This window comes from Gymnodraco acuticeps, unplaced genomic scaffold (genome assembly GCF_902827175.1).
Source record: "Gymnodraco acuticeps unplaced genomic scaffold, fGymAcu1.1, whole genome shotgun sequence".
Taxonomy (NCBI): Eukaryota; Metazoa; Chordata; class Actinopteri; order Perciformes; family Bathydraconidae; genus Gymnodraco; species Gymnodraco acuticeps.
In genome coordinates, this window is record NW_022989799.1 from 1,304,686 (window position 1) to 1,376,774 (window position 72,089).

At 41.6% G+C, this 72,089-nt stretch overlaps 3 protein-coding genes across 3 annotated transcripts; 1 reads left to right on the top strand and 2 right to left on the bottom strand.

The window, feature by feature from the left end:
• The first annotated feature begins 10,426 nt into the window (after window positions 1-10,426).
• LOC117550466 lies at window positions 10,427-13,077 on the top strand. The gene is made up of 2 exons (XM_034222903.1): window positions 10,427-11,437; window positions 11,619-13,077. The coding sequence occupies exon 2, from the start codon at window positions 11,710-11,712 to the stop codon at window positions 12,661-12,663; it is 954 nt and encodes a 317-aa protein (XP_034078794.1). The 5' UTR covers window positions 10,427-11,437; window positions 11,619-11,709; the 3' UTR covers window positions 12,664-13,077.
• Window positions 13,078-20,305: 7,228 nt separating this feature from the next.
• On the bottom strand, window positions 20,306-51,970 carry tm9sf2 (transmembrane 9 superfamily member 2). Its single transcript, XM_034223379.1, has 17 exons — window positions 51,692-51,970; window positions 49,111-49,178; window positions 47,126-47,219; window positions 44,916-45,043; window positions 35,450-35,579; window positions 34,904-35,028; window positions 32,458-32,554; window positions 29,947-30,026; window positions 28,383-28,491; window positions 27,974-28,106; window positions 27,270-27,389; window positions 27,060-27,117; window positions 26,806-26,965; window positions 25,440-25,591; window positions 23,820-23,931; window positions 22,987-23,158; window positions 20,306-21,965 (listed from the first exon to the last, which is right to left on the bottom strand). Exons 1-17 carry the CDS (start codon window positions 51,806-51,808, stop codon window positions 21,898-21,900), a joined length of 1,923 nt encoding a protein of 640 aa, XP_034079270.1. The 5' UTR covers window positions 51,809-51,970; the 3' UTR covers window positions 20,306-21,897.
• Window positions 51,971-69,346: 17,376 nt separating this feature from the next.
• Window positions 69,347-70,646, bottom strand: LOC117550498. Its single transcript, XM_034222926.1, has 2 exons — window positions 70,425-70,646; window positions 69,347-70,216 (listed from the first exon to the last, which is right to left on the bottom strand). The coding sequence occupies exons 1-2, from the start codon at window positions 70,536-70,538 to the stop codon at window positions 69,464-69,466; spliced, it is 867 nt and encodes a 288-aa protein (XP_034078817.1). The 5' UTR covers window positions 70,539-70,646; the 3' UTR covers window positions 69,347-69,463.
• Between the last annotated feature and the right edge of the window lie 1,443 nt (window positions 70,647-72,089).

Below are 72,089 nucleotides of genomic sequence, written 5' to 3' on the forward strand. Positions count from 1 at the left end.
GCACACACCCTCTGATCCCCCTTTTTAAATAGGGGAACCACCACCCCGGTCTGCCACTCCTTCGGTACTGTTTCCGACTTCCACGCAACGTTGATGAGACGTGTCAACCATGACAGTCCCTCAACACCCAGAGCCTTCAGCATTTCCGGGCGGATCTCATCCACCCCCGGGGCTTTGCCACTGTGGAGTTGTTTGACGACCTCAGTGACCTCCCCCCGGGAGATTGGTGTTGATCCCCCGTCATACTCCAGCTCTGCCTCTAACATAGAGGGCGGAGTTGTCGGGTTCAGGAGTTCCTCAAAGTGTTCCTTCCAACGCCCTAACACTCCATCAGTTGAGGTCAACAACGTCCCATCCTTACTGTACACAGCTTGGATGGTTCCCTGCTTCCCCCTCCTGAGGTGTCGGACAGTTTTCCAGAACAACTTTGGTGCCGCCCGAAAGTCCTTCTCCATGTCTTCTCCGAACTTCTCCCACACCCGCTGCTTTGCCTCGGCCACGGATGAGGCTGCTGCCCTTCGGGCCTGTCGGTACCTTGCAACTGCCTCGGGAGTCCCCCGGGATAACAAATCCCTGAAGGCCTCCTTCTTCAGTCGGACGGCTTCCCTGACCACCGGTGTCCACCAGGAGGTTCGAGGGTTACCGCCCCTTGAGGCACCTAGGACCTTGAGACCACAGCTCCCCGCCGCGGCTTCGGCAATAGAGGCTTTGAACACCGACCACTCTGGTTCAATGTCCCCAACCTCCACAGGAATGCCCGAAAAGCTCCGCCGGAGGTGTGAGTTGAAGGCCTCCTGAACTTGGGCCTCCTCCAGACGTTCCCAGTTCACCCGAACTACACGTTTGGGCTTACCAGGTCTATCCAGAGGCTTCCCTCGCCACTCGACCCAACTCACCACCAGATGGTGATCAGTTGACAACTCCGCCCCTCTCTTTACCCGAGTGTCCAAAACATACGGCCTCAGGTCCGATGATACGATAACGAAATCGATCATGGACCTTCTGCCTAGGGTGCTCTGGTACCACGTACACTTATGAGCATCCTTATGTTCGAACATGGTGTTTGTTATGGCCAATCCATGACTAGCACAGAAGTCCAGTAACAAACCACCACTCCGGTTCAGATCAGGGGGGCCGTTCCTCCCAATCACGCCCCTCCAAGTGTCTCCATCATTGCCCACATGTGCGTTGAAGTCTCCCAGCAAGATTAAAGAGTCCCCTTCAGGAGCCCCATACAGGACTCTTTCCAGGGTCTCCAAGAAGGCCGTATACTCTGAACTGCTGTTGGGTGCATAAGCACACACAACAGTCAGAGTTTTCCCCCCCATAACCCGCAGGCGTAGGGAGGCGACCCTCTCGTCCACTGGGGTAAACTCCAACAACGAAGCCCCTAACCGGGGACTTGTGAGTATCCCCACACCCGCCCGGCGCCTCACACCTTGAGCAACTCCGGAGAAGAATAGAGTCCAACCCCTATCCAGAAGTAAGGTTCCAGAGCCGACGCTGTGCGTAGAGGCGAGCCCAACCAGATCCAACTGGTAACGCTCCACCTCCCGCACAAGCTCCGGCTCCTTCCCCCCCAGAGAGGTGACGTTCCACGTCCCCAAAGCCAGCTTCTGTCGCCCGGGTCTGGTCCGTCGAGACCCTCCGCTTTCACTGCCACCCTTCTGGCAGCGCACCCGACCCCATTGATGTTTCCCGTAGGTGGTGGGCCCGCGGGACGGAGAAGCGGAGGTGTTGCCCACGTTGCCTTTTCGGGCTGGGCCCGGCCGGGCTCCGTGGCAAGCCCGGCCACCAGACGCTCGCCGACGAGTCCTCCTTCTGGGCCTGGCTCCAGAAGGGGACCCCGGGCTTCCTCCGGGCCGGGTATCCTCACTTCTTGTATCGTCTTTCATGAGGTCTTTTGAACCAATCTTAGTCTGGCCCCTTGCCTGAGACCAATTTGCCATGGGAAACCCTACCAGGAACACAAGGTTCCAGACAACACAGCCCCCAGGTTCATCAGGGCACACAAACCTCTCTACCACGGTAAGGTGCTGGTTCTTCTTATAGGCCACTTTCCTTAATAAATGTGGATGCGAAAATACTTGCTAAGGCTTTGGCACGTCGATTAGAAAATATTCTCCCAACCATAGTTTCTGAAGAACAAACAGGATTTATAAAGGGACGTCAACTATTTTACAATGTCCGCACCCTTTTAAATATGATCTACTCCAAAAACACTGCTACGACCCCTGAAGTAGTGATCTCACTTGATGCAGAAAAAGCATTCGATAGGGTTGAGTGGGACTATTTACTTACTGTACTGAGTACATTTGGGCTGGGTGATATATTTATTTCATGGATACGCCTTCTTTATACATCCCCACAAGCTAGTATTTCCACTAATGGCGTTCAATCTCCTTATATTACTTTATCCAGAGGAACCCGTCAGGGATGTCCACTATCTCCTTTGCTTTTTGCATTAGCCATAGAGCCTTTGTCAATATATCTGAGGACCTCAACCACTTTCACTGGTGTAAGGGAAACTTCTGCAGCAATGGAGAGTCAGGACCAGCGGCGTAGCTGTGGGTGGGCCCGGGTGGGCCTGGCCCAACCCACATGCACGTCTGGCCCACCCACAGCCAATCAGTGCTTCATAGCGCAGAGCCGGGAAGCTCAGAAGGAAGTGCCACAAACTGCAGTTCATCTAGTGGCCGACAGGGGATGGATGCAAAAAGGAGCAATTCCCATAGACCCCCATGTTAAAATGCCCAACTTTACAGCAGAAATAAACATGTTTCTAGCCTGGATCCAATCAAACTTATTCTGGATATAGGAATAGGGAGTGCATTTTTTTACCGTGAGTTTTTATAGTAAGTAAAGTAACTTTTGCCGTGAGTGAATGAAAGTATTATTTCTTCTTGAGGTATGCAGTTTAGTGTGTACACATTTGCTGAATATGAAAACACTCAGTGTGTGCCCACTGTGCGACTGTCAAGGATAAACAACCTGTGCCCCGATATATGTTGTATGTATTATTGCTACACAAAGATTACATTGCAGTTTGAGTGTCGCCAATCCGTTTAAGAGATCTCTCTCCCCCGTCTGTGTACGAGGGGGCGGGGCAGTTTACACACACGCAGCTGCTACATGCAGCAACACACAATACTCGTTACCAAAAGTGGAATAACAGTTTATCATGTAAGGGCGGTAACACGAGCAATTTCTCTAAACATTTATCAAAAGTGCTCCACATCCAGACGGAGGAATGCACCGGGTTCGACTGTCTTTCTAGCAGCTCTGTAGCCCCATCCACGAGTAACGTTTCCACGTCAGGTGTTATGTATGCTAGCAGCAACACACGGAGTTAACTCAATAATACAAACATGGGTTAATGATTAGAGGTAACGGAGTTATTTATTTTGTTAAAGTTTCAGCTATTCTGTTTACAATTCTGTTATCAGATTATTTAATACGATTTGTTAAAACATTGTTGTTTCTTTTGATGTGAAATATTATTTATTTAATTTAAATAAAAAGCAATGTTAGTTTTGTTCACAATTTGTTTAGTTAGTTTACCTTATTTTCTCCAAAAGAACCGATAAGAGTAATGTTAAACGACCGGATCGATAAGACATAGACATACTTTATTGTCATTTCAACCAGAGTGTACTATTAAAACAAAATTTCGTTGTACTGGCTTACAGGAACAGGACAATATAAAAACTTGATAAATTGTACATATAAATAATTAATAGTGACATGGTGCTGATAAAATTAAAGATAAAGTGTGCGTTTAAAATATAAAGACTTACTATACATATAAATAAAATAGACATACTATATAACAAATGCTCTTTACACAGCGTAATGTAATCTTTATGTTACTGGTCTACTTGCTGTTCAGCAGTCTGATGGCTTGGGGGAAAAAGCTATTGCAGAATCTGGCTGTTCTGCTCTTAATGCTGCGGAACATCTTGCAGGGCAGGAGGGAGAACAGAGCATGGTGAGGATGAGTGGGGTCTTTAAAAATGTTCTGGGCTTTTGTCAGGCAGCGTTTCTGAGCGGTGTCTCTGATGGGAGGGAGAGAAACTCCGATGATCTTCTATGCTGTCCTGACCACTCTCTGCAGAGACTTCCAGTCTTTGGCGTTGCAGTCTCTCGACCAGATGGAGATGTCAGCACGCTCTCTATGGTTCCTCTGTAGAACGTGGTGAGGATGGGAGGGGGGAGCTGTGCAGGAAGTGTAGGCGCTGCTGTGCCTTCTTAAATAGTGATGTAGTGTGAGTGGACCAGGTTAGACTGCTTGTGATATGCACCCCCAGGAACTTGGTGCTGTCTGTAGTCTTCACTGCTGTGCCGTTGATGTGGAGTGGTGGGTGACAGTGCTTTTTGTTCCTGAAGTCGACAATGATCTCTTTTGTTTTATCGACATTCAGGATCAGGTTGTTGGTGTTACACCAGTCTGTCAGATATTTCACCTCCTCCCTGTAGGCCTGTTCGTTGTTGTCCCTGATGAGTCCCACCACTGTTGTATCGTCCGTGTACTTTATGATGTGGTTGGTACTGAACCTGGAGCATAAGCATAAGCGCTATCGATAAAAGTAGTATACCGTTAAAGCCTTAACGATACCCATCCCTATGTGGATGTCAGTTTTACTCACATTCTGAGGCCGCCGTGCCTATGTTTTTGTTTTCACTGCTAATTTATGCTTATGTTCTATTAGTGCATTAAAAAATCATTAAAATCATTAATGAAGTTTCAGCTCAGACCCCACGCTTAATATGTCTCCCCCTGGCCCACCTACATTTCTCCAGGCCCACCCACACAATAATTCCTGGCTACGCCACTGGTCAGGACTCAGAGAGACACGAGGAGAGTTGGAGCTTTGATGTCAAACACTGGTAGTTTATTACAAGTCCACGGCCGGAGAATTCATATCACAAGTCACAGCAGCAAAAGGTTCTGACTGCACGGGTGGGTTGTCATGTCAATTCTGCCTAGCCTCTCTCTCGATAGACCTTTTAACTAGTTTACAGAGAGTTAATCAGCATATTGGGGGAGGCGTAAACATCTGTGGAGCTACAGGAGATATCCCCCAACTAGAAATACTCAATCACTTGTCAGTGGTGTTTAGAAGCCAGCATTCTCACAGTCGTAAACCCCCCTATCAGGCCATAAAACTGACACTTAAGTGCTGGAGCACATTTCTTAAAGGAGATAACAGAATATTGGTTGGTTATTAACGTCAACAGGCAATAAGGTTAAATATCTAGGAGTAAAGACACAATTATTCCCTCACAGTTTCTCTCTTTTTATCATCTTTGATAACCTGAAAACATTAGTCTAATAATAATTTGGTCAATACTTAAATCAATAGGCGTCTTCAGATTTGAGTGTGGTCTTACACAACATCAATTACATCAGAGTAGAATAAGATTGAAACATTCAACCACAATGATTGATACAGACAATCACAATAGAAAATCATCTCATCAATGTTTGGATCATCTGTTGTCAAAAGCACAATAATGAACACACATAAAACACAGACGCATAATAGCAAAAACATCTATTTCAAAATAATACGTTTTAACAATTAACCATTAGTTGATCTCACTTATCAAACTATAAAATCAAAACCAGCTTGCAGTTTAAAGATTTACTTCAAGGCAATCACTAGTCAAAAGCATTTAAAACACAGGACCATAAGAGATCCAGCTAAGGTATACACTTTACAGTTGTGATTTGATCAATCTGTAATCTGCAAAATTGCAGTGTCTTCAATTTAGGATTACTTTACGTTTACTTCATTACATATTAAATCAAAAGACTATGGCATGATAACTAGGGATGCACGATATTGGTTTTTTGAAACCGATACCGATACCGATAACTTCCTGCTTCTCAAGACCGATACCGATAATAAAAATGTTTTTACGCCACTAATTATTTTAACTCGATTAACGCATGTGTATTTTTTTTCCTTGGCCGCCGACTCATCAGTCCAAAGCAGAGAAATGTTATTTTAAGTTAAAGGTGAGCTAGTCCCTGTGGATATAACCCCTTCTCAATTATTCTAAATGTTATATTAATTCACCATTTACCGTTTGATAAAAGATTAGTTTATCAAAAATACATTTTCTCTTCCATAAAACATAGGTTTGAGAAATAAATGTTCCAATATGAAATCAATTACTCAATATAATTGACTCTCCCCTCCCTTTTCTTATATGTCACATATGTAATAACAACGTAGGAGTCTATTTAAACATAGTATTGTCTAGCTATAAGCTATTAATCGAGAAGACTCAGTATCAGTATGCAACTCGCAAATATCTCTTCTCTCTTTCCTATCCCTCTCTTCCCTCTTCTCTCTATTCTCTCTTCCACATCTCTCTCTATTCTCTCTTCCTCATCCCTCTCTCTTCCTCATCTCTCTCTCATCCTCATCTCCCTATTTCCTCACTTCCCCATCTCTTTCTTCTCTCACTTCCCCATCTCCTTCTCTTCTCACTTCCCCATCTCTTTCTTCTCTCACTTCCCCATCTCTTTCTCTTCTCACTTTCCCATCTCTTCTCTCACTTATGTTAGATATGAAATAAAACATACGAGTCCATGTAAGTATGGTATCGATCATAATCCATTACTCGAGAAGACTCAGTATCACCTGTGCGCAGCTTACAAAAAACAATTGTGAGAAACATACATTATGCAAGAAATGCATACCTTTGTTGAAAAAACAAATCATAGCCGATGCAGGAGGAAAAGCTTCAACCCCCTTAACATCTGAGTTACCACTGAAGGCATAGCATGAATGATAGTGGGCGTCTGAGGGTGTCATTACTGAGAAATGTCAAACAAATTCAAAACCGTACATTTGAAAACAGGGTTGCATTCCTCCACTTAAGGTGACGTTATCATTGGAAACAATAAAAACGAACTGTTTTGATGTAGAATCTATAAATTGAATCGTCAGAGCAGAACAGAATGGTTGTATTGTAGCCTGAGTTTCGTGCAGCCTCTAGTCTTACCAGGAGGAAAAACTGTCCATATAATGTGAATACATGCAGAATTAGACAGTAAGAGGCCCCTGACATTAGGCCTATACTAAAAATAGTAGGGGCTTTTAACAGCTTGCCAACTTACAGGCATCCTCTGCATAGCAGTATGAATAGCCTTAAACAAAACAAAAAACCCACTCTGTGGTAACGAGAGTCATATTTCTGACCCAAATGCCCTAAGTGAAGCTGTTAGTCCCATCTGACTGACCCAAGGGTTGGTGCTGGTGTGACAGGGAGGCTTCCAGGTGTTCAAAGCAGATGTCAAGCTTTCAGTTCATGGCTCGGTGGGGGGGAGCAGACCCACGTGAGACAGTATCAACGGCTGTAATGTTCAGTTTGAGGAGCGTCATTCTCTCTGGGAGCAGGAAATGGTGTCCATTCTCGGACCAGGGGCCTCATTTATAAAGGGATATACGCTCAAAAAATGGCATACACCAGTTTCTACGCAATGTTTGCGATTTATAAAATATTAACTTGACGGGAAAATGTGCGGTCCTCCACGCAAACTCTAACCCATGGTTTTTTTAAACCGATACCGATAACTTCCTGCTTCCTGCTTCTACCGATAATAACAAATATTTTACGCCACTAATTATTACGCGATTAACGCATGTGTATTTTTTTCCCTCGGCCGCCCCGTAGTTTCAGAGCGCATCGAGTTGAAAATACCATCTACAAGCTGATGCTGACAGCCCCGCTCCTGTCGCCCGCTTGTGGCAGACCACACTTCCACGCTCACCGGCAGGCACCGACTGGCCATCTGGAGGACCGGGAGGGTGTGTGTATGTGTGGCCCGAGCGAGCGAGAGAGAGACCTTACGTGCATTGTTGTTGTTAGCATCTGGTGCTAGCTAGCTGCGCTAACGGATATACGGAGCTGTTTAAATGAAAACAGAGGAGCGACATTTCGCCACAACTGCGCCGAGCACTTGACTTTATGCAGGAAGCCAGACAGTGGGACGTTGTACGAAAAGTCAGCACACTCAGCACGGATAGTGCGCAACATGATTGCAGCGTCCAGTAAGGCTGTGCGATTATGGCAAAAATCATAATCACGATTATTTGGGTCAATAATTGATATCACGATTATTTTGACGATTATTCATTGACCATTTATTGAACTTTAAAACAAATAATATTTTACCAATAAACAAGATCAACAAATATGTTGGAGTGCACTTCCAAAACCATACTAAACATATATTAATATGATAAATAAAAATAAATTAGACCAAAATAAATTAAATCAAATATGTTGCACCTACTGAAAACTCCTTAACATATCGCCAACATTTTGGTAAAACATATTCAACATATTCCACTCAGTTAAACGTTGAAGGCTGGCCAACCGTCATGGTCCAGAAGTAACAGGAAATAAATGTTGAACTACAATTTAAGACCAAATAAAAAAAATGTGGCCACCATGGCAAATGCTGGTAGGGCTGCTCATGTCATCTCTTAAAGATTTGTTGCAATAAACACCAGCCTGTTTACATGGTCTGGTTTCAGAGATGAGCAGGGCCGGCCCTTGGCATAGGCAGTATAGGCGAATGCTAAGGGCGCATCAAGCCAGGGGGGCGCCGAAAATTGGGGGAAATATATATTTTATTAAAAAAAAAAAATGTAATTGTGATTTTTTGAATTTTTTAAATAAAACAATTTCCCGATTTTGGATCAACAAAGTACATCTTATTATCTTATCTTAACAGCACTACGTCTATATTGCGTACAGAGCCCATACACTATGGCGCCCCCCCCCCCCCCCCCCCCCCCCCCCCCCCCCCTAATTCAGGTAAGTTGAACTGCCCCAGCCCCGCAGGCTGTTTATGTCCTCAGGGAGCGAGGGGGGCGGGTCAAGTGTCACTGACTGACACTTGACCCGCCGCCTTTGACCTGCTTTGACTCGGGAGAAGAAAACAAAGACGGTAATTAGCATGTCGAAAAGAACAAAGTTATCTGGTGCCCAGGGAAGAAAGAAAAGAAAAGAGGAGGAGGACAAACGGGAGAAAGACAAAGGTACAGTAACGTTAATGTGATGATGATTAAACAAAGTCAAAAAATTGATTGTAGTTACCGTTGATGGAACAGTTTAAACTTGCTAGCTTACTTTTAGACGATAGCAAGGTCGTTTGTTTGCTAGTCAATAGTTACATTTAGAGTTAACGTCAATTATTACCGTTACTCCCACCTTAAATTCAGGGACATTTGGAAAGAGTTACATCACCTGCTATATTTCATCTACTATATGTGTTGAGGTGAGCCAATGTTTGCCCTGCTTGTAGTAATAGGCTAATAATGATAGTCATCAAAATGCTATTCCTTTTACATCCCCTCAATAATTTATAGTTGTAGGCCTTTAATTGTATTGCCTTACAGTTTATGCTGTCTAAAGTATGTTCAATAATCAATAGTGTAACGTTTACATCAGTGTTAAAATGCTTGTCACTACTGTAAATACTGCATACCTTAGCCTTTATCTTTAATATGCTATATTACAATGTATGTAGCTGCTTCTTTGCCATCTGGTAAGTCGCAGAATATGCAGGTGCATCTAAAAGAATAACTATATCATAGAACTGTTTTTCTTTAATTTAATAAAACAAATTAATCATATATTCTAGATACATTATGCATGAAGTGAAATATTTCAAACCTTTTTTGTTTTAATTGTGATTATTACAGCTTACAGATCATGAAAATCAATAATCCTGTATCTAGTATAATATTAGATAAGGATTTATAATACAGATATTTCGATCTTCTGAAAAGTTTATTCAAATATGTACTCAGTACTTGGTCGGGGCTCCTTTTGCAGAGATAAATGCATCAATTCTACATGGAGGCAATATATTACATGATATTCTAATTATTTTGTGAGCTGCTCCTGTTTTCTGATTTCTATAATATAATTTGGTCTAGCAAATATAATACATCTCTTGATGGTCACATATACTTCTCTTCTCTCTCCAGATGCACTATTGAAATTTTTTGGGCCTCATACCACCTCAGCAGAGCCCAGCCCTGCAGCATCAAGCGCTCCTGTCCCCTCCACCTCAGCAGAGCCCAGTGATACAGCATCAAGCGCTCCTGTCCCTTCCACCTCAGCAGAGCCCAGTGATACAGCATCAAGCGCTCCTGTCCCCTCCACCTCAGCAGAGCCCAGTGATACAGCATCAAGCGCTCCTGTCCCCTCCACCTCAGCAGAGCCCAGTGATACAGCATCAAGCGCTCCTGTCCCCTCCACCTCAGCAGTGATACAGCATCAAGCGCTCCTGTCCCCTCCACCTCAGCAGAGTCCAGTGATACAGCATCAAGCGCTCCTGTCTCCTCCACCTTAGCAGAGCCCAGTGATACAGCATCAAGCACTCCTGTCCCCTCCACCTCAGCAGAGCCAAGTTATACAGCATCAGGGATAAAGGCTTCACCAATAGACCCTGCCGACTGGCCATCTGTTCTTACTGATAATGACAGGACAGAGTTTGTTCAGAGTGGACCATATCAAATGAAACCTAGTTTTATCTTTCCCAAACAAAAAGACGGGAGAAGGTGTCAGCAAGACTATTTTAACAGAGTCTTAATCAACGGAGAACAAATCAAAGGAAGCTGGTTGATGTATTCAAAAAAGAATGATAGCTTGCACTGCTTCTGCTGCAAAATGTTTTCACAGAGAAATTACATACTCAATAGGGAAGGACTAAAGGACTCGAAAAATGCAAGTCACTTGCTCAAGGTACATGAAGAAAGCAAGGAGCACAACACAAACATGGCAACATGGAAGGAGTTAGACGTCCGTCTTGCCAGGGGGCTTACAATAGATATGCAAGAGATGGCCCTTGCTCAGGCTGAGAGAAATAGGTTGCGCGACGTTCTCACCCGATTCGTGGCAATAATTCAGTCCTTAGCAGAGAGAAACCTGGCTCTGAGGGGGTCCACAGACACATTAAACCAACCAGACAATGGCAACTTTTTAAAAGAAGTGGAGCTTATGGCCAAATTCGATCCAGTCATAAAGCAGCATGTTGGTAGAGTGGCAAGTGGAGCTGGCAGTCACACACATTATATGGGCAAAATAATTCAAAATGAACTGATTGACTCAATCAGCTCTAAAATACTGGACACAATTGTGGAAGAGATAAAAACGTGTAAGTATTTCTCCATCATTTTGGATTGCACTCCTGATCTGAGTCATAAAGAACAACTCTCTGTTATTGTCAGGATAGTATCACTAGTAGACAAACCACAGGTTAAAGAACATTTCCTGGGCTTTCTTGTGGCAGAGCAGTCAACAGGGGAAAGTTTGACATTGCTCATTCTCAAAAGGCTGGAGGAACTTAACATCCCCTTTGAGGACTGCAGAGGATAGTCGTATGACAACGGTGCCAACATGAAGGGTAAGAATAAAGGTGTTCAGGCTAGGTTGCTTCAGCAGAACCCAAGAGCTTTTTTTGTCCCTTGTGGTGCTCACACCTTAAATCTGGTGGTAGCTGATGCTGCAAAGAGCTCACCAGATGCTATAGGCTACTTTGGCTATTTAACAAAGTTGTACAAACTCTTCTCTGCCTCCACGCATAGATGGGACATCCTGCTGAAACATGTCAAAACAACCCTGAAATCGTGGTCAGAGACCAGATGGGAAAGCAGGATAAAAAGCGTTGAGGCAGTAATGTACCAGGCTGGGCAAATCAGAGAGGCTCTTCTGGAGGTGAGGGAAACAACTGCAGACCCTGTGGTGAGAGTTGAAGCCCAGTCTTTGGCTGAGGAGATTGGATCTTACCGTTTTATCATTTGCACAACCATATGGTATGACATCCTCTACAAGATCCAGCATGTGAGCAAACTGATGCAGTCACCCTCCATGCAGTTAGATGTGGCTGTCGACCTGCTGAAGAAAACAGGAGATTCCCTCACCTGCTACAGAAGGACTGGATTTTCTGATGCACAGACAACTGCAAAGGAGATGTGTGAGGAGATGAACGTGGAGTCTGTTCTCAAGCAAAAGCGGTTGAGATCCACAAAACGGCAGTTTGGTTATGAGTCTCCAGATGAGCCTATTGATGATGCACTTAAAAAAATGGAAATCACATTTTTTAATGTGGTTGTGGATACAGCCCTCTCTTCACTTGATGAGATATTTCAGCACCTTGAAGAGGTAAATGACAAGTTTGGAGTGCTCATCAACTTTCCCACCACATCAAACGAAGAACTGCCAAAGCACTGTCAAACCCTGAGCTCTGCTCTGACCCATGATGGACAACCAGACATTGATGGCAGGGAACTTGCTGCAGAAATGCAAAATGTTCCACATTTGCCATCAAAGAAGATGACAAACATGGAACTATTGACCTTCCTTCATGAGAAGAAGCTGACAGAAATGTACCCCAATTTGTGGGTTGCTCTGAGAATCTCTGCCACTCTTCCTGTTACAGTGGCTGCTGCTGAAAGAAGCTTCTCAAAGCTCAAACTGGTCAAAACTTACCTGAGAGCTTCTATGGGACAAGAACGTCTCAGTGGACTATCCATCATAAGCATCAACCATGTGGTCTCAAAACAGCTGTCTTATGATGATGTCATAGATCATTTTGCTTCAAGAAAGGCAAGGAGAGTCAGGCTAAGGTAAGGTGTTGAGGTGTGAGATTGAGGCCTGTAGTATTTTAATGGTTGGATTTTGGCTAAATCTTGCTTTTAACCAAGACTGAAGTGATTGATAGCAAATATTTCGGTACCCAGAAGTAGTATGTTTAAGTGTTCAGCAAAGCAGCTTTTGTTTTAAATTAGTAAATGTTTCTGGGTTGTACTTCTTACACATCCAGCTCTTAAGGTGAGGCAATTAGTCTCTCACGGACTGTATATCAGTACAGGTGGATTGTGTGCCTGTCAGCAGAGGAGCAACTTGTTGCCCTGTCTGACCTCAGCAGGGAGCAAGTGGAGGGGCCATGTGTGAATAGGCCTTTAGAAAGCACTGGTGTGTTGGCGAGGCTGCTGACTGCAATTATAGGTTTTAATGTTGTATTTGTGTTAAAATAAAAAAATATCCCAAAAAACGTATACAGCTTGTGTGATTTATTATTATTATTTTTTTTTGGGGGGGGGGGGGCGCGCCATCTAAAATCTCGCCTAGGGCGGCAAATTGGTCAGGGCCGGCCCTGGAGATGAGCGCAGGCAGGTGACAATATTGCCACCTGTACTGAAGACCCTCTCTGAAGAGGAACTTGTGTGGCAGTGCTGCCACATATGACACAGGAAATAAAGAAAATACTCTGAACCCTTTCTTTGCCATTATATAAAAATAGTGTTGCTACAAAAGTATAAATTAGGCTTACTAATAAGACAACTCAGATCTGAAGCTACAGGAATCTGCTGCCAACGTGCAATAAAAAAGACAACATTAATAGAATCAAACCCTTTTTTGGTTGCATTTTATTAGAGTATACAAATAAATGCCTTTAAAATAGGATGCAAGCAACACTAGTTTCTTAACCTGAGTTGATAATAGACTATAATCAATTTAAACAGAACAGATCTTAATGTTTGCATTCTTATACCATTTTGTACAATAATTATAATGAATAAGTTCAAACAAACTAAAACTTACAGCTGATTAATAACGGTATCTAACTTGAGTTTTTATTATATCAAAAACCTGTTGAAATGCTACTGTTATTTTTACTGTCCCCAAAAAGTGCGTCGGCAGCCTCCAGGAAAGCTTATTTCACAACTTCGCCATCTTTGAAAGACTTCATGTGTTTCGCAAGAACGTGACTGACACGATAAGATGCTATGGTAGCAGCCTTGCTCTTGTTGTTGGGCCTGGTGAAAATGGACTGCTGTGCTGCATTTAGCTGTCCTTTCAGGTCCCTCCCCTTTTGGGAGCGTAGGGCAGAATCAGGAGGGAATTCCGTCTCGTAGCGTTTGTGCACTGTTTTGAAATGCCACTCCTAAATTACCCTTCTTCGATAAAGCCACGCTCGCATTGCAGATGAGACAGATGGACTTTGAATTGGAATAGATACAAAAATAATCATCCTCCCACTCGGAGTGAAAATTATATATTTTGGGCTTTTTTGCTTCTGCCATAATTGCGGTCTTGTGTGTGTGCGGACTGTCACTGCACTGCCCACTGCCCACCAGCCACGCCGGCCAATCACAAAGCTTTGATGCGTTCAAGTGCATTATTCTGGCACGGGAAGATTATGTTACAGGACATTAACGATAAAACAGAATATTGTTGTTCTATTTTTAGACACATCTCGCGATCGACTGGGAATCTCCCCGCGACCATTCTTTTTAACGAGTTGCTGCTCTTGTTCTGACATCTTCGCTCGCGCTGAACACATGTCACTCCCACGTGGCCGAGTGGGCTTTTAGGGAGGGGCGAAAGCACACCCAGCAAAATAATCGTATTTTGTCAATTATGCTGTTTTCATAATCGTCACAAGCCATAATCGTAATCACGATTAAAATATGATTAATTGCACAGCCCTAGCGTCCAGGCAGCTCCGGTTCGAGCATATGCCTTGAGTTGCACATAGCTCCAACGCCCATACCACCGACGACATGTTTGTTTACTGTCCTGGCTTCACGGCCGCACACCATTTACGTCACAGCCAGGCATGAGTTAGGGAGCGCTGGATTTGTGAAAAACTCCCCTCTTCCTAAACCACTAAAACCACAGTACTGGCAAACGGGAGGAGCCGAGTGAAAAACAAGCGCCCCTCATCCCAATCCACCCACACCGCAGTATTTTTTCCTTTTTTTTTACCCAAAAAATATATTGTATATTATGTAGTGGCTATTAATACTGGTATCGGGTTTATCGGGATGACGTCATAATTCCTAATATCGTGACGTCATAATTCCTAATATCGGACCGATAATTATCGTGCATCCCTAGTACACACTAAGCACAAACACGGGAGAGATGAGAAACTGCGACACCGTTGGGGCAGAAGGAAGAATGGAGAGAAATAATACCATAAATAAAATGTTACCTCTCATTTATCATATATGAAGAATTCATTTTTCACAAATTGATTAAAGCCAATCTTAAAATGATTTAACAAACGCCTGTTTGAGACTCCTCAGTGCACACAAAAAACATAACTTGGAGAAATCAATAAATACGGATATGTTATTTAAAACCACCTCGAATATGTTGTGTTAATGTTATGAAATGTTTTCTCATAAATGACGCGATAAGTAGGAGGACATCATTACGTCTAAACTGACGCCGTTTTGCATTTCTATAGGTTGTAGATACGAGTATGGTTCTATGGCTACTAACACGTTTAATCCTTACTGTATGCCGCTTGCCAAGACTTGATAAGTTAGTCGTAAAACACAAGAGGTATGGAAACTAAGAACACCATATGTGGTAAATTGTACAGCTAATATAACGCAACACATTAGTTGTATTTCCTTTAACTGGGGGGGGGGGGGTTGAGATGCACAGGCTGCAGTGGAGACGCTGCGCACAGCTGATCGACAGCTGGGACACAAACCACCAAATACAAAAACATAATTCAGATCCAGTCGTCATGACTCCACTCCGGAGGGATTCCCCGATCATTTCTTAGAGTTTCTCATCAAGGGGGTGTCTCCTGTCCCCGGTACAAACACACTGCCTGAGGAAGGCTATGTGTATTTATTTTGTCATGAACCTTTTTCAGACCACTTATTTATTTATGTTGGTGATGATCCGACCTCCATGCTGCTACTCTGGTTCAAACTGCATCCACCAAACAATATGATTTATCTCGACCTCCCCAAAATAACCAAAATCTGACACGGTGTGAGATGTATTTTTTAGCTGTTCTGTCGTCATTTCCTGCGATCTTCTTCATGCAGTCAGTCAAAATGAATGAATGGGCGTTTCTTTGACTATTTATAGGCAAATATGGGCGTTACGTGAAGCCCGCAAAAGCTGCACCGCATTTCGAGTCGATTGTGATTTATAAAGGGAAACCGGCGTAGGAAGTGCTGTACGCACTTTCCTCGCCGGTACGCAATGTTTGGTGAATCAGAAAATATCGGAAAATATCTGTACCTATTTTTTGGATTTCTACTACGTAAGCAACCTTCCCACGTGAATCCTACGCACGGCGTAATAAATGAGGCCCCAGACCATTAATGTTATGTAGAGCAGCCATAGCATCTCTGTGACTGCACACAGCCGGACTTTAGCAGGGCAGAACTGGGTGACTCTTAGTGAAGCCGTCCAAGGCCATAGACAAAATGGAACCACGTACTAACAAAAAGGACACAAGATCATCAATGTCTCTCTTTACCATTGGCCTAATTGTAAAACAAATTAGTGGGAAAAACACTAATCCATCATCATGTGAAATGTTGAGTTAATCTAAATAATTAACTATGGGTTGAAATCAAATTAACATTAACATTAGAACTAAAGTCAGTTAAAATTGGACTTGCACGGATCAGAATCTAATCAATACACCATTTTCCCAGCTCTGTAATGAAAAGGATAACAAGATTAGGTACATTACAGGAGCGTTAAAACACCCAAACATGCACACGTATCTTATTCTAGTAGAGATTAGAGGACAGGTCTAATGTTTTGAACAAAATCATCAAGTCAAAGTTTTAGCTATTCTATCTTGAATCACTAATAACTCTAAAGAAGGCAATAATTTACAAAGTGGATAAGGCGAATACTCATCCTGTGTGTGTGTGTTCTCCTCCAGGTGAAGAGTGTGCACTGTAAGGTGGGGGAGACAGTGGGAGAGGGGGACCTGCTGGTAGAGCTAGAATAAATCTTGACCTTTGACATCATCACCAGGAAGAGCCTTACCCCCCTCTGAGTCCTCAGAGGAGGATCCACACTGGACAATAACAGACGCTCCATCATGTTGCCAGTGGTTACTCTCCGGAGAGCCCCCCCCCCCCTCACCACCATGACGATGACTCAGCAGTCTGCTCCACATGTAACACTAACCCTGCAGCTGCACACAGACCTCCTGTAAATCAGTCCATGCTTGTGTTGAGTGTGTTTTCTAGACCTGATTGTTTGTGTTGTTTTTGGAGTCAGTTTAACCACATTTCAAAATATTGTCCCGTTTCACCTTCATGCTGTTTGCCTTGCAGATAGTTTCAGTTATATGCCAAGGTTTTTATGTCTGCTTCCAATAATATGGACTTGGACCTTTGGTGTGTAAGCTGCTCATGACTCTTCCAAATGTTCTTTTTCTTTAGACATTTTAAGAGACAGATATCTCAATTACAGTAAAGATGCTGTGCTCATTCTTCCAACTGTAACTGAATGAACTGCTAAATGAACCGTTAGATTTAGACTGGAGAATGTTCTGGTTTCCATCCTGTGCTCTGGAGTCAGGTTTCCTGTTGTTGGGGGGGTCCATTTGTCTCCATGGTGCAGGTCCAGCCTTGATCAGACCTCACTGAACCGGTGTATTTATATTACAACCAACTTCCATCTGTTAAACAATAATGTGACTTCTAGAAGCAATTGGCTGACCAGTGATGATTTACTGTAGGTTAGGTTTTCCTTATTAGAGACAGAGAACACTTTTGCAAACATCTTTCATCTGTAATTAATGTAGAGGATTTGTTTTAATGTAATAGAACTTTGAATAAAAAATAAACACTTATCAAAATATAAAATGGGATTAATATTTTCTATGAACCATGTTGTGTACTGCGTTAATCTGGCATAAAGTGTGTGCCTAAAAAGCATATATAGGAAATAAAGACTCCAATAAAGGCAAGGCAAGTTTATTTATATAGCACTTTTCAACACAAGGCAATTCAAAGTGCTTTACAAAAAATGAAAGACATTAAGAAAATGGCATCATTAAAAAGAAAAGCTAATAAAATAAACATTAAAAGAAAAAATACATGGATAAAAGTTACAGTGCAGTCTAAGATATGAATAGTTCAATTAAAAGCAGCGACAAAAAGAAAAGTCTTCAGCCTGGATTTAAAAGTAGTCAGAGTTGCAGCGGACCTGCAGGTTTCTGGGAGTTTGTTCCAGATATTTGGAGCATAATAACTGAACGCTGCTTTACCATGTTTAGTTCTGACTCTGGGAACAGAAAGCTGACCAGTCCCTGAAGACCTGAGAGATCTGGATGGTTCATCATTTAGCAGAAGGTCAGTAATGTATTTTGGGCCTAAACCATTCAGTGCTTTATAAACCAGCAGCAGTATTTTGAAATCTATTCTTTGACACACAGGAAGCCAGTGTAAAGACTTCAGAACAGGAGTGATGTGATCCACTTTCTTAGTGTTAGTGAGGACTCGAGCAGCAGCGTTCTGAATCAGCTGCAGCTTCCTAATAGATTTGTTAGTGAGACCTGTGAAGACACCATTGCAGTAGTCGAGTCTACTGAAGATAAAAGCATGGACAAGTTTTTCCAAATCCTGCTGTGACATTAGTCTTTTAATCCTAGATATATTCTTTAGGTGATAGTAGGCTGATTTAGTAACTGTTTTAATGTGACTGTTGAAACTCAGGTCAGAGTCCATGACTACACCTAGATTTCTGGCTTTATCTGTTGTTTTGAACATTGCAGACTGAAGCTCAGCGCTAACTTTTAAACGTTCTGCCTTGGCTCCAAAAACCATTACCTCAGTTTTATCTTTGTTTAATTGGAGAAAGTTCTGACACATCCAGTCATTGATTTTTTCAATGCACTTACTCAGTGTTTGAATTGGAGCATAGTCTCCTGGTGAAATAAAGACTTTTCTGTTTCCCACATTTCTTTTTAAAGGCTCACAATAAATAAAAAAAGTTACTTTTGAACTTACTGTAAAACAAGCAACACACCTGTTCCCTCTGTGTCTCCATTGAGAGCTTCAAAAAGCAAATCAAGGTCTTTGATCCTCAGTAGATAAAGTCAGTCATCCTCTTTGGGAATCACTAATACTTTTATTTTGTTGCTGCTGGTTTGTCATCTTCTCTCAACTGACTTCCACCCCGTTTGGTTCTCCCATTTTTAATCATTTTTTATTTAGTTGCATAAAAAGAACACACTTTTTGTAATTTCTCATTTGTTGTGTCCTCTAAATGTGACATTTTTTTTCCGATCAATAATCATGATTTAAAATGGACTCACTGCTGTTATGATTGATATATTGGTTGTTAAAGCTTACATTATAAATGGCAACCCCTGATAAGAAATGTCCCTCAGCTTTTAGGGACAGATGTAGACTCTTCATCTTCTTCACACATATGACCATGCTGCTGTGGCTCAGGGGGAAGTGGGAGCATAGCAATCAGAGGGTCAGTGGTCTGATCCCCTGCCCCTGCAGTCAATGTGTACTCTACGGCAGGGGTGTCAAACTCAAGGCCCGGGGGCCAAATCCGGCCGTGACTTCATTTTCTGTGGCCCTCAAGAGCTAGCAAAGAATATAATATGTTTATTATACGGTTACATGCCGATTTACAGAAGCACGTAAGCCCATAAACTACATGTCCCACAATGCAACTCAAATTAGCCTTTTTTCTCAGAATTTTACTATTTTTCTTCAAAAATATTCATTTCTTAGAATCTGACTTTTTTCTCTAAAAATTTCACTTTAAAAAAAAATGTCATTTATGCTTCTTTTATTTTGCCTTTCTTTTTTTTTTAATCATTTTGTGACATTCTCACTGAAGAGACTTGCAATTATTTGCCCTAGACCTCTGCTTTCAGACGTAGTTAATTATGAAGTTATTACCCTATCCGATAATAATCCAATGCAGAGGCAATCATGTAATATAATATATTATTTTATATATGTATTTTTATATAGTCTTATATATACAACTGGCCCTTTGAGTGCAACCAGGATGCTAATGTGGCTGGAGATAAAATTGAGTTCGACACCCCTGCTCTACGGTAATGAAGTGTATGTAAGTGTTAGCTAAATAACATGTAACAGCCAATCTGAAGCACGAAGCCAGATAATCAAAAGACATCTCACTTCTTCAGAGCGTGCACACACACAAGACAAACTGTCAGTCTTCTGTCATTCAACAAGCCCTTCAGATGTAGCTCCACTTCCTGTCACACACAAGCTCATTATAATACACTGTGTGAGAACCACCTTTAGAATTGTTCTCTTATAGACCAGTCAGGAGTTCAAATAGAGCGTTGATGACGGAGTGAATATTACATGAATATATAAACCCAGCATTACTGTCGAGTCCCTGGTGCCATCATCCTGCTCTAACTCCATGTTTTCATAACGTCTCCATCTTGATACCGTGAATGGGGTTATTAAGTCAGAAACAGAAACACCAAAACAACTCAACCAGGTTTAATCTAGGATTCCTAATTGAACTACAAAGAGAATGAATGAATCCATGCTTCTCTTTGGCTTTAGGAATATATCATGTGAAAACATCATACAGTACGTATTAGATTGTTATTTACAAGAAATGTTGAAAAAGCCAGAGCTAAACAGGTCATAGTGAAGCCTCCGACTCATTTGACTGAATCACTTTATACACCGAGCAGTCTAACTGACACTCAGAAACTGACATGAGCTGAAAATACATGAGTAAGCAGTCAGTCAGCTGGTGGTCAGATCTTTCAACAGTTTTAACTCTCACAGCAAAGTGGAAAAATGTATTGCCGACTTGTTGAAGTTTGATAATGTGTGGGTACTGATGGGGAGGGAGGGGCCATCCTTTCACCAGGTGATGAATTCAAGCTCAGTTTAAAGTTGCTTTTCTTAAATCTGGTGACACACAGTTCTCAAATGATTTTCTAAACTCTACAGCTTTAGCTTAATGAGTATCTAACCACTGGTTGAGGTAACATTTGTGACCGTTAACTAAAGAGGTAGACACCCCCCCGACTGAGCTTGGGAACAAACCACATGAAGTGAAACTCACACACACAGGTTTGTTCTGGTGCATCACATCATTCCTTGCTCCTAGCACACTGAACACACATGGAGATAGTACTGAAGCTGAGCGGGACCTCGCTGGGGAGCGGATGGAACCACTGCTTCCACAGGTAGATCCTGGGGAACAGGCCGGGGGTGTATCCTCAGTTTCCCAAAGTGGGACTGGCTTTCTGTCAGATCAGGAGTATAATACTTACTTGGATTGTTTTTATAAGGAAGCTTTCAAACTGTCGCCATTTTATTTTCAAGGCCTTTGCAGAATCTTTTTTTCTCAGAACTGAATACATCCTGGACAAATCATCCGCAGAGGACTCAGCAGTTATCCCCTGATCAACACCTCAGAAATAAAAACTATTCGCCAAAATGTCGAGGACTCCAGTCGCCCTTTGTGAATCTCAAACTGAAATAAAAGTAGTCTGAACTGAAGACTGCAGAGCTGTTTTGACAGTTGGTGTTCCCTTTTGCACATTTTGGGACACTGTGTAAATCTTTGCCCACAATTCAGAGACAGGAGCACATTTCACACATGTGAACATGTTTGTTAAGAAGCAGACCCTCACCCTTTGTTTGTCTCACTACCAATCTCTACATGTTTAACTCAGAGTGCATGGATGATGGGACCAACCTAACATGAAGTGTCTCACTGCCCTCTGTGGTGAGTAAGATTCTGGGAACACGCGTGTAGAGTTATGATTAGTTTCATTCAGATTATAGGCAGATACAGGAAGTATGTTCAAAATTACAACCCAGAGTACACATGCTCACACAAAAAACAGTTTAGGCACACAGAGAGAAGTCGGCAGCAGAGTGTCTCTGCTCGAAAAGGAGGGTGAAGGGAAATGTTCAATGTTCCAGAGGTTCATGGGAAAAAGCAACCTCCAGACATGTACAGTCTCTGGGTGTGTGTGTGTGTGTGTGTGTGTGTGTGTGTGTGTGTGTGTGTGCGCGTGTGTGTGTGTGTGCGTGTGTGTGTGTGTGTCCTTCAGTCCACTTTGACCACACTGTAGATCTTGGTGACAAACCAGAAGCAGGCGAAGAAGCCGATGGAGCCTGAGAACAGAGAAATGAAACATATTTAATTATTTTATGACCCATAGCACAACATCTATGTTATATACTGTGTTGGAGCTATACATTGAATTATTTTATTTAGTAATTAAACCTTTATTTTCTAGCTGTTTTTGTTTATATGAAATTAATCATTATTTATTATAATTATTTTAGTCAAAGTAATTCGTTATGCTTTTATTTTGAAGGTGGTTTCACCTGGTGATTATTATATATTGGAGACAGGAGGTTTGATTGGCGAATCAGATTGGCCAAGGTTTGTTACCAGGGAAACCATAGGAGAATCCACATGGGGAGCCATGGTTCTTTAGGTATTGTATTATTGGAATACTACAAAATAAGCCAACGTTAAGGACACTCTTTCCTGCACATTTTTCCTGCGTAAGATTAGCAGTTTAAATTTGAGTTTGTATTTCTGTTTTATTTCTTTATTTAGCATCTACATTCTGGTTTTGTTGGCAGTGAGATGTAACTCTATAGGTTCATTGCTACATACAGCTCTTGAAAAAAATGAAGAGACCCCTGCAGCATTATCAGTTTCTCTGGTTTTACTAGCTATAGCTATGTGTTTGAGTCAAATCAAATATTGTTTTATTTTGTTCTATAAACTACTGTGTTGGAATTGAACAGACATTGGAATGGAATGGTTGCCATACATGTAGAGATTGAGATTTAAGAAAATGTTTGAGATGTTTCTTAATTTTTTCCAGAGCTATATATTAATCAGATGGGAACAACTTGTTTATCATATTAGCTTCCAGCCATACCACTGCTCTATCATCTACTTTAGTTCTGGAATTGAATCCAGTACCAACATATACATTAGACTTGATATCCTCTGATAAAACAGTATCTGAAGGCAGTCAAGACATGATGAATGATCTAAACATTCCATCAGTAATAAAACACAAGAGAACAAATGTTTAACCCCCAAAAACACTCATGATTGTTGCGTGCTACTGCTACATCAAACCCCTCATTGCCTTGTTTGTATGACACCCACCAGTGAACAAGAAGAAGATGAGGGCCATGATCATGGTGTATCCGAAGTACAGGATGGTGCTGGCCAGCCCCGTGATCTGCAGCTTGGAGAAGAAGTAGTGGATGGCGTAGATCAGGAAGTAGACCGCCGTGAAGCCGCTGGTCAGGAAGGAGCGCCACTGCCAGTGATAGTCCTGAGGGGGGGGGGGGCACAGCAGAGAGGAGGGGGGGGAGAAACGCCGTTTAGTAAATGAAGACCCTGACTGAAAGAGTGGAGGAGTGAGTGGCCACGTCATACAGAGCCTTACAGCTGCTGAGTTCAATCACAGTACAAAATTAAGTTTCTATTAAAAACATTTACCAGACTCCACCCTGTTTTCATTCATTCAATTATTTTGTTCTCACAATGTGACTTATTGCATTTAAATGGTCATTTAAAACTGCAACTACTTTGTACACTTGTATAATGTATTTAGAATCCTATGTTTATATTTTGTTGGTGGAAGGTTGGTGTATTATAGTGAATAGCAAATGACTGTATATTGTATATGTATTCGATCAAAATCCTCTATAGATATCTATCTTCTACTGATGACATGTATATGTTACCTGTTTATTTAAGCTGCTGTAACAAAACATTTTCAAAATGAGGAATAATTAATCTAATCTAATATGAAGACATCCTGTCTGAAGCTCCTGGGCCTAAAGGGGCTCCATTCATTCCATGATGGTACAATCTGCAATAAAACACTGGTCAAATTTAAACTCAATAGATTTTTTTAAACAAACATCAGTATTAATATCATCCCTGAAGATGATAATGATATTTCTGTGTGTCATTGATCTGCAGCTTACCTCAGCACAGAGGTGGAAGTAGCAGAGAAGGATGGTGGCCTCAGAGCAAGTGATGACCAGGATGATGAAGACGAGGAAGAGGAAGCCGAACATGTAGTACATCTGATGGGACCTGCAGGACAGCGCAGATTACTACAGTCAGTACAAACCAGTAAACACATCACTGCATGGTATCGTCACTGTGCTGCCTTTGTGGTTTCAGATCATTGTCTTGATGCCTTTCCTCTGTGGTGGGTTCATTATGACATGGCTCAAAAGTCCCCTGCCTCCTATCAGAATTTCAGGGTTCACATATACTGTCAGAGTTGAATGAAAAGCCAGGTCATTTCCAGTAATGTATACAGTTCCACTGATAAAACATATTTCATTACAATGTAGTTCAAAACGAATAAATAAATGTCCCATTACATCATAGAAAACGAGTATGGGCAAAGTTTGTTTTAAAGACACATGTAACAATGTTTGTATTTTTGATCATATTCTGTTATATTTGTCATACTCATTCTAAATATTCAAGATGAGAAAAAGCCTGTGCAGTTGCATAATCTTGCTTCCTACTTTTTATATGTAGAATGTCTTTTTATTATTAATTGAGGCTTCAGATTGTGAGTCACCCTTTACAGACTCCCCACAGCTCCGAATAGAGTGAACAGTAAGCCACATACTTAAAGGGGACCTATTATGCTATATTTGAAAAATATATTGTAGGGCCATACCTATACAAAACATGCCTGTGAAGCTTTTTGCTTAAAATACCAAAAAGATCACCCATTGTAGCCATGCCTCATACCCCTCTATTCCAGCCCTGTTCCAAACAGGCTGATTCTGTGACCGTAGCTTTAAATGGAACAGCTGCTGCTAGCCACGCCCCTTTGTAGCATCACGCAGCGTTCCCCTGCTAAGAGAGTTTTCTACCGGGAGAAACTCAGCTAAACGCTGCCGTGATTAAATGCCAACTCTTCAAGCTTTATTTCTGAAACAGTATGGAGCTCAAACGTTTCTCTCTCTCTCAGGGTTTACCGCAAGGACATTACGTTACACATATTCTTTCCAGTACAGCGTTAGCTCTGAGTGTTAGCATGCTTGCTAAAGTAAACACAAGAAATATTACTCCCAAAACACGCAGCGCATTGTTTCTGATACAGCACAGCTTGATATGTTCTTTCTTAAGTGTTTACCGCTAGAACAGTGCCATTATATGTATTATATATAACAACTTTACTCTAAGTGCCTCCTGTTGACATGCTGCTGAATACACAGACACAGCTGGGGAGGGGGTTCAGCTAGACGACTGTAGACAGAGACGATAGGTTGGGACGTGTCACGTGTGCCACATTTGACCAATGAGGTCATAGGAGCCAAATCCTGGATCTGCTCGTTTGCACTCTCGTTTTGTTGTTGTTTTTTTAGAGATGTGGGTAAGGAGGAAAAGAGAGGGTTGTATTTTATGAAACTTTGTGAGTCTCCTTACACACAGGGAACACATATTTATGTATAAAATACATAAAAAAGTGCAGTTTGCATATTAGGTCCCCTTTAAATATACATACACACAATTGAGTATCAAAAACGACCCCTCAAGATGTATTCCATGCCATAAGTCTTTTCCTTCATTCTCACCATATGGAGTTTAGTATGAAGAAGAGCTGAATAAATATACATCCAAAAGGCAGGATGCCCCCCATGATGATACCAGGGAGAGGCTTCGTGTAGAAGGACTGCTCTGGGACCTGACGAGGAATCTGATTGGTTCGCACGGGGTGTTCAATACCCTGAAAACACCAGTCACAAGAGAGAGAATCAAACATTCAGATAGGTGCAGAATATATGTTTTAAAGTGACCATATACAAATATTGAAGTGGCTGGTAATGTTTGCAGATTGTAAATACATTTTAAAAAAACACAAATTGAACAAGGGTATATTGCACAACGTTTTATATTAATATGGGGTATTTCTAGGGATGCACGATAATTATCGGTCCGATATTAGGAATTATGACGTCATCCCGATAAACCCGATACCAGTATTAATAGCCCCGATAATATACAATATATCTTTTGGGTAAAAAAAAAGAAAAAAATACTGCGGTGTGGGTGGATTGGGATGAGGGGCGCTTGTTTTTCACTCGGCTCCTCCCGTTTTGCCAGTACTGTGGTTTTAGTGGTTTAGGAAGAGGGGAGTTTTTCACAAATCCAGCGCTCCCTAACTCATGCCTGGCTGTGACGTAAATGGTGTGCGGCCGTGAAGCCAGGACAGTAAACAAACATGTCGTCGGTGGTATGGGCGTTGGAGCTATGTGCAACTCAAGGCATATGCTCGAACCGGAGCTGCCTGGACGCTACAATCATGTTGCGCACTATCCGTGCTGAGTGTGCTGACTTTTTGTACAATGTCCCACTGTCTGGCTTCCTGCATAAAGTCAAGTGCTCGGCGCAGTTGTGGCGAAATGTCGCTCCTCTGTTTTCATTTAAACAGCTCCTTATATCCGTTAGCGCAGCTAGCTAGCACCAGATGCTAACAACAACAATGCACGTAAGGTCTCTCTCTCGCTCGCTCGGGCCACACATACACACACCCTCCCGGTCCTCCAGATGGCCAGTCGGTGCCTGCCGGTGAGCGTGGAAGTGTGGTCTGCCACAAGCGGGCGGCAGGAGCGGGGCTGTCAGCATCAGCTTGTAGATGGTATTTTAAACTCGATGCGCTCTGAAACTACGGGGCGGCCAAGGAAAAAAAATACACATGCGTTAATCGCGTTAAAATAATTAGTGGCGTACATTTTTTTTTATTATCGGTTATCGGTATCGGTATTGAGAAGCAGGAAGTTATCGGTATTGGTTTCAAAAAAACAATATCGTGCATCCCTAGTTATTTCCCATCAGGCATATTACAGTCTGTGTGTGCGGTGTTCTACCAGGGGCTGTTGTGGGTATACAGTATGACCGCAATTAGAAAAATGTATCAGGAATGATTGGATGTTCACTTACTGCCTTCTTGAAGCCAAAGTATGCGCCTAGAAATGTGAGTGGCACTGAGATACAGAACCAAAGAGCCAATATGGCTACCAGGGTCCCAAATGGCATGGCTGCTGAAGACCCTTCCCCCCAGAGGATCAGGTTCATTACAAAGAAATCGGCAAACACCACCCTGCAGAGACGGGGGGGGGGGGGAAGATATTTATGATTAATGAAGGACAGGATCAGGTGCTGAGTCTTTTCTTTTCTCATGTGTGTTGTCTCACCCAGGGCAGAGGAAGGCTGTCAGCAGGACGTTGGTCTTCCACTTCTCTCCTCCAAAAGCTGACATGGCAAATAAAAAAAGCACGTTGACCGAATATAAATAAAAAAAGGAAAAAGATTGAAGAAATTAACCCAACTGTATTATGAAATGGTCAATAACTGCAGCCCTACATGGGATTTCTTTCTCCTGAAACACTTCCTCTCTCACTTACATTTGTAGAGGCGAGCAGCCACATATCCAGCAGGAGTTCCCAGGAGAACCCAGAGAACCACAGCACAGGTCATCAGAGCGCCTCGGTTTGCTGGAGAGAGGAACCCCAGACAGGCGAAGACTGCAGAGGGGACAGAGAGCATTATTACACGATACAGGAAGTGAGTCAGTTATACAGTAGAGGTCAGGGCATCTGCTCATATTTCAGCTGAACACTCAACCAAGTCAATAAAACAATTGGGACCAAGGCATGTACTCAGTGGGACATTTTTCAGTCTAGAAATAAACTTAAACGTGCTCATTTACAGTTTTTAAATGACCTGAAACATATCTGCGACCTTCCTTTTACTGACAGTTATTGTCAACCTATCAAAGATAAAAAGTAATACAGATATCTGGGGTAAGCTAATAATAGTTGCTATATTTTTTGTTTTAAAGGGACCCTATTATCCCCCTTTTCAGGTTCATATTAGGGGGTGGTGGGGGTGTTCTGGAGGTAACAGGGATTTGAGCCTTTGCAGACCATTTACATGCACTAAATATAGAACTATAGAACACTACAGGAAAGAGAAAAAGCATTATAGGGCCTCTTTATGTGTAAAGTGGGGATTTCTTTATAACCGTTTACCACTGTACTGCGATTAATATAATTTGTTTTCAATTCTACTAGACAATCGGTAAGGTAATATACATAAAAAGACATACACAAGGTTATGAAGGTCATGATGAAGATCTGGGTTCCAGAGCCGAGGAAAACCGACAGCAGCATTCCCTTCCTTGGAGGTCGGAAAACATCTCCATGGACCAACTTCCATCCAAACTCCTCCTGAGCATCCTCCTGCAGAACACAAGAGAAGAGAGTTAAGATGGACCTTCATTGATCCCCCCGTAGGTGTAAGCAGCAACAGAATAATATACACAGGGATAAAAAGAATAACATAAAAAACACGTTTTAACAGTATGAATAGAAATAACAAAAAAGACATGAGTTAAACTCTGACTGTGAATGTACATATATACAGATATGTGAGCAGGGTTACAGGTGCAGGTTATAGTGCAGGTACATGAGTATTGTGCTGTGAATGGCTACCACACTCCCACAGGTACTACTCACCACAGAGTCCATCTGATTGTATCTGGCAATATCTTTATGCAGAGTCCTCAGCATGATCATGGCTACCATCCCAGACAGGAACAACACGATCACCAACGAGTTCATGATGCTGGGGACAGGAACATAGCAAAGCCAAATGAGTTGTCGCTGTTACAGGTCATATGCAGGAATCCTGAAGTCACATGTAAGACCTTTTAAGACCTTTTTTAAGACCCTTTTCATACATTTTAAGACCTCATCGCCACTTGGAGCTCTAACCGGTTACATTGGCGACACACTTTACCTCACATTGACTATATACAGTATTGATTGTCCTTCCTCCTTATCTTCCAACCATTTGGACGCAGACTTGCATTTCCCCATAACGATGTTGTTTAACAACCGGCACAAACGGACCTTCACACGCTATCAAGCAGTGAGCGTGCGATGTCCTGTTCAGATGACGTCAAGTCCAACAGGATGCCATCAATAAACTACACAGAATCACACTACACACCTACGCAATGATTACATTCAGGCAGACTGTAGAATACAACCTCTTTGGACAATTTATATACTTATTGAAAACAAGCTACAAAATGTAACACCTTGGGAAATGCCCTTTAATACTTTTTAACAGCCTTCATTTTCGCTAAATTGATGTATCAACTTTTAATACTTTTTAAGACCCTGCGGACCCCCTGTGTAAAACCCCTTTGTATCATTACTAAAATCATGTTTTTTTGTGGGCTAATAAAATGGTGCAGTGATGACATATTTTTGTAGGCCACTCTGAAAGTTACCATCTCGGGGCTCCCTCCACAAAATGTGTACAAAAATTGCAGAAAATATAATCTGCGGCAAACACACCTTTATAATACTTAAACGTTTTATTCTGCAGGATAATCTCCAAATATAAACACCACTTTATGATTTCTTGAGCATACATTTGTTGACCACAGACCTTATTTAAGGCATCCAACCAAAAACACGTTCATTTCGAGAACAGGGAATCAGAAATGATAATGGCTGACTCATTTCCAGGTTTTAGGACTCATTCCTGCACCACTCTACTCCAGGGTGGAGCAATGGTTTGACTGAATCATTATAAAAGGGTGGGACAGACTATCATGTTTTTCACATGATGGTGAGGTGTTTTAAAACTAAATATTTATGGCTGAGTTCATTCTTCCCATTGCTGTAAACCTACTTTCACTGAAAGCTGTTGTGAAGTGGGACTGTTGTGTCTATGGATTAGAAAGAGACACTGCTGTTGTTGAAATACAGTTTCAGGGTCTGCTTTGCCGTGATTTAAAAGGTGAATGCAAGATAAATAAACGTCTCAAACTGAAGATCATCTTAAATCTAGCTTTCTCACAAAACGTGGGTCAGCCGTTCCACACCTGTCCCTGCAGGCTCTCAAAACGTATTACAGATTCATTTTGGGTCAACCACTTTTGTTGTTAAAGAACTTCCAAACAATACTGGCAGAAGGAATACAACAAGGGCTCAAAACCACAACTAACTATTGTGAAAAACATCATATATGAGCCACAAAATGAGGGTCCGTGTGTGTCAGTCTTACCTGAACCACTGGATGTTGGTGTGAGGCATCGACTCCAGGATGTAGTCCCATCTAGACGCCCAACGTATACTCTTGTCCTCCTGAACACACAAGTGCACAAGATGTTAAAGAAGCCCTATTATTTTTTGGGGGGGCATTTCCTGTAGTGTGTTGAATGTGTTTGTGTGCATGTAAATAGTCTGCAAAGGAAAAAAAAATCCTAGATTAACCTAAATATGGGGAAGTTCCATCTGCAGTCTAATTGGAATGCCAATGTCCCTCTCCTGCCCCCGAGGTAGATCTGCTGTTTGACACATTCAATCATTTCACACATGCCTTCTGTCAGGCTTTGCTGCACGCACAATATAAGGTATGCAGATGAATGCATCTAATGCTAAACCAAAGCACAACATTATAGCGAGGACAAATGAAATTCCAAAGCTGGATGTGGAGCCTGCAGGATTCAGCTGAGCTGCCACAGAGACAGGTGTGTGTGTGTGAGAGGACAATGGTGTGTGTTCAAACTGTTTGTTCACAGTTCACTGCTTAATTTACATCACCAAACATGATGCCAATTATTGAAACCTTCCTCCCTATGCAGACATTTCATCTTGTGTTGTGCAACCTTACTTCAAGTGTCAAAATAACAGAAGACATTAACTGCAATTTTCAATTTGTACTGTATTTTGTATTTATACATTTACAAGGCAGGGGGATTACTTCTTCCTTAATAGTTCCCACTTTAGTTTGTATGGTGGTGTTTTAGGATTACTACACAGATGTGGAAACCAATGTAAAATTATTTCTGGATCTTGACACGTGTTTAGATCCAAACACTATATTTTACAGTTCCAGATAGAGGAGACTAAATGTTTTTGTAGATACACAGTGATCTGTTAGATGTATTGCACATGTGTAAATGATAAATTGAGGCATAATAAAGTTGAAATTACACTTGTTTTTCTTAAGAAATGTCAGGTTGTGCATTAAAACAAAGGAATCAGTTTGGAGGTGTGGTTATTGATAGGTTAACTTATTATTAATAAGTTAACTAGTGCCGGGACTCGATTAAAAAAATTAATCTAATTAATTAGAGGCTTTGTAATTAATTAATCGAAATTAATCGCATTTTTAATCGCATATACATATTTGACCTAAGAACAGTGAGAAGCAATTTTTTTTCACATGGATTTTAGTATACCATTAGGCGCATTCACACCGCAGTACTTTTCCCACAAAGGTTCATGAGAATTTAGTTCGTGAGAACTCTTTGAACCTGGGGGTGGATTAGGCAAATGAAGCCGCTGACGTCACTTCTTCTTCTTCTGCTTTGGGTTTACTGGCAGGCCGCAAACCACTTCACGGCGTATACTGCCGCCCAAAGTCCCCGGCCGGAAGTCCCCGGAGTTGGGGACTGGCTTCAGTAGAAGCTGCTGGGAGTCCCAGCAGCTTCTACTGAAGCCTTCCGAGTAAATCGCCAGAACGCCGACACCTCCTCATCTCCACCGCTCCCATGTTTTATTTTGTGTTGCCATAAGTTAGTCTCTCTGCGTTTCTGCGCTGGGCTAATGCTAATAATGCTAATGCGAGGATAATAAAATGGCGGCTTCACAAAACTTTTTGGGAGTTTTACGGGGCGTGGTTTGCAATCCGCCCAGCCAATCAGAAATATAGCTCTTTTCTCACAAGAGAGCCGTACGAAAGTCCCTGCTCTCTGCTCTCTAGCAGGGACTTTCGTGGGGGTAAAAAGGTTCTCATTAACTAATTTTAGTACCGGCTCTTTTTGGTGTGAACGCGATAAAAGAGGCTAACGTCCACGCTAGCTTCCACGCTAGCTGCTATATATTTTGCATTGAGGTGATACTTGAGGCTTGATGTGCTGCGGTGATATGCAAATTCATTTTTGCATAATTTGCACACAACCGTGCTCTTATCGACGCTTCCATCCGTCCGTTTTTTAAAACAACATTTCCCACTGTTGTTCACTGTGGTTTGTTGTTGTCTGAAGTCATGAACGTTAGTTGGTGCTCCAGTATAATCGGTACGCCTGAAACTCATCCAGTGAGAAACGTTCCGCGGTGCAAAAATAAGTGCGATTAAAATGCGTTAATTTTTTTAACGCGTTAATTTTTGTGTAATTAATTAATCTTAATTAACGCGTTAAAGTCCCGGCCCTACTTATTATGCTATGACTTTACTGGTACGGCCTTCTTTTTCAGATTTGGTTGTATGTGCCCCTGAGCTGAAATGAATTGACAGCCCTGGTCTATGTGCTTGTGTTGTGATAAATGACATGTTCTGCTCAGTGTATGTTGTCAGGTGTTTGGTAGCCTATATTGGCTGAGAAGGCCGATCCTTCAAAGTGGAGTAAGAATATATATTTGTGTGGAGCATATGAATAAAAATGAGAGAGAATAGATGTAGGTGTCCAGTCTTTAACCAACTTAACTACACAGGCTAGATCCGTTTTTTCACTTTTCCAAAATCCAGCATGCAGCATTAAACACACCAAGGGGATTTTATTGTACTGACCACAAATTTGACACTGTAGGTGTATTTGATGTCAAACACTCCCGTTTGTTTGTTTTTCAGGAACTTCGGTCCCCCGGAACAATCAGGACTCTGAAAGCTGGAAAAAGAGACAAAATACAAAGTGATTAAAGTATTACGGCCCGTCCACACTACAGCTTCAAAAAAAGCTTGGAGCTGGGCGTGTCTGAAGCTCGACCAACAACCAATCACATGAATCTCCCGCCCCTGACACACAAGCAGCGGTTTGATTGGCTGACGCTTCCACTGAAAGCTTCAGAAGCTTCAAAAGTTGAACATTGCTCAACTTTTGCAGCCTGAAACGCCAGGAAAGCTCCGCTCTGCTTCCCACAATGCAGTTCGGCGAAAAGTTAGTCACCCCATTCAAAGTGAATGGGCAGACGCGTTGGAAACCGTTTTTGAAGCTGTCGAAGCTGTAGTGTGGACGGGCCGTTAGAGTCCATGTGGTGGCATTTTCATTTATCCAAGGTGGAACAAATTATAAAACCATTGAGCTGTCTTTGTCCTATTTGATTTATTGCATGAAAGTTCAGTCAGTCATACAGAGAGCAAACTGTCTGCAGAGTGAAAGATGCAGGACAGAGTTGGTGTTGCATATTTAAACAGAGAGAGGAGAATCATTCTGATAGTTACGGAGGCAGCACCAGGAAGCTCTCAGTTCAACAGATGGTGAAGGTCAAACTGATGGTGCACATAGAGTGTAACAACAATTGCAACAAATCTGCTTAATAAGGACTTTTCCCAAGCTGAGCAAAGACGTGGAAGCCAGTAAATAGTGATAAACATTAGCAAGTAAGAATCACACTGATATTATTCAAATTAGTGAGCGAGGAAAATGCTTCTCGGTTACAGTCCACTAGTTATCCAATAAAAAATGACACGCCAGTTATTACACCTGCATATTGAGATCTTTTCACATTGCAGTTAGAACTTAGAAGAGTGCATCCAAAAAAACATATTACTACATACTACTTACTGTAATGCCAGTGGTTTAAAGTAACTAGGTAGATTTACTCAAGTACAATTCAGGGACTCCATTTGTAACCCGCTCTATCGAAATCAGTCGGAAGTCGCAACGGCTCATTTAAAAATAAACGTGGATTTACGTAAAAAACAAAGTCTTGGCTTTCAGAATATGAAACTTTTATTTCCAAACTCACACGATAAATACATTCTTTAAGCTTGTAAAGGGAAGATGACCGGCAATCTGCTCTTCCGCAGTGCCGCTCCCCCTCCCTCCCGCTGACATTATGAATGTAAGGCATAGTAATCATAGATAACACGGCAGGGTCCGTTACAGTTTGTTTTCATCTGATTTCAAATAAACAAAGTCTTGGCTTTCAGAATATTAAACTTGTTTCGGGAAATTCAGATGATAAATACAACTTTGAAGCTTGTGACGGCATAATTACAAGCGGAGAACGGAGTAACTTAACGTCACAGCAGGCATAACAACAGCCGGTGTTTCTCCTGAGGGTTTTCCCCGGGAAACAAACACAATACACACAAACGCAAAATTACACAAACACACACACACATGTATACACACACACACACTCGCGAGATTCCCTCAGACCAGTAATCCAAACGAAAATATCTTCCCTCCGTAGTATTTTGATCATTTGCTCCACTAATAATCAATCAGATCGATGGATTCCAGAGAGGAGGACACTTTGAAGGCCTTTTTCTCAAAATGATGACTCGGTGACAGTCGTTATATAATGTGACATATTTCGCTTAATATTTGGAGTACAACAACAATCCTGATATCATTAGAAAGCTAGGAATCTCCTCTTTCCAACAGTGTATACAACTCAAAATGTGTCTTCGGGTCAATGCGACTGATTTCGATGGAGCAGGTCACATTTGTTATACTTTTACTCCACTACAATTGAGAGGTTAATCGTGTATATTTACTCTTATTTTTTTGTAATACCTTTAGGTACTTGACACACTTCAATAAGACTTTCGTTACACTTGCCGTTAAATTCCACAGCATTCATTAGCTGCACCTTTACAAGCTTTGATGAAACTTAAATGCTTCAATAATTATATTCAAAACATATCTTTTATTTATTTTTTTAACCAGAGAGGGCTTTTATTAGAGATGTTTTAAGTTGAAAGGAGGTGACATTGGGGATGACATTGCCTGAATGTTCGGCCAGCTCGGGATTCGAACCGACTCACTAGGCAGCGGTTTACGCATAAGGGAAGCCAGCTCAAACCACTGAGTTATCCGGAGGTACACCTGGAGTAAATTCACAAGCTACCCTGCAGTATACAAAGCCATTCAAACTAGCTGCACCTTTACCAGCTTTGAGAACACTTTCATGATCAATCATTATAAAACATATCATATATATTATTCTGAAATGGACCAATCTGCACAACGACTACTTGCCAATGTACTTATCTAAAACTGCATTACCTTTTGGGTTCAATCTTGGCAGCAACCAGCCGAGCTCCCAGCTGCTCATGCTCCACGATGTGGTAATGGATGGTGATGTCCACGTGGTTAAAGATGTAGAACGCATCCTTTTCATTAAAGTTAGGCTGGAAAACAAAACCAAGACACACAGGTGTAAAGCAAAGACAGGGTAGTAATGACTTATTAAAGATACATCTGTGTGTATGATATGAACCATTCTGACTTCTGAGATTGAGACTGAAAAGCTAATATCAAAAAAGGGACTTTGTGTCGTTTTTTTTTTTTTAAATCAAAAACATGTGCCATTAAAACAAATTTGGAAGATGCTATACTCACATCAATTCTATGCATAGGGCCCTAAAAACCCAAACATCCTATAGTAATTGGCAAACAGTGTCAACATCTCACTAATGTTGATGTATCAGATTCCACTGTCTAATCATTTTCTATACAGATTTAAATACTATGAATAACTGGCCGTTGTAAATATTGTTTATTAATGAGAATTGGACTGGTTTTGTTTGTGTCCATGTGTGACTCACTCACATTGACTATGCAGGCGTCTTTGGGTCGACCTGCCTCTGTGACGTAACAGCCAATAGGGAAACCAGGATTACAGAACTTCTGCTCGTCTTCAACATCGTAGCACCAGGTCACAGGCATGTTATCCACAATCCTACACACACACAAACACACAAGCTGTGAGCATCACCAAAGTACACACTATAAAATCACAACATAATACCTTACTAACTATATTTTATTAGTTTAAACAGTACACTCAGGAGACAGAATGGAGATATGGGACAACCCCATTTGTAGCTTTAGAGTAGAGAACCAGACACTAAACAGGAAGTATTTACAATATATATTACTGAAATTCTGATTCTAATTATTTAGTTTTATAAAACACACAAACACAACAAATTAGATACATTTGGATGGATAAATTAAATTCATACATCAAGTTTATAAGAAAAAACGCAAGCAAACAAACGGTCACCTTATTTAAACGATGCTAGTGCAGGGAGACTAATTATTACTGTGCAAACACACACACACACATCCTGCTCGCTGAAGCCCGTCAGTTGTTTTTCCTGAAGCAGCTCTCTTTGTTGGGGGTGACATTAGGGGTGCCTGCACACACGAAATTCTGCTCCAGCTTTTTTAATCTCAGATTACTCAGCTCAGTAATCTAAATATTCTTATGCATATTTATATATTTGTACACACTACTCTCCCTTGCTGTTCATATCTTATTTAGTTTTAGTTTTATCATGCAGCACATCATGCACTTTTGGGACAGGATTTCTTTAATGTCGGGTTATATTAAAAAAAAAAAAAATTATATATGCTATTTTTATCTGACTTCTTTGTTTGTATGTATAGTTTCTTAATATTTTGGTGTGGAGAGCTGAAACAGAAGACTTTCGTTGTACAGTGCAGCTTCCTGTCATACTGTGTGTGTGTATATATATATAAATACATATATATATATATATATATATATATATATATATATATAAATACATATATATATATATATATATATATATATATATTAGGGCTGTCAAGTTAACGCGTTAATAACGCAAACAAAATTAACGCCACTAATTATTTTAACGCGATTAACGCATGTGTATTTTTTTTCCTCGGCCGCCCCGTAGTTTCAGAGCGCATCGAGTTTAAAATACCATCTACAAGCTGATGTTGACAGCCCCGCTCCTGCCGCCCGCTTGTGGCAGACCACACTTCCACGCTCACCGGCAGGCACCGACTGGCTGTTGGGAGGACCGGGAGGGTGTGTGTATGTGTGGCTCGAGCGAGCGAGAGAGAGACCTTACGTGCATTGTTGTTGTTAGCATCTGGTGCTAGCTAGCTGCGCTAACAGATATACGGAGCTGCTTAAATGAAAACAGAGGAGCAACATTTCGCCGACAACTGCGCCGAGCACTTGACTTTATGCAGGCAGCCAGAGGGACATTGTACGAGAAGTCAGCACACTCAGCATGGATAGTGCGCAACATGATTGCAGCGTCCAGGCAGCTCCCGTTCGAGCATATGCCTTGAGTTGCACATAGCTCCAACGATCTCACACACACACACACACACACACACACACACACACACACACACACACACACACACACACACAGCAACACCACACACACACAACACACACACACACACACACACACACACACACAACATCACCCCACACACACACACACACACACACACACACACACACACACACACACACACACACACACACACACACACACACACACACACACACACACACACACACACACACACACACACACACACACACACACACACACACACACACACACACACACACACACACACACACACACACACACACCACACACACACACACACACACACACCACACACACACACACACACACACACACACACACACACACACACACACACACACACACACACACACACACACACACACACACACACACACACACACACACACACACACACACACACACACAACACACACACACACACACACACACACCATTTTTATTGTATTAGGTTCCAGGTTGAATTGAGGCGAATATTTGTAATGTTCAGAAGTTGTTGTGTTTAATATTCATGAGAATATTTGTCATTGTTCAAATGATAATAAACATTAGCATAAAGCATATTTGTCCACTCATATGTTGATAAGAGTATTAAAAACTTGAAAAATATTCCTCTAAGGTACATTTAAAACAGCAATTTGCGATTAATCGCGATTAACTATGGACAATCATGCGATTAATCGCGATTAAATATTTTTAATCGACTGACAGCCCTAATATAAATACATTATCTTCAATCTTGATAGTGATACATTCTAATGAGTTCTAAGTTTTTGTTCACTGTGAAACTGTGGTCTTATCTTGAGGCTGATATTTGGAGTTGCTGAACAAAATATATCTTTGCATTAGCCTGTATATGAGACATTTGGGGAACATCGATGTGCAGGGGCCAAATATTTAGGGAGGCTTGAGACTTACCTAGCCTTACCTAGATTTCTCTTCTTTTTAAAACAAAAACTTTTATTACGTTTATTTTAATTTACAAACACACCTGAATTGCTCCGCGTAAAGTGACTTTGAAACCACGGTGTCTGGCGGAGAGATACCGTAGGTCAGGGATCACCAACTACATTTGTCCAAGGGCCACAATTATTCTTAGAGACACTTTCGGGGGCCAGCGATTTTTTTTTTATAGCCCTGAATTTTGAAGTTGTTGACCGGGGGGGCACTAGTGGAGCACGCTCATGTACTGTCAAGTCCCGGGAGCCTCGTAGCGGGGGCTACTGCAGAGCGCATAAACTTAAGCAGACTCTTCCAAGCCCCCAGGAAGTGCGCCGGAGTCTGATGAGAATATTCGTTGTGGCCAAACGGCGGTACTACACTTCCTTTAGGTTGCTGGGCCCGGAAACACTTTTTCCCATTGACTTACATTGGGAAAGAGTGGTCTGTAACTCGTTGGATAATTTTTTTTAAACTAAATAAACAACCCAGTATGAACACTTGTATAGCCCTTATTAAAAACATTCGTTCCTCAAGTTGTAAAAATGTGCTAATAACGTTATTCTGAGAGTTATTTCCCTCTGCATTATGAACGCGCATCTAACCCACAGGACCGCGGCGCCCGGCACGTTCATGTTACGTGTTCAGCACTACATGCGTTTATCTTTACCCATGAATGCACAATAAGAACGGACCCATATCACTTTACTGCCATCCCACGGAGCTGTAATAATGGATATATTGCACATGTTTGCTGCAATTCATCATTTGTAAAATATTATACTACATGGGCTGTATGATTAAATCTTGTACCGTAAATGTTGTATTAAATAAAGTTAATATTACCGACGTTAGATTAACGTCCCTGTAGCTTTTTATTGCACTAAGAAGCTTATTGCACTTGCCGCCTCGTTAATATCAAATCCATCATAATAACAAGCCATTACCATGCAGTCATGAACGCACGGTGCGGTTATGTGTACGCAAATTGACGTGCTTGATGTGAACGAGCATATTGGTTAAAGTTGCGCATGCACTATGAGCGCACATACGGGTACTTCTCAGGCATGCCGGGTAATCTGTGACGTTTCACTCTCTCAAAAGTTGGGCCATTTTATCATCATGCGCTAATGAGCAACTCTCATAGGAATGAATGAGGCCACGCCTCCCACGCTGTATCCAGTTGTTATTATACATCCATGGACTCTTCACGCTAACGAAGGATCACTTCTTCTTCAGGGCAGGGAAGGCTACGCAGTACGCAGGCTACTGTCCCGCAGCTGCTGCCTCTCTGTTGGACTCCGGTACTGCACATTACTCAAGAGACGTTGTAAACAATTTTTTAGTGGGGGGCAAACACACTAACCACTCCGCCAGCGCCACAGCGCGTGTCGGATGAGAATGTCTGGCGTGCCAGATTTGGCCCGCGGGCCGCCAGTTGATGGTCACTGCCGTAGGTCCTTTCTTTCCTGCAGCATCAGACTGTAATATCTCTGATGTGCATTAACACTGCCTGTAAATATAAAACTTGCTCACATGCTCATCCCTTTATTTTCCTTTTGTTCAATTGATTAGTTTTTATTGTAGTCAATTTGTAAACATTACCAGCTCCTTCAATATTTTGATATTGAAGGATGTTTTTACCATCTTGTACTAAACCCACTCTAAACCCGTCTGATGTTATAAACTACAGGCCTGTCTCTCTCCTCCCATTCCTGTCTAAAACACTTGAACTCGCTGTCTTTAAACAACTCTCCATCAGAACAACCTTCTGGATCCGCACCAGTCTGGTTTCAAGGCAGGTCACTCAACAGCAGTGTTCATTTTGGCAGCTGTTTTTGATTTAGTCTTTAGACGAAAATGGTTATTAGTTTTGGTCACATTTTAGCCATTTCTATCCTTCATAGTTTTAGTCGATGAAAACTCAACGTTTTAGTCTAATTTTAGTCGATGAAAAATTACATTTTAGTCAACTTTTAGTCAAAATGTTTTCTCTCTTTAAACCAATTCAGTTACAGGTTTCTGACATTGGAATCAAGGTGACAGCATCAAGTGTTGAAATTCATAAAGCAACATTTCACTCTCTTAACACTTTACTAGTGTAATATCTAGGGATGGGTATCGTTAAGGTTTTTTACAGTACTACTAGTCTTATCGATACTGCTGATCGATCCGGTAATTTAACGGTATTCTTGTATTTACTTTTTGTTATTTTTTAAACGGAAAAACTAACAAATTGTTAACCACTTAATTTCTTTATTTAAATGTGAAATAAATGAAATATATATAATGATGTTAAAATATTGTACTGTACTTGAGTAAAATGTTGAGGTACTTGTACTTTACTGGAGTATTTAAATGTTTTGCTGTGTACTTCTACTCCACTACAGTTCATAGGTAAATGGTGTACTTCTACTCCACTACATGTATTTAATACCTTTAGTTACTTTACAGATGTGGATGAATGATGTGAAATATAATCAAGTCTTAATATGGAGTCAGATTTGGGTCAATATTCTAGCGCGCAAAACAAGCTACTCACGAGTGGAAAATGTGCTTTTACAAGCGCATGAAATGACCCCAGCGCGCAGATTAAACCCCCGCGAGCGGCTATGCGCTCGCTCGCGAGAGAGACAGCCCTCTTGCTTGCTCGCGGGAGTGTCAGCCTCACTTGCTCGCGGAGTCTGTCTACGTGCGCGTGAAAAGTTTCTGACACTTTGGGGCGGAGCCACTCGACTTTGATTGACAGCTGCCAGGAAGCCCGGAGTTGCCAGGTTTGATAAATGCCTGAACTACCAAGAGCCGAGGAGTGACAGCTGCAAGATCAGTTGGACGAGACTGAATGGTAAAGTTGTCCATAAAAAACTATTATATTCGGAATTTATATTCGTAAAGTGTAGAGCAACACAGCTATATATATATAAATTAATTTGATATAAAAAAAATTACACATTAATTCTGGGAGTGCAATACTTATACAAACACTATAGTAATAATATGCATTCATTATGACAACATCATACTATTTTACTATAGGAGTGTTCTATAGTGTGTTCAAAAAACAACTACAGAAACACTATATATTATACTATAGTTATACTATTTAAAATAATATAGGAATACTACAAAGATCTAGATACATAGTATTACTATTGAAATAGTATAGGGCTACTATAGCTAATAAAATGGCACTACATAAAAAACTATAGTAATACAATAGCTGGTGAAAAATACAAACTTACTAAAGGACACTATACAACTCTTATAGTATACTATAATTCATTTATAGTTCATTTCGTAAGGGAGGTGCATACAGCAGACAGCAGGTTTCGACAGATACAGCCCACTCAAAAATATATTGTTTTATATAAAATGTATTAAGAGATATATATATATATATATATATATATATATATATATATATATATATATATATATATATATATTAGCTGTACACTTTACAAATATAATAGTTTTTCTTAGGATGGCGATAATTGGATGACCATTTTAGTTTTCACTTCATACAGCACTGTAAATTATATATATATTAGCTGTACACTTTACGAATATAATAGTTTTTTATGGACAACTTTACCATTCAATCTCGTCCAACTGATCTTGCAGCTGTCACTCCTCGGCTCTTGATAGTTCAGGCATTTATCAAACCTGGCAACTCCGGGCTTCCTTGCAGCTGTCAATCAAAGTCCAGTGGCTCCGCCCCAAAGTGCCAGAAACTTTTCACGCGCGTAGACAGACTCCGCGAGGCTGACACTCCCGCGAGCGAGCAAGTGTCTCTATACTTCTGAACGCTCCGTCCCCGGCAGATCTCTGTGTGCCGCTGCAGCGTCTGTTAGGCCCCGCCCCTCGTACACAGTGAGACACAGGGAGATCGCTCTTCTGGAGTGAAGAGAGGGGAAATAATGATAGAAACGTAAGATGCATTTTGACTGACAAGAGGGACAATTGGGGGGAAATACCCTGCATCTTTTAATGTCCGATAGTCCACCATTAACACCTTAGTCCCGTCTCGTCAACGAAAACTAAATATACATTTCGTCAAAGTTTTCGTTATCAAGAATCTATTTTTAGCTTGTCATCATCTCGTCTTAGTCATGTAAAAAAGGTCGTTGACGAACATTTTTCGTCATAGTTTTTGTTGACGAAATTAACACTGCTCAACAGAAACTGCCCTCCTCGCTGTCTCTGAGGAACTGCACACGGCTAAAGCAGCCTCCCTCTCCTCTGTCATCATCCTTCTGGACCTGTCTGCTGCATTCGACACGGTGAATCATCAGATCCTCCTTCGCACTCTCCAAGAACTTGGGAGTTTCAGGCTCTGCACTTTCCCTCCTCACCTCATACCTCAAAGACCGCACCTACAGGGTTACTTGGAGAGGGTCCGAGTCCGACCCTTGTCAATTAACTACAGGGGTCCCTCAGGGCTCTGTTCTTGGTCCCCTCCTCTTCTCCTTGTACACAAACTCGCTCAGATCGGTCATTAGCCCGCATGGTTTTTCATACCACTGCTACACTGACGACACCCAATTCATTCTGTCCTTTCCCTGCTCAGAGACCCAGGTCGTCGCACGCATCTCTGCTTGTCTAGCTGACATCTCTCAGTGGATGTCTGCTCACCACCTCAATCTCAACCTTGACAAGACTAAACTGCTTTTCCTTCTGGGAAAAGATTGTCCCACTCTTGACCTAACAATCAACATTGGCACCTCTATTGTTTCCCCGACTCAGACTGCAAGGAATCTGGGTGTGACCCTAGATAACAAACTGCCCTTCACTGCAAACATCGCTGCTACAACCCGCTGCTGCAGATACACGCTTTACAACATCAGGAGGATACGTCCCCTCCTGACACAGAAAGCGAGGCAACTTTATGTCTTTATTAGGATCCCCATTAGCACTAGCATGAGCATTAGGCGCATTCACACCGCAGTACTTTTCCCACAAAGGTTCATGAGAACTTAGTTCATGAGAACTCTTTAGTTCTCAGGAACTAAGTACAGATCGCGTTCACACCGGAATAAGTCCCTGGGGGTGGATTAGGCAAATTAAGCCGCTGATGTCACTTCTTCTTCTTCTGCTTTGGGTTTACTGGCAGGCCGCAAACCACTTCACGGCGTATACTGCCGCCCAAAGTCCCCGGCCGGAAGTCCCCGGAGTTGGGGACTGGCTTCAGTAGAAGCTGCTGGAACTCCCGGCAGGTTCTACTGAAGCCTTCCGAGTAAATCGCCAGAACGCCGACACCTCCGCATCTCCACCGCTCCCATGTTTTATTTTGTGTTGCCATAAGTTAGTCTCTCTGCGTTTCTGCGCTGGGCTAATGCTAATAATGCTAATGCGAGGATAATAAAATGGCGGCTTCACAAAACTTTTTGGGAGTTTTACGGGGCGTGGTTTGCAATCCGCCCAGCCAATCAGAAATATAGCTCTTTTCTCACAAGAGAGCCGCACAAAAGTCCCTGCTCTCTAGCAGGGACTTTCGTGAGGGTAAAAAGGTTCTCATGAACTAATTTTAGTACCGGCTCTTTTTGGTGTGAGTTCTCATGAACTAAGTTCTCATGAACCTTTGTGGGAAAAGTACTGCGGTGTGAATGTGCCTATTGGCTATTCTTCCTGGGGTCCTCACACACTCAAAACATACATAAACATACATACAACAAAAGTAAAACAAAACAAAACAGCTCATAATTTCATGCAATTACAGTGCTGTATGAAGTGAAAACTAAAATGGTCATCCAATTATCACCATCCTAAGGCCAAACAAAAGTAAATACAAATAAGTGCACATAATAATATATGCATACATAGCCACATTTCAAATTTACTTTATAATACTTAAATATTTTTTGAGCAACCTTTTTAAATGTACTTGAGAATGTTCCTGAATGATGTGAACCGGTAAAGAGTTCCAGCTGATCATGGCTCTGTACATGACTGTTTTCTGTCCCATATTTGATTTAGATTTGGGTAATACAAACCTTCCTTCTATTGTATGTCGTGTTTGATAGTTATGTTGTAATGGTCCAGGCTCTCGTCATCTCACACCTAGACTACTGCAACTCCCTCCTGGCTGGTCTACCTGCCTGTGCGATCCGACCTCTGCAGCTCATCCAGAATGCAGCGGCTCGTCTGGTCTTCAACCTTCCAAAATGTTCCCACACCACGCCGCTCCTCCGCTCCCTTCACTGGCTTCCGGTAACTGCTAGAATCCACTTCAAGACACTGGTACTAGCGTACCATGCTGCGAATGGATCGTGCAAAAACACGTGGGTTTGCTATCCTTGCTCCAACATGGTGGAATGAGCTCCCCATTGAAATCAGGACAGCAGATAGCTTGCACATCTTCCGGCGCAGACTGAAAACTCATCTCTTTCGACTCTACTTCGAGCAATATAATTACTAACAAAGAATTTCTAAACAAAGCACTTATATACTAATAAAGGACTGGCTTATCTAAAGCCAGTTGAGTAGCACTTGAAATGTTTTGGCTCTAGGAAACCTGATGTACTTATATGATTCTGTTTTCTTCAAGTTTGTATCTTGTTGGTCGAATGCACTTATTGTAAGTCACTTTGGATAAAAGCGTCAGCTAAATGCAATGTAATGTACTTATCGTTTGTTTTTACTTATTATGTTTTTATTATTCATAACATGTGCCTCCTTTTTTTATATAATATGTAAGTCAACTCTTTTTACTGATTCAGTATTGTCTCCTCCTTGGTGGCATGATTATACATGATTGCGTAGCTAACACTATATTAGTTATACTAAATTCAGTTTTTAGTATACATTCATACAAGATCCTCTCAGATGTTGTGTTGTAGCAAAGGCTCATTGAGTTCATTGATTATTCATAGAAGTGAGGGTGTGTGTGTGTGTGTGTGTGTGTGTGTGTGTGTGTGTGTGTGTGTGTGTGTGTGTGTGATACGTACCAGTGATGCTGGTAGTTGAGTAGCATGCCTTTCTTTAGGAACTCCAGTTTGTTCTTGTCTGATGCTTTGCTGGTGTCGTAGGTTCTGTTGCACACCGACTGACACACTGCAGGCTTCTTAAACTCAAACTGACACAGAGGACACAGTCAGAGCTCACATATGTTCTCCATCATTGATATACACAATGCATCCTTCTCCATTATGCACGTTTACAAAACAACAATAAAATTACATTTGATATAAAAACATAGACATTACTCTATCAAAAAAACTTCCATGGAAATAATGACAAATTGTTACAAAGATAATGAGTGGTAGTGTCTATAATGTGAGTGCATATTAAATGATCATCCTCCAATGTCTGTAGAGCTCTTAGAAATATTTGTTCTTAAAGTCAGTGGTGGAATGTAACTAAGTACATTGACATTTTGGTTATATACACAAAGAAGTTTTCAAATGTATTCATTATTTTATGAACATGTTTTAATTGGGGGGTGGACGTCACATCCTCTAGGGGGGTCCGGGGGTATGCCCCCCCGGAAAGATTTGTTTTTAACATTTTAAAGTAAAATGCTTCAATCTGGTGCACTTTGAGCAGAATTACTAGAGACTAGATCTAGGGGGTACAACTCTAAACACCAATATTAAAAAGATTGGTTTACATTTTAATAATCAAATAAGTATATGAACATAACCAATAACCTACCATAGCCAATAACAAATAAATGTAACGTATTTTATTTTTGTTGTTCATTTATACCTTAACTTTACCTAGTTAACATTTATTTATTCATGCATTTTTTTTATATCTCCAGTTTTAAACGATATTTTTGGTTTACTGTCCTATAGTATTAGAATGATTTCAAACCCGTTGTTATTTATCCTAATAATTATAAAGGTGTTAATTGTGACCAAACCGTTTGAGACCCACTGAGATAACTTATACCTCATTCATACCAACGCAACTCCGGTTCAAGCTCCGTGCTAGAGCTTTTCAGGTTCAGAACCAGTTCTTCGGTTTAGCTCCGGCTCTTTTCACACTGCCCAGAGTCCGACTGGTGCTGCGTCATTGCGTCATCGTTTGCGTGCCTGCTTCATAAAGCCAAATCGCGCGGAAACCCCTCACAGCTGACACCGACAACAACAACAATGGCCGATTGTGCTCCAGCTTCCTCTGTACCTCTTCGGAAGACCAGATTCCCAGTAGGTAGCTGGTCTCTTCAGTGGACCACTGCTGCTTGTTAAGTTTCTCTATCGTTGTGTACAAACTGGATAAAACAAAGGCTTTTTGTTGTTGTTCAGGAGTTGATCCCGCCCCTGCCCCCGCCCCCGCATCGACGTAAGCGTGACGTATGCGGTGCTTTTGCTCTAGCCGGACAATTGTTTGGTGCTTGAAACGAACTGGATTCCGGAGCTAGAGCCTGCTCCGCTGCGGTGTGAACAGGAAAACCCGGTGCTTTTCAAGCTCGAGCTCCGAACCGGCCCTGAAACACTGTTGGTGTGAATGAGGTATTAGACTAAAGTGAACTATCTAAACACTCAAGAGTCCTTTACCTCACTGAGCTGTAGTTATCAGGCTCAATCCAACAACAATCCGTGGCACCGATTCTCTCTCTCTCGTACAGGGCAAATGCAAAATGTTGCCGGCCCGGGGTGCAAAGGGTGTTTACTTTATTCAATTGTTAATTTAAATGTATTACATCAAGGGCAGAAAATTAGGCAGAATACATTTTTTTTTTTAAATTAGTTCGCCAGTGCCAAGGGCCGGCCCTGCTTACATGTATAAGACGCCTTTAATTGTACATTTTCATTATTAAGCTGTCTGCATTGTGTCTTACTTAAAAAGGGGAACCATATTTGTTGTTCCTGCAACAAAAGCTGATGCCTGGTTACCAGATTGGCAATGACTCTAAAGTTAGTGTTCACCTCTGTCCCTTCCAGCGGCTCCTCAGTAATGAAGCTATGATTTTGTAATGTACACAAAAGATTTGCCTGATGTCCCAGGAGCATTGAAACGTTGCTTACCCTAACCCTGGCCTAAATATAGGACTGTATCGCAAACATAGCTTCTGTATTTATTTGTTTAAGAGTATAGCCAATGAAAGATCTTCATTCATGGAATTCAATTGCAGTGTGTGTGTGTGTGTGTGTGTGTGTGTGTGTGTGTGTGTGTGTGTGTGTGTGTGTGTGTTTCTGAAGATGTGTGTTACCTTGTATGGTGAGGGCTCAATCCTCTCCCCAAAAAGAACCTGGCCCAGGTTCTCTGATGGACGTTTCATTTTTTCCTCTGAGCAGAAGTCGAACCTGCATAAACAGGAAGCGTGTGTTCAAAGTGTGGAGGGGAGAACACATAAACCGCACACCTTTATTCCCTGTTACATAATGCACACAGTCACTTGTTATCTGGACCAAGTTTTTCCAACAGTGGAAAACTCTAAACAGATAAGAAGGCTCTAATTCACTGTTTAAACTCCGTGAACAGAGTGGTACAGGGATGACTTTATTTTGGTAGGAAAACACAGAGGTTAGCATCTGAAGGGCTGCCTAAACTAAAAAGGCAATAGGATTTTAGGCTTTTAAAATATTGAAGAAAATTAGATCTTTGGCAAGGACAGGTTTGACTTTTAGATGAGGGACCACGGAAGCGGACCACTAAATCTGAAAGTGGTCTAAAAAAAATGTACAACTTCCCTTTATTTTTTATTTATTTTGACCATGGACTCATTCAGATCCAATCGCACAGTAATGATTTTACTTCGACTTCACAAAACCTTTTGGGAGTTTTACGGGGCGTGGTTTGCATTCCGCCCAGCCAATCAGACATAGGAACCTTTTGCTCTCTAGCAGGCGGGTAAAAGGGGGTAAAAAGGTTCTCATGAACTAATTTTAGTTCCGGCTCTTTTTGGTGTGAACGCGGCATTTCGGAACTATATCGAAACTAAAGTGGGAAAAGCACTGCGGTGTGAACGCGGCTAATAGGCGCTTTCACACCAAGTACTTTTCCCAGGAATAGTTCCCGGAACTTTTCGCCGGAACTATCTAGTAAACAGGGACGGGAGAAGTCAGTCAGAGTTGGGGTTGCGTGCAAATGGAGCCTGGTAGCGGAGAAACTGTGACGCGCTGGGCGGGGGGGGGTGCTAATGGAGCCTCGCAGCGGCTAAACTGTGGCGCGCTTACACTGTAGGTGCGCCGCGTTTGGGGGTGAGGGTGCTAGTGGAATCTCGCAGATGGGGGTGCTGCAGCCCCCTCAGCACCCCGCCTTCCCGTGTCCATGCTAGTAAATCGCGTTCACACCGGAATAAGTCCCTGAGGGAGCCACTGACGTCACTTCTTCTTCTGCTTTGGGTTTACTGGCAGGCCGCAAACAACTTCACGCCGTATACTGCCACCCGAAGTTGGGGACTGGCTTCTACTGAAGCCTTCCGAGTAAATCGCCAGAAGCGCCGACACCTCATCACTCCACCGCTCCCATGTTGTCTTTTGTGTTGCCATAAGTTAGTCTCTCTCTCTGTTGGTGCGCTGGGCTAATGCTAATAATGCTAATGCGAGCAAATAAAATGGCGGCTTAACAAAAACTTTTCAGAGTTTTACGGGGCGTGGTTTGCAAATCGCCCAGCCAATCAGAAATTGGAACCTTTTTCTCTCCAGGAAAGTCCCTGCTCTCTAGCAGGGACTAAAAAGGGGTGAAAAGGTTTGCAAATTTTTTTTCTAGTTCCAGATCTTAAGTAAAATCCCAGGAACTATCGGAACTATTCCTGGGAAAAGTACTCCGGTGTGAAAGCGCCTATTGGTGCTCTAGGAGGAGATTCAGGTGATAAGGGGGGGTGGGGGTTACCTTGGTTGGTGATTGGCTAATGGTTACACAAGCCAAAGAAATTGTTATGACATCATAAAGTGGCCAAAAACGGATCAGCTCATTTTCAGACAGGTTTTTATAGAAATGGATCAGGACAAAAAGTGAGAGAATCTTTTTTCCAGAAACTATCAGAGTCTCTTTACACAGAGGGGACACATGTTTATGTATAAAAGACGTGAAAAAAAGTGAATTTTGCATAATTTAAAAAAGGTATAACTAACAGTAGGGGAGATGCTGCTTTTGGTTAGGGTTTCTTGCAATATAAAGACAAAGAGGCTCATGGTATAGATAAGAAGACCAAAATGGATGGAATGCAAATGTCACACACTGGGCACTTACGCAGTATATTCATAAGGCAGAACAGACTCCACTGAATCCAACCTGTTCACAAACAGTTCGATGGTGGGCTGGAATAAAACAAAGCAGAGACACATATCAGGCATTCGTGTTCATGTTGACAGACTCTGATTCTTTATAGGCTGGTTCTCTTTTTACACCTTGAAGGGAGCGTTTGGACATTTAAATGCAACCTCTTTTTGTAGTTTGGTGGAAAATCATCATACAAAAGTTACTACTACTGTCTCTCTGTTGTTCACTAGTTCTCTGAGGGTTAGGATTTCATATTGCAGAGTAATTCAAGCCCCGGCCTTCATCACCTTGCCGGCAGCGGATGCAAAAGAAAATTAAGTCAGAAAGGAAAAGACCTAATACCAATTTATTTGTTCTGTTAATACAGTGCCACTGTTATTAAAAGGGGCCCTAATATGCTCATTTTCAGGTTGATATATATTTTTTCTTCCACTGTGACACTTCTCCATGCTTTAATGTTCAAAAAGCTCTTTATTTTTCTCATCCTGCCTGTGCTGCAGCACCTCTTTTCACCCTCTGTCTGAAACCAGAGCCCAGTCGGCTCTGATTGGTTAGCTGGTCGGCTCTGTTGTGATTGGTCAACTGCTTAGCGATGTCCCGCCCTTAGCCTATCACGTACAATGTGTCGGAGAGCTAGCCAATAGAAGTACATGTGTTATATAGTGATTTTAGTCTTTGCAGATCATTTACATGTACAAAACCCTATATAAACACACTGCATGAAAGAAGAAAAAAAAAAGAAGCATAATAGGGCCCCTTTAATAAAATGACAGGGAGCTTTATTGCCAAGAGGAAATCAAATGTGACCCTAACCCTATTTTCAACACCTTGTTGTTATGGATTACTCTTCTAAAGTGTTGTTTTCTAATTATAGGCTCTGTGGGTGTGTGAGGGTTAATGTTCCAGCCAAATCAGATTTTAAGGTAACCTACAAGTGACACAAGAAAGCAACAGCTACATTTGAAGCATGAATGGGGACTATGCAAGTGTCTGAATATCCCACAGGGTTCTGCAAAGGTTTCATAATAAAAGCTTTGTTCAGAATAAGGGAATCCATTGAAACCATGTAGGCATGAAGAGAAGTGGTTACAGCACCCATTCCACTGCTCAGTGGCTCATGGAGCTAAAATGGCTCTACTTTCTATCGGGCCCATAGAGTATGTGCAGCAGCGTTGTCCTTGACATTGAGAACTGTGTTTAGGTAGACAGTATCGTTTTTATTCTATGTGTTGCAACATTTCTAACAGTGACCTCAGGTGCCGGAACAAGTGATTGGGATCAGTTCACATAATCAGTATAATGTGAACATGTAGAAATGTCTACAGGCTTATCTGACCCATGGAAAATGAAGTCCAAAATGTACTGCACAAACTTTCACAGAGCATGGTCTGACAAGCTGACTGTTATGGGATTATTTGGGGGTTATTATGATAACTGACAACTGAGAAAGATTCCAATGAAACCCAACCCTTCATGTTTTTGCAAAGTCACATTTCTATAGCATGTTAACTACATAAAGGTATACATTTTTACTATAGCTGTGTGTGATGTGTTATTTATGCCAAGGTGAGGCAGTTGTATTTCATTCCTATGACGGTAGAGTGCATCTACTTGTTTTTGATGTGCCTAGTTTAATAGAGGGGCTCAATTTAACATAATTAGGACAGTAAGTGATTTGTCTTTCAAAGTTTCGTATAGGCAAAAAGTTGCAAATTATATATAGTATGTTCTAAATATGTCTATCTGAATGCTTAAACTCAAAGTTATTAGATGAATATTTGAGCTTTGTGCAACTTTGGAGGCCACTGACTATCACAACTGATACTGGGCACATTAGGGCGGTCTGTCAGTGAAAGTGGGTAAGTAGCCCCATTTTAGAGTTTAGAGTGTTAAAATGTAAATCAGACACCTAATTTATTAACAAAATTACAGTTTGTTTTGGAAACTATTACAGTTACTACATTATTGATATGAAATATCTTGTTTATTTACTTTATACATTCAACATTTAATTGTTATTTAAAATACTTTTACTGGTACTTGTTTTTTTCCACCTGGATGTGTAGTTTTGTAAAATTGTATTTTGTGTAATTTCTATTCCTATCTTGAATATGTAATGCATGCCTCTTGTCCCTTCTGTGGGACGAATAAAGGTATTCTGATTCTACTCGGTATCTATTTACTGAGTAAAATCAGACAATACAGTCACTTAGTCTGTTCAAATCAATATCAGAGTATTACTCATTTTGACATTCCAACTGAACTATCTAGCAATATAATGTTTGATGTCCAGGCAAACGAAGTAACTTGGAGGTATTTAGCTAAGCAGCAGCTAGCTTGCTCTCTTGTTATTATAGTATCCGTTAGCTTTGTTTGTTTTGGTGTTCTAACGTTAGCTGCCACATATATTATAGCTGTTTAGAAAATAACTAGCTAACCTTCTGCATTTACATGTTCCTATCTATGTATTTTGTGAGTGTATTCTGTGTTGGTTGTTCAGTTATTTAGTTGTAGCCCTTGCTGCTGCTCAGGTGATGTTCGACATGTTTACCTTGCAGTCTGGGACCTGCTCGTTCCCCGGCTCGCAGAAGCTGACGGGGGCCAGACCCGGGAGGTAGAAGCCGGCCGCCCGAGCCAGCAGCGCGGCTCCAAGCAGCCACCACAACATCCTCACCCAGCCTCTCTTCACTCAGGAATAACACAGTTAACTTGCTTCGCAGTCTACAATGCATCTGACATCCACACCGGACCACCACCAGCATCCGGTTCTGCAGCGGGCAGACACGTCACATTCCGGAAGTCCTGCTTCGTGAAGCAGAGCATTGTGGGATCAGGCATACTAACGAATCACGAGACGTTTAAGCATTCCGCGAGGTTGTTGCGGGTTGTTGCGGGTTGTTGCAGGATATTCCCAGAGGTTGAATGCAGAGCCATATAATAGAAGAGTTACGACAACGGAAGTCCAAAAACGGTTATCGTCACGTGGTTCATGTAGAAGAGGATCGTTCCCCGGAAGTTCATGGCGGGCAATGTGAATGCATTGATAACAGGAGATAGAACTACGATTTTTGGTAATTATTAGTGAATAAAGGTTTTGATTTGCAATATTTATACAACAAATCGATATGTGTATGTATTTACATCAATATGTTTTAAAAAATCAAATAGAATTTGCTAATATTAAGATTAGTGTGAACAACTAGTTTACATGTTAGGCTAACAGTGCCTTGGTTAAAGAGCCTGTTGCTGTTTATTTATAGCTTTGAATTCTTTAAAACCAATATTATCTTCTTAAACTTGTATGGTAGTCAGGAGCATCACTTTCTAATGTTTATTGATATATTTAGAGGGAGGGGATCTAAAGTAATGCTTTAAAATTCAGATTAGATTCATGTCTACCATTTTCTTAAATTCATGGTAGTTTCAGTAATCCCATGGTAATTGAGGACACAAGTTATCTAAATGACTAATGTCATCTTTATGGCTTTCAGAAAGGACAGGAGACCGACAGGTGACTATCAAAGGACTAGCAGCAGCAGCAGCATGATGATGATGTTAAATGTGTTGTTTTAGGAACATCCATTGCAAATACATGGAATTCAATAAACATTGAATAGCATATCATGCAGTTTGTCTGTGCCTTTTCCTCCGTGTTGTCCTGGTTTGCTGTGCTGCCTCCTAGTCGCCACCATGGTTTGCTGTGCTGCCTGGGGATGCTCCAATCGCTCAGAGAAAGGAGTATGAATGTACAGCTTCCCCACTGACACAGAGCGGAGGAAGCAGGAGCAATTTCACAACCAACAGCAAAAAAATATGTGATTTATATACAAACACTGCATTTGCACTTTTCACAAAACGAAAACCACACCATTGGGAAAGCTTAATGTTTGGTTTAATACAAAAAACAGGGAAAGGCTTGAAAAACACTGAGAGTTGAGACTCAGGGTGCAGGGTGAGGGTCTCAGTGCAGGTATTCAGGCTCCATTGAATCCCCCTCTGGTTCTTGTGCTGAAAGAGGGAGTAACAGACAGGAGAAAGGGTTATACACACCTATATAGCACACCTATTGGATGGGAAATTGCCTTGGGGAGATAAGGTGTGGTCTTTGTTCCCAACTGAAGTTATGGAACTTTATTATTTGTGAGTTTAACAAAGTATGACAAATGGCATCAGTAACATATGTGATATGAATTTCTATAAAGTTGTCTCACATTCTTAGTCATATTGTATATACAGTATGTAATGAGTATAACTTGTCCAGTAAGTATAAAGTGTTTCCTAATACTGTGTATTCAACCACTATGGAATATGTATGTGGGCAGACAAAACTGAGTTGTTCTGTGTGTGATGTAACCTCAAGTCACTCCGCAGGCACATTTTGATGCAGACCAGTTTGTCAAGAGAAAAAAGGGCAAGACTAGGCTGAGAGCAGAGGCTATACCCACCATCTTCGTGCATCGCCCTGTGGTCAAAAAGAGAAGGGCCCCTGCACCACGATTCACCCCGGGACCTGTATCTACAAAGCCCATAGCTCATGATCACAGCGATAGTGTGAAAGGTGACACAGGTATAATAAGTATGAACTCTTAGTAACAAAAGTAATATTTCTTATTTTTAAGTGGTATAATATTTTAAATGTTCAAACATTTACAGTGCCATGTCTTCTACTTACATTAGTCTCAAAGATTGAGGGAAGAAGGGAAGGGATCACTGCCCTCCACCTGCCAGAGGAGCGCAAACAACAAAAACAAGCAAGGTGTCCCGTCATGTACCTGGAAGTTTGGGTTGGCAAAATGGAGTAAGAGAGGGACTTGAAAAACCTTGGTGGCTGTCTACTCATGTTGTTACAGTTGTCTTGGTTACAGCTCTCAAGTTTTTTTTTGTGCCATTTCCACATCTTTAGAAAATATGAAAAAATTGAAGTGAAATCAACCTCTTCTCTGGAGAACAAACTTCGGTTTCTCTGTCTTGTGAGTTTGCAGTCTTGCAGTTTTGCTCCTCCACCTGTAACATCACTGCCCCTCCACCTGCCATACAGTAGGTTACTAACAAGATTACTTATATAATACAGTGATATAATACATGTTTAGTATGCTTACTTATATAAAACAGTAGTATTAAACTTACCTTGTGTGTTCACTCTCACTTAAGTTCCTCTCCCTTTGCCATCAATCCAAAATCAGCTGAGCTGCAACATTATACACACAGGTAATAATCAACATAATCACAAGGACACAATATGGCTCTGCTAAAAACACTCACTCTTACACGCACCAAAGTTATATTTATCTAATATTTAACTCCCTCCACCCCCACATACAATCCCGTTTAGAAGCCCCTCTTCTCTAATTCAACAACGTTGGACCAAATAGACATTAAGAGAACGGAATTTACAATTAAAAGGCTGTTCAACGTGTGTTGCTAACTTGCTTCGGTATCCTAGCTTAATCTGTTATCTGTAAACGTTCCCTAAATCTACTAATTTAGGGATAATCCACTGACATCCTTTAATACACATGTTCAATTGAATCAGATGTACTGATAATATCCGCAATATAAATCTTTAAACTTCTTCTTACCTTTAAAAGTCCGTCAAGAACGGTCTATTATGTTGCAACTCCACAGCTCTGCTAGCCTTGGCGCTAACTTCCGGGGAACGATTGAGAGTCTCCACGATCCGCCATTGCTGTAAAAAAGTGGTCCATTGGAGTGAACGGAGATGTCATAACTCTTCTATTATATGGCTCTGGTTGAATGTAACTAAGTGTTGGAAAGCCTGCTGACTGTTACTCCAGCGCCCTCTGTTGGCGGCACGCGCAATTGTAACTATTAAGCACATGGAGCACAGCTGTTAGGAGAAAGGGAGAGAAGCATGTCATGTCGACGGAGCGCAGCCTGGACCTTCAGTGGAAACTTAGTGTGTGTGAGCTTTGTGCGTCTCTGACCAACAAACACACACATATACATACACTACACCTGCTCCAAGGCTGTAATACTGTGACTGTTGTGTTGATATCTTCAGTAAAAGGAATTAACCGCTACCAAGACTCCTGTATTCTTGCCGACACCCCAAGGCGTTCGTCATTCCGAGTGGAACTTTCATTATACAGTCCTTATCTAATTCCCTACTTTTCACTAAGTATATTTACTTAAGTATTTACAAGTATCATTCTGAGGTATAAAGTAATTTAAATTATCCCCGCCTTTACCAAGTGCAACATTGACTTAAATGCACTAATAATTAAAATACAAAAACAAATGTTTGAAATATCCGATATCAGCCATAGGTTGGTCCATTTTGAGCCATTTTCCTACTGGAAAATGTGTACTTTTACTTTTTGTAGTTGAAGTATTGTTTTATGCCAATACTGTTTTACTTTAACTTGAGTACCATTTTGAATGCAGGACTTTTACTTGTAAAAGAGTATACACTGACTAAATGAATAATCCGCACAGCTCCCTGAAACTAGAGGGATAATTACTTTTCAAAATAAATGTTGTTCTTTTGTTGCCAAAATAAAACAGGAAGGCACAAGACAACAAAAGAACAGGACAAAAACTAATTTAAAGCTGAAGTCCCTCCGTTCCGGTGGACCTCGTGGGACATTATTTCGGAAAAAATATGTATTATAGTCAATGGCGAGAGAGAAATTATCTTTCGATCCCGTTTGAATTGTGCCATGAATTACACATATGATGTTTGTCAATTTAAAAGATAATTTTGCAAGTCAAGAAAAAAAAAGTTTGTTGTAAAAATGTGAAGTAACACTTATGTTTGTGTGAAACCGCTCAATAAATTACATCTCTGGTCTCGCACAAATACGTCACCAACACCAAGATGGCTGTCACATTTCTCCCTCTTATTATACATCCATGATTTCACCTCTTTCTTATAGAATGAGGCGAAAAGTATTAAATGAGGTCATTACACGGTCTGGGCATGTTGAGAGCTGCAAATACACAAAAGGGGAGTTAGTCGGTTCCGTAAGAGCCGAGGTGAGTGTTAAACAGTGTTGGGAAATTTACTTCCAAAATGTAATATATTACATATTATTTATTACTGTCTTTTGAAAGTAATAAGTTACATTACAATATTTTGTAATTTTAGTTACTTTCACCAAAATAACCGCAAAAGAATGGCTAGATATTTTAAATGCTAAAATGTAGTTTAGTGCAGCTCATTATACATCCAATGAAGGGCAATATGGTATAGCATAACAACTGTGTAGGCCCTTAAGGCTACTGACAACTTGTATTACACGGCTTAGTTGAATACTCGATTCTGATTGGAAGTTCTTAACATGTGACACGTTGTTAATACAGCAGTACAGACCACTGTCAAGGACTATAATGAAGGTTGCTAAGGAGGATCAAGAAAGAGAAAGGAAAAGAGGTTAAAAGACGGAGCGCTGGACGTCAGATAAATCAGACAGGACAGGAAGTAAACAATAACAGGACACGGAATGGGCTCTGTATTTTGTTTAGTATATGGCCGTGTACAGGCCCGGTTCCAGAACAAAATGACTCAGGGTGCCTCTGAGATTACAGGGGGCGCAGCAGTAGTAGGTTTACATGAGCAATAGTGGCCGGCAACAGCAATGAAAAATAGCATTCATGGTCCCCAATGAACAGATTATGGCCTTTGTTATGTTTTGAAACCAAGCAAGTGAGAACATTTAAAGTGTGTTAACCCTCTGGAGTCTAAGGGTATTTTCTCGATTTTTAGATGTTTTCTTAAATCACCTTTTAAATGTATTTCTTCTAACATGGCACCCATGGGTTACATATCAAAATGTTCAGGACAATCTCTAGTATTGCTATATATGCAAATTACTCACCTTAGAGCACTGTTTGATGAGATAAGTAGCTCAAAAGCTTAAAATTTGACATCCGATTTTCGGAAAATCTTCAAAACTTTTGTGAAAACACAAATTTACTCATGTGATCGAATTGTTTTGGTGTTTTAGATTTGGTTACCAAAGTCTTAGGATCACAAAAGCAGTGAAATATTTGAATTACACTGTATAGAAATGTGTTATTCATGTATAAAATGAAAAAAAGTTAAATTCGAATTTTGAGTAAAATAGGTGTTTATCACTCTACTTTCACCACAGCAGGGACTGAGATACATTAGGACTGAATAATGACTTCATATTACATACCAAGGTTCATGTGATGTGTACAAATACAAATTGAGCATTCAACCTTTTTTTTCAACCAACAATTTATTATAAATGTTTTTTTCAACCAACTATTTATATAAATATAAGAAACTGGAAAATCTAACTATTTACAATATTGAACATCAGAACTTTCAACCAACTATTCATTATAAATGTCAAGACAGTGTCAAGGTCTTTGTCTGTCTTCCAAGACAGTGGGTCTGGCTGCTGTGAAGATGGAGGTGATGGTGCATGGGCTGCTGTGTAGGTGGGGTGTACAAGTGCTATACGAGACCTCCACGAGACCTCCTTGCTGGCTGGGTTGAAGGTGATGGCTGAGCCTTTGTGCTGAGGTGTATCTTGACCTGGTGGCAGCCGCAGATGGAGGTGGAGGCAGCTGTAGTGATGCTGGTCTGCTGGTCCTTGATGGCTCTGGTGAAGGCCCTTGAGCCACGGTAGATCTTGACCTGGGGGCCGACACAGATGGATGTTCTGGCTGCTGGATAAACGCCGCCTGTGGGCCACTAGGCCCAGGCAGCTGTGAAACATCTCTGTAAAACAAATTAAAACGTAGGACAATAATTACAACTAATTTCATTGAAATAAAGTTCAAGTAAAATGTTGCTCAAGCACAAATAACAATGCACACATAAAAAGAAAGTTTGGGAGGTTGGAGGAGTCTCTCTCTCTCTCTCACACACACACACACACACACACACACACACACACACACACACACCACACACACACACACACACACACACACACACACACACACACACACACACACACACACACACACACACACACACACACACACACACACACACACACACACACACACACACACACACACACACACACACACACACACACACACACACACACACACACACACACACACATATTTCCAGTTACTTTACATTCAGTATAAAATCACAGACACACATATACATAGGCTACATCTGATTACAAAGTTTCATCTGTACAGAACAGTATGATAAAATAATCGATGGCAAAAACATGTCACTGTAAATGTCTCCGTTGTGGGACGAATACATGATTAATGTAATCCTCTACACATGTAATCTCACTTTTACACACCAAAATAACGTTAACACAGAGTAAACGTTTGCTAATGGAGAGTCTATTTTGTCCAATAAAAAGTTCATGACTATCGATAAATAATATATATCAATAAACCTATTGCTCATTTTCGCGGTATTCCCCACACATTGCCAGTACACTATTACTGTAATATTTACACTTACCCATGCCCAAATGGATCCTTGTTGTTGTATTCTTATTCTTCAGAAGAGTCGAAGACTTCAGGTTCTGAGGCTCTATCTTCACTGCTGCTAGCGAAAAAAATCTCTAGCGAAGTCGGCAACTGCAACGTTTTTTTTAGCCATTTTCTCTGGCTCTCTCTCTCTCCTCAAAGACGTAAACTGATGGGAGACACGTGGTTTATGTTTTGTTTACTTGGTGGGTAGGTCCTTAGTGATTTCTCGATGTCCATTGGTCATTTCAGACAATGATGGCTGCCGGCCAAGATTTCCTTGACGGACACACAAATCCACCAATCCCACACAGTGTAAAGTCAAGCTGCTTTGAGCGGCCATATTGGCTGCTGTGCCCTGGTTATAGTCTCACAGGAGATACCGCTGGAAAGCTACTCTTCCAGCGATTACGCGGATATCTGAATCATATTTCTACTCCTTATAATCGGAAATATATGATTAAATACGTAAAATTATGCGCACCTGGACGCACTCCAGAGGGTTAAAAGTGCAATCTTTAAATATTTCATATAGTCCAAAGTGGACTATGGCAAGGAAAAGCACAAAAGCTTCAAAACTGTAGGCTACTGATAAAACAAATGAGAAGATATTGTAAATCAAGGCAAATATTATTTGAACCAGCTCATGGTTTGAAATGGCAAACATTGAAAAGCAAAAGTATTATTAAAACCATGTACTAAACATCACCTTGGTCCCATCATATACTCTGGGAAGAGAATATTTACTGTGCTTGAAAACTGGTATCACATCATCATGTGAGGTTGACTTTGTGATCTGGAGAACATTTCAGCTGCAACATTACCTTGTTGATAAGCTTGGGATATGAGATATTTTTGTAGCCATTCGTGGTGAAGGCATCTGTGCTATTGTATGCATTATTTTTGACCCAACATTTCTACAGGCATGGCAGAATATGGCACTATTTTCACATGAATATTCTAGCCATTGTCTATTTTTATACCACGAAATGACCGCCTAACCCCACTGTACAGGCGGGTACTTGTTTAGATATACCTGGGCAGGCTCTGTTTTGCTGTGGTATCCTGGCACCTGCGGGCCGCAGAGGGGCGGCGTAGTTTCGGATGACTTACCCCCAGTTTCCACTGGGTCCGTCTGCGCCGCGCTGCGCCGCGTCACGGCTGCGCCGCGGTTTTGGTCCGACCTCCTCTAGCGCCATAACCCACCGGACGCGTCCCAGAAGCGTTTCAGAAGCGTAGCGTCGTGCGTGCAGGCTCGCAGTTTTGTTATCAAGTTTGTATTTTGTTGGTCGAACGCACTTATTGTACGTCGCTTTGGATAAAAGCGTCAGCTAAATGCAATGTAATGTAATGTAATGTAATGTTATTGATTCGGGCATCCTGGACATTTGTACTTCTCCAAGAAAGTAAGTAGGCTACGTAGTTAAATGTTTTATTTTTGTGTCTGTTTAAATGTTGTTTATTGAATGGCACTGTACTGTACCTACAAGTATTAATTAACTTTAAAACATGAATATGTACGCAGCGACTAAAAACCAGGCCTTGTCCTTTCTGATGTTGTCCTTGTAGTAAGCATTAGTTACATCATGTAAAATAGTGTGTTTTTCCACTTCCTCGACGTCCATTGTGTGTATCGTAGTGGAGGTGTTCTGATAAAGGAGGGGGGTCTGCTAAATTAGTATATGTGGGGGATGGGCCTGGCCCGGATGCTCACCTTTCCACTTCCTGCGAGGGGGGGCTGCCTGCCCGACCTTATGTTACAGCTGTGCCGCGGCAAAAATAGGATTCATCCTAATTTTAGAGAAGCGCTGCGCCGAGCCGCTTCTGGGACGCGTCTGAGCCGTAACACGGCGCGTGTGGTAGAATAGCACCCATTGACTAGAGTGGCCGCGATCCTTACGACCGCCGCGGCGCAGCCGTAACACGGCGTAACGCGGCGCAGCGCGGCGCAGACGGACCCGGTGGAAACTGGGGGGAAGACTGCTGCTCCGGGGGCGAGGACGGCGAGTCACCCCCAGTTTCCACCGGGTCCGTCTGCGCTGCGCCGCGTTATGGCTGCGCCGCGGCGGTCGTAAGAATCGCGGCCACTCTAGTCAATGGGTGCTATTCCACCACACGCGCCGCGTTACGGCTCAGACGCGTCCCAGAAGCGTCCCAGAAGCGGCTCGGCGCTTAACTTTCTAATATCCATAACTTGCAGTGCTTCTCAAAGTGTGGTCCGCGGACCACTGGTGGTCCGTGAGCGCCCCCTAGTGGTCCGTGAGTATATTGGTAACATTTCACATTTGAAATAAATACATTTATTTAAGCGGCTGCCTCTCTGGTGGACTCCGGTACTGCAATTTGCTCCCGAGACGTTTTGGAAAGACATTTATTTATTTATTTTTTAAGTGAAACATCCGGGGCTTTTCGGAAAACATCCGGGGCTTGAGCCCAAGTAGCCACCCCCTAGCGCCGCCACTGGTGGAGGGGTATAGGATTAGTTTTGTATCATAAAGAAAAAGCAACACTTTCTCAGAATCAAGCAAAACTATGAGTTTAAAAGAAATAAAAACTGAGTCAAGCAAAATAAAATAAATTTCAAAAATAAAACTATAAGTTGCAAACAAATCATTTGTGTAGACTATAAGTATTTTTTCTTTGTTTTAACATAGGTTTTTGTTTGCAGTTCTTGTTTCTTCTTTCTCAATGATCAGACTTTTGCTCTCGCTGCAGCTCTTCTCGTTTGCGCTCCCTCATTTTTTGTTTTCGATTTTGTCACAAACATCCCCGGTGGGCGGGACTTTCAGGGGTGCGTCCCCATTGGCTACTCAGTTTTTGAGTGACAGCCCACTACACCACAGATCATACAGTGCAACTCATGCAGCAAACTCCGGAGTCCACTCGGCCACGTTAGTGTCAGTGTCTCTCCTGGGGAGTTTTCATGAACATATCGGACTCATCTTATGGATTGCTGTGCATTACACTTGTGTTGTGTAGTTTATACTTTATTCCAACTTTAAATATTTTAATACCTGAAGTTGAACACACTGCTGCTGTAAAATAATTTCCCAATATGGGATTGATAAAGTGTCTGTCTGTTTATTTTATAGATTAAAAAAACACATGTATTTTCAAGCTAAAGGTGATACACAATATAAACTGTATACTATTATTTTTTCAAAGACATGTTACATTTCAAAAGCATATATTGCTATATTTAGGACACACAATTAAAGACTGCTTTAATTGAACAAATGCAACAATATAAAAGTGGCAGATTTGCTTTATGAAACAGACCAGACCTAGGCTGCATACCAACATAATTAGGACCATGCTCACATCTCACCATGGCCCTTTCTCATTTAATCAAATCCCCCTCCTCGACTCCTCGACTCCTCGGTCCTCCGGTAGTGACCCGGAAATGAATTTCAGAGCACCATGTTGAAGGACATCTAATTTCTCTAAATGCACTTCGAGGACCGCGGATCGAGCGTCGAGGACTAGGAGGCTCTCTGGAGGAGCTATAACCGAGGATACACTGATGGATCCTCCACGGTCCTCCACGGCTCCTTCGTGGATGCATTTCCGGCAACAGATATGTTTCAAAGAGTCGTGACGCACAGCCGGACTTATCTCAGTCAATGACAGTTCTGCATCCATCCATCCATCCATCCATCCATCTTCTCCCGCTTATCCGTGGTCGGGTCGCGGGGGTAGCAGTTCCAGCAGAGAGCCCCAAACGTTCCTTTCCCTGGCCACATCAACCAGGTCTGACTGGGGGATCCCAAGGCGCTCCCAGGCCAGCGAAGAGATATAATCCCTCCACCTGGTCCTAGGTCTACCCCTTGGTCTCTTCCCAGCTGGACGTGCCTGGAACACCTCCCTAGGGAGGCGCCCAGGTGGCATCCTCCTAACTAGGTGCCCGCTCTGCATGCATCCCCTGGATATTATTTTATTAACTGCTCTCATCGCGACGTGATGTTTCCAGAGAGAACAGCTGTGAGGTCCGTGCAGAAAGCAGAGCAGTGTGTATAATATATATCACTCAGTATAACAGGCCTACTCTCTTTATTTGCTGTAGTTTAGTAGATATCTACAAACAAAGAGTCGATATTTTTCTAAAACCATTTAGTGCTTCACATAATAAAATACACAACGGCTGTTAGGCTGTTAGCTGTAGGTGCGGCTACAGTGTGTGTGTAGATGCAGCGGACAGACAGGTCTCAGTTGGTTTGGTGTCCTCTGCTTACCTTTAATACTTGTAAATAAAACATTTGGCCCGTAATTTATTTTCCTCATTGTAGCGACCAGAGAGGAGGGGGGGATATATCCAGTCTCTGATGTTACGTTATTATGAGAGTGCTCTGTTTGATTCTGAAATTGTACATATATCTATATATATATAGAGGAGGCAAATCCTACTTTGACTGAGCTAAGTATCGCTGGTGTTTTATTTTATTTGGTTGTTTAGCCCCTCATGCTATAATCATGTGTATTTTCTCCATTCCTGTTTATGTGTCTTCTCGCAACTATCACTGGCCCCGTGTATCTCGTAATCGATATAACTGGCCTGCTCTCGTCTATCCCACATGCTCCACTGACATCCAACAACTACTGTAGTTTCAGGCGGCCTGTGGAACTGCCAGTCAGCTGTTCCTAAGGCCGACTTCATCTCTGGCTACGCTTCCCTGCAGTCTCTGGATTTCCTTGCTCTCACTGAGACGTGGATTACTCCATCCAACACATCCACCCCAGCAGCTCTCTCCACAGTATATTCCTTCTCCCATACACCCAGACCCACTGGCAGAGGAGGTGGCACTGGTCTCCTGCTCTCACCCAAATGGAGCTTTTCCCTCTTCAAGCTACCTAACTTCACTCCTTCCACCTTTGAATTCCATGCCGTCACAGTAACCCATCCTATACAATTAACCATTGTTGTTCTCTATTAGGGCTGAACGATATACCGTGTCATGGCGATAACCGCGGTATGCGCATGCGCGGTATTCACCACACTTTTTTTTTAAATGCTAACGCACTTTAGCACAGAATTCAAAAATAAAGATACCCTTATTACTTATCGAAACTGCACATACAATATATCCAATTAAAGCTGAGACTCCACAGATTATTTAAGTATAGTATCTAAGCGATCCGATCTCGCAACAGGGGAAGCAAACACAGACATCACAACACGTACCTTTTACGGAGCTTTTACGGGAGATCGTCTCACCGTAGCTGTCAATCTGATCAAAAGACGTGTTCAATGGCATTAAAACGAGAAAGAAAAAACGCGGCTGAATCGGTTGATCCATAGGTTGATAATGTATCTGTGGCTTTGAAGCAATTGTTTATAATCCATAATTCCATTTTTATGTAAAAATCGGATCACAAAAGTTAGCTGCTAATGGTAGCCACCTTGGTGGTATGCAGCTTCCGGTTTTGGCTACGCGTCGTCACTCTCACTCCTTATTTGTTCATGTGTTGGTGTGTGTAGAACTTCCCCTGATATTTGACCTTTTTAGACAGATTTATCACACAAAAAACCCTCTTTTGGGGCCATTTGGGTGGATTTTCCATATCTCTTGCCTACCTTGCTGGATTTTGACATGTGACATCTCTTTCTGACCGTCAGAGCCAATGGAATCGAGGGGAAATCACACAGTCCTTATTTGGTAATGTGTGTGTGAGAGACTTCCGCATAGCCAAGACCGGAAGCAGCAGCCACTATGGTGGCTACCATTAGCAGCTAACTTTTGCTCTGCGATATTTACATAAAAATGGAATTATGGATTATAAATTAAATCATTTGTGTATACAGAGACGTTAAAAACCTATGGATTAACCGATTCAGCCGCGTTTTTTCTTTCTCGTTTTAATGCCATTGAACACGTCTTTTGATCAGATTGACAGCTACGGTGAGACATCTCCCCTCGAAGCTACGTAAAGGTACGTGTTGTGATGTCTGTGTTTGCTTCCCCTGTCCGAGTTCAGATCACTCAGTGATGATACTATATACCTAAATAATCTGTGGAACCTCAGCTTTAATCGGATATCTTGTATGTGCAGCTACGATAAGTAATAATAAGGGTACTTTTATCTTGAGTTCTGTGCCAAAGTGCGTTGGCATTTTTCGCTCAAGGGTCATTTAGATGCTTCTTATGAGACTTGTGTTTTGTTTTGGTATAAAATGGTTTGTATCGTCAGTTAGCTGAGATTATTTCCGTTAATCTGGTATAACACATTAATAGGTTCTTAAATATTATGATCCCCTGAGACACTGTCGTGAAAAAAAAAAGTAAAGTACCCGCCGGGACTTTGGGGTTTAACAGGTTAAAAAAACCGCAATATATACCGCAGGGGGGGGAAAAACCGCGATGTCAGTTTTTTTCAATACCGTGCAGCCCTATTCTCTACCGTCCACCAGGCTTCTTGGAGGAATTAGATACTGGCCCTCCCGCTGTACTTCTCGGAGACTTCAACTGATAGTGTGTTTAACGAACTTAAACTAGCTTTATTAAATGTCAGGTCTTTGGCAGGAAAAACATTTTTAATCAATGATTTTATCACTGAGCACAATCTCGATTTTATGTTTTTAACAGAAACTTGGATTGAACAAAATAACAGTGCAGCTGTTCTTATCGAATCAACCCCTCCCAACTTTAGTTTTATGAGTCAGGAAAGAATGCATAAGAAAGGGGGTGGAGTTGCTATTCTGTTCAATGATTCCATTCAATGCAAGAAGACATCTTATGGGAACTTTGCTTCTTTTGAATATGTGGCCCTTCAGCTGAAATGCTCCTCTCGAGCTCTTTTCCTAAATATCTATAGACCACCCAAATACTGTGCAAGCTTTTTTGATGATTTTACCGAACTGCTGTCTATAGTGTGTATTGACTTTGACCGTCTAGTCATTGTTGGTGATTTTAACATCCATGTTGACAACCCCCAGGACAGAGGGGCAAAAGAACTGTTTTGTGTTCTTGATAGCTATGGACTGACTCAGCATGTGACGGAGCCTACGCACAATAAGGGGCACACTCTGGACTTAATTATCTCAAATTGTCTGAATATCTCTGAGGTTGTGGTGACTGATGTTGCACTCTCTGACCATTCCTGTGTTTTCTTTGAGAGCTCTATTTCTGTTCACAAAAATGTTCAAAAAGAGGTAACCACAAAGCGATATTTAACTGAAAATACTAGGGAAATGTTTACTCAGAATTGTTCTTCCACACTTGCCCCTGCTAACATCTCAGTAAATGAGCTAGTAGATCATTTTAATTCAAACATTTAAAATGTTATAAATGCCATTGCTCCAACTAAGGTAAAGGAAGTGTCTGGCAAGAAAATATCTCCATGGAGAAAGGCCATGACCGTGAGAGCAGAAAAAAGAGAATGTCGAAAAGCTGAACGCAGGTGGCGAAAAACAAATCTCCAGGTTCACTTTGAAATCTATAAAGAGAGACTTGGCCTTTATAATTTGGAATTGAAAAACGCACGACAGTCTTTCTTCTCTGACATCATTACCAAAAACAACGCACGTCCCTTGTTTGCTACCGTCGACAGACTAACTAACCCCCCAGTGTCAGTAGCCTCTGAATTTCTATCCACCAGGGCGTGCAATGATTTTGCCTCCTTCTTCACTGACAAAATTCAGAAAATCAGACAAGCAGTCAGTGCCTCTGCATCAGGAACAGCGAATGTGTTGTCTCTGTTTCCACTTAACATCAATTCAAACACCATGACACAATTCCATCAGATTAATGATAAAAACAGGACATTATTCAACTTCTGAAATCCTCCTCCTGCTGCCTTGATATTATTCCAACAGGATTTTTCAAAGATGTTTTGCCTTGCATGGCCTCAGATCTACTTCATATAGTAAACAAATCTCTTCACTCAGGTATTTTTCCACAGGCCCTGAAAACTGCAGTCATTAAACCGCTCTTAAAAAATAATAATCTAGATGCTTCAGTAATGAACAATAGGCTACATTCACAGTCACTTCCGCATTCTACTCATAGCGGCCGATTCATTTCCTGTTTGAAAATGACGACCTTCTACACCCGCTGCCTACAAGAGCTTCCGAAATTAAAAATGTCAGATGTTCATCGGATTTGCCGGACGACTAAAGCCCCAGCCAGCAAACTCGATAAAGGCTTCAAATTATATGCTGCGTCATATATACACAACTATGAAGGTAAGAAGGTAACCGGTACTAACCAGCTAGCTTATGCTCCGGGTTACGCTAACAGTAGCTGTCAAAAGCTAGGTAACGCCAGAGCCCTATAGTATAACTACTACTATTATTATTATTATTATTATTATACTACTACTATAGTAGACTACTATAGGGCTCTGGGTAACGCTATGTACTGTTTCTGGTGTTAATTCTTTAAAACATTAGCCATTTTGCTAACAAATACTATCGTTTAATAGCCTTATAGCCTAGCCAAGGTTGTCTTGTTGTTAGCCACACTGCATAATGGTATCAGCTTTTGTAAAGCAATGTTGCCATAGATGTTTTGACGTGAGTATAGATCTAACGCTGTTGCTCTGTTTTTCTTCATTCAGTGTCCAATAAAGACAGGCTGACAGGGCAGGTCAGCGTGAGAGCCTTGTGCTACAGGTCAATGCGGAAGAGCGAGACAGCACACAGTTTGAGTGTAGGCAGGCAGCATTGACACTGTTCCCCCCTGTTTATTGAGTTTCAGTTCAGTTAAACATTAGTTTACCTTAAGGGAATCTCAACAGTGTCCTACTTCTCCCTGCTTTATCACAGCTGATTGGTCAGATATTATTACATTGATTATGGATGTGTAAGTTTGGGGGTTCAAATATATAGTCAAAACTGCTTTAATACAATTTTCAAGGCATCTTAGTTTCCAAAGAAAGTTCATTGTGGTATTGTAGGGTAAGAGGGTAACACTAAGCATTCAGGAATACATGCTTCTTCTAGGATAATGGGTCAGTAAAAATAACCAATAATTCTACTCATAATAACCTCCTGGCTCATAGTAACAAGTGAGGTTACTAATCACTAGTATTTCTTCTCTCTTTTTTAGATAACGCTTCGTGATTCATCACCAGTGGTGCTCACGCACAACCAGTGCTCCTGTGTTGCAGGAACTGTTTTGTGCAATCACACAGTAGCATTGCTGTTCCAAACAGCACACTACACTGAACTGAACATGCCAGTTGTGCCACCTGTGCATAGCTGTACTGAATCGGAACAGCAATGGCACAAGCCGCGAACAATGGTAATTTCAATGAGGTTCAAATACTTGTAATCTTTCACAGAGTTTTTGTTTTAAAGTGACTCAACGAACAGTAATTGTCTTTTCCTTAAGGGTATGAAGCCAGGGCCCATCAACTCCATGGTCTTCACCAAGCCTGTACCAAATAGGATGGTGCAGACTGGAGTAAGGTCATTTTAGCTGGAAAATTGTGTTTCCTGTGTTTTTAAAATTCATAATTCTGGTGCTGTATTCCTAACCTTTATTGTCACATTAATGTGCTATATTGTCTTTGCCATTCTTTGTAGGAGTGGATTCTACAGAGGCATGGTGGGGCCATTACCAGATCCCTTCCTGTTCAGAGTTACGGAGGCATACTCAGCATTCAGCATTGAAGACAGGCCGCTTGTGACCACAATGAACATGAGACCTGACAAGCCCCTTGTGGAAAGTGCCTTCGGGATTGTGCAGGAGGGCAGTGTTCTGTCCTATCAGATGCCTGCTTTGACGTCTCGGTACACCACACTTCACACTGACACACCACCAACACCCCACTTGCCCATAGAGGGGTATGTGATCTTGCCATGTGATTTACCGCTGGTTTGCTCAGAAGAGGAGCAACTACATATGAACAGCTTATCTGTTGATTTGGAAATGTCTCACAAAATTGAGGAGGCTACCCGTGAGCAAAGCTCTAGCTCAGAGTGGCATCTGCTCCGCAAACCCAGGGTTACTGCCTCTAGGATTAGAGAGATTTGTCACGTCAGAGGTGAGAGCTCTGCTAACTCTCTTGCAGAGCGAATACTCAAAGGTACAAGGCAGACTGCAGAAATGAGGAGAGGTGCCGAGATGGAGCCCACAGTAGCAGCTGAATACAGTAGACTGGCAAACGTGAACTACTCCCCTTGTGGCCTTGTCATTCACCCCTCTACGCCCTGGCTTGGTACCTCCCCTGATGGAGTTGTTTTTGACCCAACAGAATATCCCCAATTTGGCCTTGTTGAATTCAAATGTCCCAATGTCCCAAATTATGTCGACTGCAAATATGTGCAGATGGAATGTGGCTCCCCTAAGCTCAAGAAAAGCCATGCCTATTACTGGCAAGTACAGGGTCAACTTCTTGTATCTGGGATGCAGTGGTGTGATTTTGTAGTGTGGGCACAAGAGGACTACCTGGTGCAAAGAATATACACAGATCCAGAAGTGCAAAGAGCAATCAGAGAAAAAGTAGACTTTTTTTTTTTTTACACATACATGCCGAAGTACCTATCATTAAAAAAGTAGTGGGCACTGTAGCCATTGTTAACTCTGTAAGCAGTTAGCTGCTAGACCCTGGATTAGCCGTCATTGTTTTTAGGAGGCGATCCCTCAATCATGTGTTCTGAATGACAACAAAATGTGATTTCAATATTTTGTTTTTGATATATATTGTTTGTCACATTTCATATATGTAAATAAATATACAATTGTATTTAAAAAGACAATAAAGTGAAGTGATTTGTGTAATGAATAGTAAATCATTGCATTTGTAAGAAATCATCAACGCATTGTAATTTGCTATTTACCATTTATTCAAACAAAACACTAGCGTGTGTCAGGCAACACGGGATTACGGTGTGCTCACCCAGCTTAATCACAGCTACCTGCACAGGTGTCATCATCTTGTCTTATTTCACCCATTTCTTGACCAGTGCTTTGTTCTGATAGTTTGACAGCATACATGCTACTGCAAACAGTTGGTTGATGTTGTAGGCATGGGACAGGAGGATGACACCATCAAAAAGTTTGTTCTCTTTTATCCTCCTAATGACACGCTCCACATGAACCCTCAGTCTGGCAATGGCCTGTGTCTCCCTCACCTGATAGGCTGGCATTTGCTTCTGCTTTGACAGAAAAGGTGGGCAGTACACTTTGCATTTGCAGCAATCGCTGATCAGGAAGCCCTTATCTACCATCACTGCCATGTTTTCAGTCAACAACGCAGCTATTCCAGATTGTTTGAAAATCTCTTTGTTGCTGACAGAACCACCATACAGACTGGAAACAAATGTCACTGCGCCATGTGGGGCTATGCCAACCAGGGCTTTCATGGTGCAGTGAGATTTGTATGTAGAATACATTTCACTTTGGAGGAGGAGTGAGGATGGTGTTTGACACCTCAGCTCTGTGCAATCCAGGATCACCTGTGTGTCTGGGAAATCTTTGAATGCCTCTGGGAGGTGGGCTTGAACTTCTGCAGGTGTAAGCCAGATGCACTGTGACCCCAATAAAGTTGTAAGAAAACTCGTCCATGTTGCAATGATGCGGCTCACAGTGGACTGGTGTACGTTGAAGCGGTTTGCAAGGTCCCTCTCTTTCAAACCCACCAACAGGAAGCAGAGAAAAAGGAAGAACTCGTCAATTGGCTGAAGCAGCTGTCTCTGGAAGATAAACAAAAAAAGGGTACTATATTAATGTCATGAGTGTAGCACACCATGGGAAAAACATTAAGTTGTTTTAGTTCTCTGATGTATTCAAAAAGGATTGAGTACTATAGCCTTTTAGCCTACACGAAAGCAATGAAATGTCGGGGAAACATTTTCCCTTCAGTTTGTGTTTAGATTGTGTGTTAAAAGAAACGTAGCCTACCATTGATGGACGTGCGTGTGTAACCACTTCTTCATTCCTCTTGGCAGCTGATATCGCTCTTGTAACACGAACCATTTTATAAATGGAAGGCTCAATCAAAAACCAGAAGGCCATCAGGTGGTTATAGCTCGGGAATCTGTACACAAAAGACACATGTCAGTCATTAATTGACTCGTTAACTGTAACACATGGGCTAATGCTTTCCTCTTGTTTGCTATAATACATTACAATTCAAATAGACTAATTAAGAAGGCACTTGGTGCAGGTATAGTAATATACAGCAGTAACATGTAACAACTACATTAAAGCAGCAGTAATAATAATCTAAAACATACAGGGAACATTTTAAACAGAATGACTACTTTTACTCTTCATTCTTAAGTGTGCAACTGGGAGAAACGCAGTGGATATTGACATGTACTTTTACTTTGGTAAGGTTTTGAAGATTTCCACTTGTAGTAAAGTATTATCAGTATGTTGTTAGTATTAGTATGTTTTACTCCACCACATTTAGTTAACCTTCATAGTTTCTAGTTACTTATGAAAACACATGATTTATGATTCTACATGTTCAGTTCAGGAGTATTTTCAAACCATAGTATTTGTACTTATACTTCAGTTAAGTTGAGTAGCCTACTTATTCCAACACTGCATGCAAATAGTCAGCAGTCAAACGGAAGGTAAACAGGATTCTTTATAAGCTAACCCATCTCAAAAACTTGGATAGAATTTAGCAAAAACATTACCTGGTATAGTGCTCGGAGTAGTTCTTTACATGTCTTTGCAAATGCTCCGTTTTGAAAATCTTCCGTCGACTCATATTTAAACCACAGATTTAAACAGTAAAACATTTGTGGACGCTCAGCTACGCAGACCAGAAGCAACCCGGAAGCGTCCGAGCAGTATAACGGCTAAGGCGGAAGTACGTCTCAGACCCTAGTGCATGTAGCCTATTACAGGCCCATATCAAACCTCCCATTTCTAGGTAAAATCATTGAAAAAGTTGTTTTTCAACAGTTGAGTAATTTCTTGCATTTAAATAACTGTTTTGATGTGTTCCAGTCAGGCTTTCGTCCAAACCACAGCACTGAGACTGCTCTTGTAAAGGTCTTTAATGACATCCACTTAAACACAGACAGTGGCAGAACTTCAGTGTTAGTATTATTAGATCTCAGTGCTGCGTTTGACACTGTTGACCACAGCATATTACTAGACCGACTGGAAAACTGGGTGGGACTTTCGGAAACAGTTCTAAATTGGTTTGAATCCTACTTAAAGGACAGAAACAACTTTGTTTCTATAGGTAAATACACATCTGAGTTGACAAATATGACATGTGGGGTACCTCAAGGCTCCATCTTGGGGCCTCTACTCTTTAACGTCTACATGCTACCACTGGCTCAGATAATGAAGAACAACAAAATAAGTTACCATAGCTATGCAGATGACACACACATTTACGTAACAATTTCACCAGGAGACTATGCTCCAATTCAAACACTGAGTAAGTGCATTGAACAAATCAATGACTGGATGTGTCAGAACTTTCTCCAATTAAACAAAGATAAAACTGAGGTAATGGTTTTTGGAGCCAAGTCAGAACGTATAAAAGTTAGCGCTGAGCTTCAGTCTGCAATGTTCAAAACAACAGATAAAGCCAGAAAT

Bases quoted from the DNA above. Each gene is read 5' to 3' on its own strand.
- LOC117550466 (XM_034222903.1), top strand. From the start codon at position 11,710: ATGTACCAGGCTGGGCAAATCAGAGAGGCTCTTCTGGAGGTGAGGGAA.
- tm9sf2 (XM_034223379.1), bottom strand. From the start codon at position 51,808: ATGTTGTGGTGGCTGCTTGGAGCCGCGCTGCTGGCTCGGGCGGCCGGC. The intron at 47,220-49,110 runs GTAAGTGCCCAG...CTGTTTATGCAG, and splicing joins CTGCCTTATGAATATACTGC to GTTCGACTTCTGCTCAGAGG. The intron at 28,492-29,946 runs GTAAGACTGACA...TCCTGTCCCCAG, and splicing joins ACCAACATCCAGTGGTTCAG to CATCATGAACTCGTTGGTGA.
- LOC117550498 (XM_034222926.1), bottom strand. From the start codon at position 70,538: ATGGCCTTCTGGTTTTTGATTGAGCCTTCCATTTATAAAATGGTTCGT. The intron at 70,217-70,424 runs GTAGGCTACGTT...TTTATCTTCCAG, and splicing joins CACACGCACGTCCATCAATG to AGACAGCTGCTTCAGCCAAT.